General features: G+C 44.7%; 1 protein-coding gene across 2 annotated transcripts; it reads left to right on the top strand.

Moving 5' to 3' along the window:
* The first annotated feature begins 9,329 nt into the window (after positions 1–9,329).
* TCEA1 (transcription elongation factor A1) lies at positions 9,330–59,184 on the top strand. 2 transcript variants are annotated; one of them, XM_077270496.1, is made up of 10 exons: positions 9,330–9,802; positions 18,369–18,431; positions 28,627–28,732; positions 29,898–29,985; positions 30,994–31,145; positions 32,187–32,243; positions 36,997–37,151; positions 47,510–47,656; positions 49,698–49,769; positions 58,586–59,184. In XM_077270496.1, exons 1-10 carry the CDS (start codon positions 9,728–9,730, stop codon positions 58,592–58,594), a joined length of 924 nt encoding a protein of 307 aa, XP_077126611.1. In that variant the 5' UTR covers positions 9,330–9,727; the 3' UTR covers positions 58,595–59,184. The 2 variants fall into 2 exon arrangements, with proteins under 2 accessions (XP_077126611.1, XP_077126612.1); XM_077270497.1 differs by having other exon boundaries at positions 9,561–9,802; positions 30,997–31,145.
* Positions 59,185–60,666: the final 1,482 nt, after the last annotated feature.

Below are 60,666 nucleotides of genomic sequence, written 5' to 3'. Positions count from 1 at the left end.
GTACTATATGGTTCCTATACGGTCATATAATCTGTATGCAGACACATACCTGCTAGATGTAGTCTAATAGGACACACTTTTGACCTCTGGTGAATGGGGGTCTAGAAGAGCATTGAAGTATACACCATCTGACATACATGTGGTCAAAATTGTTGGTACCCCTCGTTTAATGACAGAAAAATCCACAATGGTCACAGAAATAACTTGAATCTGACAAAAGTAATAATAAATAAAAGATGTATGAAAATGAACAAATGAAAGTCAGACATTGCTTTTCAACCATGCTTCCACAAGATTTAAAAAAAAAAAAAAAAAAAAAAACTCATGAAATAGGCCTGGACAGAAATGATGGTTCCCCTGAAAATAATGTGACAAAAGGGACATGTTAAATCAAGGTGTGTCCACTATCTGGCATCACAGGTGTCTACAATCTTGGAATCAGTGAGTGGACCTGTATATATGGCTACAGATACTCACTGTGCTGTTTGGTGACATGGTGTGTATCACACTCAACATGGACCAGAGGAAGCGAAGGAAAGATTTGTCTCAGGAAATTAGAAAGAAAATTATAGACAAACATGTTAAAGGTAAAAGTTATAAGATCATCTCCATGCAGCTTGATGTTCCTTTGACTACAGTTGCACGTTTTATTCAGAAATTTAAGATCCATGAGACTGTAGCCAACCTCCCTGGACGTGGCCGCAGGAGGAAAATTGATGACAAATCCAAGAGATGGATAATACAAATGGTAGCAAAAAAGCTCAAAAAAACTTCTAAACAGACTAAAGGTGAACTTCAAGCTCAAGGAACATCCGTGTCAGATAGCACCATCCGTCATTGTATGAGCCAGAGTGGACTTCAAAGGAGACAACCAAGGAGGACACCATTGTTGAAAAAAAATTATAAAAAAGCCAGACTGGAATTTGCCAAACTACATGGTGACAATTCACAAAGCTTCTGGAAGAATGTCCTATGGACAGATGAGACAAAAATTGAACTTTTTAGCAAGGCACATCAGCTTTATGTTCACAGACGGAAAAATGAAGCATATCAAGAAAAGAACACTGTCCTACTGTGAAACATGGAGGAGGCTCTGTTATAGTCTGGGGCTGCTTTGCTGCATCTGGAACAGGGTGCCTAGAATCTGTGCCGGGTACAATGAAATATCAAGACTATCATGCGATTCTAGAGAGATATGTGCTGCCAGTGTCAGAAAGCTTGGTCTCCGTCGCAGGTCCTGGGTCTTGCAACAGGATGATGACCCAAAACGCACAGCTAAAAACACCCAAGAATGGCTAAGAGGAAAACATGGGACTATTCTGAAGTGGCCTTCTATGAGCTCTGACCTAAATCCTATTGAGCATCTTTGGAAAGAGCTGAAACATGCCGTTTGGAAGAGGCAACCTTGAAACACGAGACAACTGGAGCACTTTGCTCTTGAGGAGTGGGCCAAAATACCTGTAGAGAGGTGCAGAAGTCTCATTGACAGATACATTTAATCGTTTGATTGCAGTGATTGCCTCAAAAGGTTGTGCAACATAATATTAAGTTAAGGGTACCATCATTTCTGTCCAGGCCTATTTCATGAGTTTCATTTTATTTTTTTTTAAATCTGCGGAAGTATGGTTGACAAGCATTGTTTGACTTTCAATTGTTCATTTTCATAGATCTTTTATTTATTATTACTTTTGTCAGATTCAAGTTATTTCTGTAACTATTGTGGGTTTTTCTGTCATTAAACGAGGGGTACCAACAATTTTGATCACATGTGTACATATGACTAAGTGCATACCTGGAGCTTTTATTGCCTTTGCTATGGTTAAAACTGTAAAAGCGCTTTGTCTGGTTTGTAAACCCAATAAATGCCCCATTGAGGATTTGTCAAAAAAAGACCTTCATCTCCCAATAAGGACTCCTCTATTAGCCAGTATGGAGCATGATTAAAAGGAGCCTCTCTGCACTTTAGGACACGGCATGTCTGCACGTTTACAAAGACAAATCATTCATTTCAATATTGAATGGATTTAAGAAAACCTACCCCTAGGTGCAGTTTGCTTAACAATCAAAATTACAAAATGCACTTTACTCACCATCTCCTGGTCCAAGTGTTGATCTTGCTCCTGGCATCTGTTATTGTCTGCAGCATTGACTTAATGTAAACAGCGCTGCAGCCAGTCACTAAACTCAGCAACTAAGTGGCTTTTGCCATCTAATAGTGCAGCAGTGCTGAGCTCACTGATTGTCTGCAGCGCTGTAGAAACTGACTATATATATATATATATATATATATATATATATATATATATATATATATATATATATATATATATATATATATATATATATATATATAATTTTATAGATGAGGCTGCACCACTGTCTAGGAAGCACTCTGCGCAAAGATTTCATCCCCTTACACCCTCTAAATATGTGCGTGATGTAGTGTAGGTGCATTAAAATACTTACCGATTGACGCCTTCTCAGGTTTCCAATGTCGCCCTGTCTTCTTCTGATTCATGTGAACTCAAACCCTTTGTGTGATCCCAAGAGTCTGGTTTATGTGTGGACTGGAAGTCGCTTCCACAAGGTAAGTCTAGGGAGCCTGACGCTGAGGTTCCATAGACTTACATTGGTGGACGTCGCTCCGACAAACACAACGGTCCCTCAGTGATCAGGCAAAGGTAAGGAGCACTCGTGTGACCCAAAAGAGTTAAAGATGCTAGAGTCCGGGGAAGACTACACTACAAGAGATTAGGGGGTAACGTTTTTGCTGGGAGCACCTGAGGAAAACTTGATGGTAAGGTGTTCTGGGGTCTGGAATCATTAATCAATGCTTCGCTGTGTGGTCTCTCCATTTTTACCATCCATGGTTTTTTCTTTTATAGAACACCTACCATTATATTCTTTGGGGCTGTTGACTTGTCCATGTAGTTTTTGCTGAGATTGTGAAAATAATGAAGTGAAGTTATGTCACAGTGCTGATCAAAACCAGCCACACAAGAGTACGGGTCCGTAAACAGCACAGCACTTTTTACTATTTAATGAGAAGGAGAAGCTTGGAATTTTTTTTTCCACTCATTCCACAAAAACCGATGCCACAATGACGGTAAAAATGTACTCAGACCAAAAAGGGATCAAAATCAGATCCGGCACGCTGATTAGTAAAATTTGTCAATTGGCTGCAATCACTCTGTGTGGCTGCAAGTTGTGCACATTGCACACTGTCACGATTTTGCAGTACTCCTAGTCCAAATGGCCGGTCACATGGACTTTATACACACACACTCACACACACACACACACACACACACACACGGTCTCATGCCGCCTAGAGTCGCTTCTCTCAAATTATGCAAATCATATAATTGCGATCAGATGACCACCCAGGATAGGTTATAAATGTGTGACCACTGTGGCAACCACCAATCACGAGATGGGGGTCTCGTGTAACCAGAGTGATAGCGACCACTGCTCCATTCACTCTCTGGTCACACATTCACACTTCTGCTCTATTCACAGAGGTAACTTTGGGACCCTTGCTTTCAGGATCAGTGAGGGTCTCCTCATCTGGATCCCGACAATGATACATTTATCGTCTATCCTGTGGATAAGTAATAAATGCTTATGGAATAACCCCTGTAAGTTAGTAAATATATATTTTTGTGACAACCTGATACATAACCCAACAAAAAAACGATACAAAACCTCAGTGGAGGACTTTCCATAGTAACCAATCATGATGCATGTTTTGAATTTCAAATGGCCCCTGAGAAATAAGGCTAGGTTCCCATTGCGTTAATGGGATAGCGCTAACGGACAGCGTTGCACGGCGAAATTAACGCCGTGCACCGCGTCCGTTAGCGCTCCCATTGCCGGCAATGTTAGAGCGCATTGCTAGCGCGTGTCATTTTTGGCACGCGCTAGCGATGTGCCGGTCTTTTGTAGCGCGCCTCGGACGCTGCTTGCAGCGTCCGCGGCGCGCCAGAGGTCCGTTCCCCGCTCTCGCAGATCGGGGACGTTAACGCGGCCCCGAAAAAGACATTGCGTTAGCGCAATCCGCTAGCGCTCGCGCTAAACGGATTGCACTAACGCAATCTGAACCTAGCCTTAGAATAGGAGTCTGATTGGTTCTTCTATCGCAGCCCCCCAAAAGTAAACCACGATCTGGATATGCATACTTCTAGTGGTGAGCAGGCGGTGTAAAAGGGTTTGGGTTCTTTTTACTTCCTTTCGTAGATGGACGGAAACTACATTGATTTTATGTATTCGACGTCCTCGGCAGTTGAAGACTAGCAGTTTTCCTAAGCCATATGTTTTATATCTCTGATCGCCAGGATTTTTCTTTCTTTCTGTATTTAATGTGAAAGCATACGGCGTCTATATTTTCTCAGACTGCAGTTATTTATGGTACATGATGTAATAGCAATGATTTCTTTATATGAACAGTTTTTTTTCTGTTGGAAGACTGGGTAATCCTTCATGGTGAATACAATGGACGCAAATGTGGATAGGGTGCGGTATTTCTGATCATGGTAGGAATATGTGATAAATTACAATCTTGTTTTCTAAAATAAACTTGACCTGTCGTATTCTAGGACTTTTATATGATCAACCTAATTGTGTGAATAAATAACTTAAAATAAATTTGTCTTCATTTCTGACCTTATCTGGTTGATTGGCTTTCTTCTTTTTGATCGCTGTGGATCCATCCCCAGTGAGCCTGTGAATGTGCAGCACTGTGCCCCAAACTGTGCCGCCAGCTCAATTCATTTAAAATGGATGAATAAATGACCAGGCCAAATTTTGTAAAATCTGACCAGTGTCACTGTATGTGACAATAACTCTGGAATGTTTCAATATATTCCATATACAAATTGCCTCTTCAGAGAAAAAGAGGACTTAAACTCTACAGCGCCACCTGTTGGAAGTAGCGATCCTACAAGTCACAATCAACCCTTTAACGAGTCGTGTAATATGACTTAGGATAAAAGCCAAATCAGTCTCTCAATTCGCAGACACGGTGTTTCGGGCTGTTGGCCCTCGTCAGTGCAAAGCATGAGAACTGATTTGGCTAGGTGAGAGGCTCTGGACTGGGGTCTAAGGGCTGTCCCACACGTCCAGATAATTCCGGTACCGGAATAAATCGGTACCGGAGTTATCCGTGTCCGTGTGCCTGGGAACTCACGGAGGCCATACTTGCGGCACACGTGTGCCGCCCGTATGGCGAGTGGGTACCACACGGAGCGTGTGGTACCCACTCTGCATGGTGCTGAAGCTGCGATTCATATCCTCTCTGCAGTAGCGTTTGCTGCAGAGAAAATATGAAGAATAGTGTTTAAAATAAAGATCCATGTGTCCGCCGCCCCCCCACCCCCTGTGCGCCCCCCCGCTGGTCAGAAAATACTTACCCGGGTCCCCCATCGGCTGTCGCTCCTTCCTGGTCTGGCCGCGGCTTCTCCTGCATGCGGTCACGTGGGCCCGATCATTTACAGTCATGAATATGTGGCTCCACCTCCCATAGGGGCGGAGCCGACTATTCATGATTGTAAATGATCGGCCCCACGTGACCGCATACAGTAGGAGGCGCGGCTAGACCAGGAAGGAGCGAGGGAGCGGGTAAGTATTTTCTGACCAGCGGGGGGGCGCACAGGGGGTGGGGGGGCGGCGGACACATGGATCTTTATTTTTAACACTATTCTTCATATTTTCTGTATAGCAAACGCTGCTACAGGGAAGATATGAATACCGGCTTCAGCACCATGTGGGGGGGACAGCGCTTACTGTAGCGCTGTCTCCGGCACGCACACGGACCCCAGACGGAGAATGTCCGTGTGAGGTCCGTGTTTTACGCGGACCCATTGACTCTATTGGGTCCGTGTAAAACGTGCGCTCCCACGAACACTGACATGTCTCCGTGTTTGGCACACGGAGACACGGTCCGCAAAAAATCAATGACATCTGCACAGATGCATTGATTTTTATGGGTCTACGTGTGTCAGTGTCTCCGGTACGTGAGGAAACTGTCACCTCACGTACCGGAGCCACTGACGTGTGAAACCGGCCTAAGGGGTAACGTTTCTCCTTATGGAGAGTGACATACCAGCTGGCTTGTCAAGGTAAGGAGGCTTATTCGCCGTGCAATGCTCCTCTGGGAAATTAAATAAGCAAATTGCCTCTAATGAGAAAAAGAGGACTTAAACTCTATAGCGCCACCTGTTGGAAGTAGCGATCCTACAAGTCACAATTAACTCTTTAATGAGTCGTGCAATATGACTTAGGATAAGTCATTTTTCTCAGAAGAGGCAATTTGCATATTTAATTTCCCAGAGGAGCATTGCACGGCAAATAAGCCTCCTTACCTTGACAAGCCAGCTGGTATGTCACTCTCCATAAGGAGAAACGTTACTCAATATATTCCAGTGCTTTTGAGATTTTTTTTTTTTTTTGTGGTACATATTTTATGATAATAGTAAATTTAGATACTGTATGTTCGAGTCCCCGTGGCTGCATGTCTCGCTGCTGTTCGACAGCCACAACACATGCAGGGATTGGCTGTTTGTTAAGCTGCGAGACATGCAGCCATGGGGACTCTATTTTTCGAGCACGCCAAAGACACTCGAGTGAGCTAAATCATTAATAATTATATCTTTAATCCAGATAGTCACACCGTGAGGGAAATGTTAGTAGTAGTGATGAGCGAGTGTACTCGTTGCTCGGGTTTTCCAGAACACGCTCGGGGGTCCTCCGAGTATTTGGTAGTGCTCGGAGATTTAGTTTTCATCGCCGCAGCTGAATGATTTACGGCTATTAGACAACCTGAACACATGTGGGGATTCCCTAGCAACCAGGCAACCCCCACATGTACTTAAGTTGGCTAATAGCTGTAAATCATGCAGTTGCGGCAAAGAAAACTAAATCTCAGAGCAGTCATAAATACTCGGTCACCCGAGCGTGCTCAGGAAAACCCGAGCAACGAGTACATTCGCTCATCACTACTAATAACATTTCCCTCACGTCTGCCTTACATCATCACCATTTGTAAAATGTTCTTTTATTTTGTTAGAATTTTAGAAGATCTAAATTGCAGCAGTAAATATTTTTTCAAGGAAATTTTCAACATTTATTTTTTCACAGCCCTAGTCAGTTTTCAAGTGACTTTGGGGGACCAATCTATTGGAGAACCCCCCCAAAACTGACACTGCTTAAATACAGAACTCCTCAACATGTTCAAAACAGCTGTTAGGTAGTTTATTAACCCTTCAAATGCATTTCAGGAATTAATGCAAAGTAACATGACGGCAATGTAAAAAATGTATTTACTTTTTCTTAACACCTCAATGGAGGAGGCCCAAAGCAGAAGGCTATAAGAAGATAGAAAGCGTTTTCAAGTTGCCCTCTCAGTTCAAAATGTAATTATGAAATGGCAGTTAACAGGAACAGTGGAGGTCAAGATAAGGGCTGGAAGACCAAGCAAGATTTCAGTGAGAGCTGCTCGAAAGATTGCTGGAGAGGCAAATCAGAACCCCCGCTTGACTGCAAAAGACATTCAGAAAGATTTATAATAAAATTGGAGATTTGTGGATAAAAATCGCACCGCTGAATAAGATGTAGGATCAGATGAATTTGAAATAAAAGATGGTGGTTTTATTCAGCGCGTTTTGAGGTTCAGATGATTTCTTCCTCAGGACATAACCTGAGAAAGAAGCCGTCTTAAAAGCAAAGATTATCTGTTGACAAGCTGCCCCTAATCGGGACAGTCCTACACTGTCTAATATTAAAAACCTTACCATATGTCAGAGTTGACCTCAGTGTGTGAATAAAGGCAGACCAAAGGACCGGGTCCTGACCTGTGGAGACCAGTCTGGGGAAGCTTTTAAATGTAATTTCCAGCTCAGGAGACAGAGGCCACACCATGGCTTGCAAAAATACAAAGAAAAAACACAAAAATTGAGCTTGGTTTGAGTTGATATACATGCAGCACACAAACACATGTTCACATTGGCGGTAAACATACAAAACCTACAAGAAACAAAATGAGCAAACTCAGCTGCGCAGTTTTTATCCCCAAATCTCCAATTTTATTATACGTGATACGGTGATCTGCTGACCCGTGGTTTTGCTGCAGCTGATGCCTCTACTAAGATCTATACGCCTTTATGAATAGGTCTATCAGGTTCGGGTAATCTGAGTGCATTTTCTCAATATCTACCAGATAAGACCTTATTTGCGCTGATCTCTCCTACAGGTTTTTCGTTCATCAGAATGATTTAGCAGACTGGAGTTGGGGTATGTGGTTCTACTGTTCAGAGACACCTGCACAAATATGGCCTTCATGGAAGAGTCATCAGAAGAAACCCTCTCCTGTGTCCTCACCATAAAATTCAGTGTCTGAAGTGAACAAAAGAACATCTAAGTCCTGTGGACTGATGAGGTTAAAATAAAACTCACACAGTGATCAAATATATGTGTGGAGAAAAAAGGGAGGGAAGATTAACCAGCTCATCCCAGCTTGGCATTCAAGAAGGCACGGATCTGCAAGGAACCACTTGTGGAAATGAAAAAAAGATGATCCAGTTTCCAATCTTGCAAAAATATATTGGATTAAAAAATATTAATAGATTCCATCAAGAGTGTAGACACAGTTACGTGTTTCAAACATCCAATGCGTTCTTTAACAAAGCTTACAATACTAAGGTGACATCAACCCCACAACTATTACCCCACTTGCCACTGCTACAGGGCAAGCGGGAAGAGCGAGGCTAAGTGCCAGAATTGGTGCATATTACAGATGCGCCTTTTCTGGGGGAGCTGAGAGCTGATGTTTTTAGCCGGGGGGGGGCAATATCCATGGCCCCTTCCTAGGCTATTAGTATCAGCCCGCAGCTGTCTGCATAGCCTTTGCTGTTTAATTATAGGGGACCCATGTCTCTTTTTTTGGGGGGTCCCCTATTTTAATCACCAGTATAGGCTAAGTATACAGCCGTGAGCTTATATTAATAGCCTTTTCTCTCAGTCCGATTTCAGCTGAGAAAAAAAATCGCAGATGAGATGTCACCCATTGAATAATATCGGTCAGAGTCCGATTTTTTCTCGCATTGCACTCGTCTGTTTTTCTCGCAAGTGAATATGAGCCCAAAAGAGATATATATTTTCTGCAAAATAAAAAAAAGTGCCTGTCCACTCCTCGGAGCCCCTTCTAAGTCACTGTGCTCCCCTCCCTATACTGTGGTGCTTGTGCGGTTCCAGGAGGGGGCGGCACTGGTTCTCCCTGCAGCCAATCAGCGCTGCCGTCACTCTCCCCACCTTCGGACATAACTGACATCTGAAGGGAGCGGCCCCAGCTCTGAATCCCTTTAATTGTAGAAAGGCTGCTCCTCCTCCTGCACACTCCCGTCATGTTACCGGCCCCTCACACTGGCAGTCTGATAGGAGGTCACCCTGCGCACTGTGCTTCCACCTCCGGCCGCTAGGTGGCGCGCTGTTATTGGAGGCTATGTGCCCGCGGTGATCTGGGCGGAGCTGCGGCCCCATCACTAGTAACAGGAAGAGGCAGAGCCCGCGTGTACTGACAACACAGCCGCGGCCTCGCTTTCCAGCAGTGTCGGCAGCAGCTTCCGGCCGGGGTGTGGAGGACGCGCTAAGCGGGAACTTGCCTCTTCCTCCGGGTGTTGGTATCGCGGCTCCGGGCTGTGTGTGACGCCGCTGCTGCTGTGCGGGGAGAGCCAAGATGAGCGCGGCCGGCGGGGAGGAGATCATCCGCATCGCCAAGAAGATGGAGCGGATGGTGCAGAAGAAGAACACGGTCAGTGCGAGCGCGCCCCCAGCCGGAGAGGCAGAGTACTGTAATGTCCGTCCTGGGGAGCGGGGGCGGAGCCTAGAGAAGACTGCAGGAGGACTACAAGGCCCATAGAGCCCGCACAAGATCCCGGCATCCTCCATCACTGCACTAGGAAAGTTCTTACCTAGCGACCCCCATAATCCCGCTGCTCAGAGGCTCCTCTGTGGGGTCCTGGGGTCTGTACTGTGAGGGGCTTCATCACACTGCTCAGAGGCTCCTCTGTGGGGTCCTGCCTGGGGTCTGTACTGTGAGGGGCTTCATCACACTGCTCAGAGGCTCCTCTGTGGGGTCCTGGGGTCTGTACTGTGAGGGGCTTCATCACACTGCTCAGAGGCTCCTCTGTGGGGTCCTGCCTGGGGTCTGTACTGTGAGGGGCTTCATCACACTGCTCAGAGGCTCCTCTGTGGGGTCCTGGGGTCTGTACTGTGAGGGGCTTCATCACACTGCTCAGAGGCTCCTCTGTGGGGTCCTGGGGTCTGTGTTGTGAGGGGCTTCATCACACTGCTCAGAGGCTCCTCTGCGGGGTCCTGCCTGGGGTCTGTACTGTGAGGGGCTTCATCACACTGCTCAGAGGCTCCTCTGTGGGGTCCTGCCTGGGGTCTGTACTGTGAGGGGCTTCATCACACTGCTCAGAGGCTCCTCTGCGGGGGTCTGCCTGGGGTCTGTACTGTGAGGGGCTTCATCACACTGCTCAGAGGCTCCTCTGTGGGGTCCTGGGGTCTGTACTGTGAGGGGCTTCATCACACTGCTCAGAGGCTCCTCTGTGGGGTCCTGGGGTCTGTGTTGTGAGGGGCTTCATCACACTGCTCAGAGGCTCCTGGTGAATACTTGTACCCTGTGGAATACTGATTTTCTTATACTTACATCTGCCTCTGGCCATTCCCCTGGAAGTCTATGATTAGATGGACCCCTGGGTGTTACCGTCTCTCCTTCTTGGAGAGATGTCTCCACGTGGTCAGAGCTGATTGGGCAGTGTCGGACGCCGCTCGGTGGTGACTCCCTGCTGTCAGGTCATTCATATCTTTCCAGGAGGGATAGCAGAGGAACATCACAAATCTCAGTGCTCAGAAAACCTCCCCAGTAATCATTAGTTTCTGGACTTCATGTATTTAGTAAAGCAGCGCTGTCTGGAGAGTCTGCACTATGCAACGTTCTGTCTGTGAGCAGGACTGACCCTGACCGCTGCGGTGCTGTCCACAACACGAGCCGTCATGCGGCGTGTGCACACAGCGGGAGCAGGGCTGTGTATGGGGGCAGATTTGGGAGATTGGTGTGTGCTGCATTATCGGTGATTGTATGCGCTCCAGTCTGAGTCCTTCTGACTGTTCTGCAGGCCATTATGGATGGGGCCTCCAATATAGCTCTCTGTGCAGTTCTATGTAACACTTTCATGGGGGATGTGATCATGCGGTGTCTCGCAGACACGGGGTTACCCTCCACAGTTAGTGGCCTCATTGATAAACACTCTGTAACTTTCACTTTCTGTATTGTAGCTGGTGTGGGAGAAGCTTCTGTGAGCAGATAAGCCATGTAAGGCTATGTGCACACAATGAGTATCTAAAGCAGATTTTTCTGCAGGAATACATGTTTTTAGGTGCATTCACCCCCCAAATAATTCATTTCAGTGGATTTGAAAATGCTATGAGAATTGACATGCTGAAGACTGAAAAAAAAAAAAAAAAAAGCACATGCTGCTTGTTGTTGTTTTTTTGTTTTGTTTTGTTGTTTTATTTATTGCAGATGTGAACCTTTTTTAATTATCTGCAGCGTGTCAGTGGGTGATAGTGATGGGACGAAACCCGATGTGACCATGGGAGTGTCTATGAGGGGCATAAGTAGTGCAGAAAGTGCTAAGCCATTCAGTAAAGGGGTCTTCCAGGGTTAACACCTGCTCACTGGGTGGCTGATAACTTATGTGGGAAGGATCCAGCCAAGACAGTTATCTTGGGACTCCTGTTCTTCCTTGGAGACACGTATACAGCGCGGAGGAGTGACTGGGGCAGCGGGTGACCTATATGGGTGGTGTAACACACTTGAATGGAGTGGCAGGACGCATGCCTGGCATCTCCCTCATCTAAAACCAGAGAGGAGTTTCTTCTACTCTGAGGGTCTTTGGCTCTGTATTACCGTAACGAAGACTGCAGAGTGTGATGTAGTGTATCTACCATATACCGGGGAGAGACCAGGACGCCGCACACCCTGGGCAAACACTGGGGGAGGGATCACCACTGGCGGTGCTGAAGGTGTTGTCACATGCTGTAGAAGTACACTTTGCTCTTTTGGGTATTTACTTGTGTGGTTGTGTTTTCTTTCCTCTTAGAATAAAGTTTATGTTAAATCAGCTCTGTACGTAGTTATTATGAGTCCTTTCATTAAAGGGAACCTGTGTTCCCTTTCATTAAAGGGAACCTCTAGGTGTGTGACAAGTCTCAATCTCGTGTGTATATGGGCAGAGACGTGTCCGTCCCCAGCATCGGCTCTGGGAAGAACCGGCCAGAGGTGCCCACAGACTTGTCTGCTCTCCGCATCTTCAAAGAATATTTTTGTAAGTTGCCGGAGCGCGTCAGAGGAACCTGTCTGCAGTCGCGCATCTAGATTCTGATTCATGCTACCTGTGCTTTGGGTAACATGAATCACCTGACGAATTCATGAAAAATGTGTTCATGCACCTCGAATTGAAACTTGCCGATCCTTATCCCTCAAATAATGTACATCCGATGGTTGGACGATCCTGCAGAAATTGGCGTCATTAGTGGATGTGTATAGGGGCCTTAAAGGGAACCTGTCAGCAGGATTGTGCTCGGTAACCTGCGCACAGCGTCAGGTTGGCGCCGTTATACTGAATACAATGATACCTTGGTTGATGAAATCCGTCTTGTGGTTGTTGTTTAATCTTTATTTTCAGCTAATGATCTGCTCGTGCCCCAGGGTGACCTGTGGGGGTCGGCATGTGGTGCACTGATCAGGTATTCATAAAGCAGACTGCTGACAGGTCACTGATCCCTCACTGACCTACCCCCTCTCGGCTATCTCCGAGCTGCTACTGCGCAGGCACGGGCGCCATCTTGGAGGAGAACATTTTTTTTTCTTCTCCAGTAAAGGCCCCGTCTCACACAGCGACGCTGCAGCGATACAGACAACGATGCTGATCGCTGCAGCGTCGCTGTTTTGTCGCTGTGTGGTCGCTGGGGAGCTGTCACACAGACAGCTCTCTCCAGCGACCAACGATCAGGGGAACGACTTCGGCATCGTTGAAACTGTCTTCAACGATGCCGAAGTCCCCCTGCAGCACCCGGGTAACCAGGGTAAACATCGGGTTACTAAGCGCAGGGCCGCGCTTAGTAACCCGATGTTTACCCTGGTTACCAAAAAAAACAAACACTACATACTCGCCTTTCGGTGTCCCTCAGGTCCCTTGCCGTCTGCTTCCTGCTCTGACTGAGTGCCGCCGTACAGTGAGAGCAGAGCGCAGCGGTGACGTCACTGCTGTGCTCTCACTTTACGGCGGCAGTCAGAGCAGGAAGCAGACGGCAAGGGATCTGACGGACATCAGATGGTGAGTATGTACTGTTTGTTTTTTTTTTACATTTACGCTGGTAACCAGGGTAAACATCGGGTTACTAAGCGCGGCCCTGCGCTTAGTAACCCGATGTTTACCCTGGTTACCAGTGAAGACATCGCTGGATCGGTGTCACACACACCGATTCAGCGATGTCAGCGGGACCTCAACGACCAAAAAAAGGTCCAGGCCATTCCGACACGACCAGCGATCTCACAGCAGGGGCCTGATCGCTGGTACGTGTCACACATAGCGAGATCGCTACTGAGGTCGCTGTTGCGTCACAAAACTAGTGACTCAGCAGCGATCTCGCTAGCGATCTCGCTATGTGAGACGGGGCCTTAAGATGGCGCAGTAGCAGCTATTAGATCACAGGTATAGACACTGATAGCTACTGCGCAGGTGTGATGGGCGCCATTTTCAATTGATTTTTTTTTTTCTCCTTGCTGGATAACATGAAAAAAATGTACCATATTACTGGCACATAAAACATGCGATTATGCTGCAGAGCAGGTGCCACGGCCGACACCTGCCTGCAGATTGTTTTTGTTTTTATTTTACGTTATGTACAGATATTCATTATGTAAATAAACTAGGGGGCAGGTCAGTGAGGGATCAGTGACCTGACAGCAGTCTGCATTATGAATATCTAATCAGAGCACCACATGAAGGCCGCCCCGGAGCACGAGCATATCATTAACTCAAAACTGAAAATAAAGATTAAACAACAACCACAAGACGGATTTCATCAACCAAGGTATCATTTTAATCAGTATAACGGCGCTGACCTGACACTGTGTAGGTTACTGGGCACAATCCTGCTGACAGGCTCCCTTTAATTGTATGTGTTTTTATTGCTGTATTTAATAAAGATTGACATTTATTATGATTTGTCAGGGTTTTCTCACAAAGTTAATTTTAATCAATTGATCTTGGAATAATGAGTATACTGACATTGCAGCACACAATCACAACTGATTATTTGACGTAACACATTTTTAAAAAAAATAGACAGTAAAATGTTTTATCTCTGTATACGCTTTTCCTTCCTCCCCTGCCCAGGAGCTGTGGTATGATCAGACCATGATCTTGTACGGTCAGACTCAGACATTACACAGTACACAGCAGGGGCACATTCATAAGATTCTCAGCACAGGAACATTTTATTTATACACATCCAGTTGTGAAAGTTGCTATTATTATTATTTTTCCAAGATCTATTGATGAAAATTTTGCTTTTAAAATTAACTTTGTTTATGGGAAAACACCTTTAGGTCTCCAGTGGTTTATTTCGGTGATGACATGCTGTACTACATTATCGTGACCACAACAGCCAATCACTGGCCTTGACTATCTCATTCTCTACATGAGGCCACTGGTTGGTTGCAGCAGTCACAAGTGTTAGCATCACTGCAAGAAAGTGGAGTGAGACCACTGGGGACCACCAGAGTGTGCCAGCCCTGGAGCTGTTCATAAAGATAAAAACTAACGATGAGGGAACGTGCTCGGATAGGGTGTTATCCCAGCATGCTTGGGTGCTAACCAAGTGACTTCAGCGTGCTAGAATAATAGACAGATTCCTTTTTAAGAGGCTTATGGTGTGCCCATAATTCCTATTCTTTTGGGTCCGAAGACATGCTGTCAGGACAGGAATTGCAGCTAAAATACCAATGAGAAAATATGGCTGCTGTTAAGTCTTGCTAGATCGAAAGCGCTGAATGTTCGTATAGACCCTCCTTACCATGGGCCCGACCCTGTCTCTGTGGGGAGGACGGGTGCCCTCCTTACCTTTGGGCCCGACCCTGTCTCTGTGGGGAGGACGGGCGCCCTCCTTACCATGGGCCCGACCCTGTCTCTGTGGGGAGGACGGGCGCCCTCCTTACCATGGGCCCGGCCCTGTCTCTGTGGGGAGGACGGGCGCCCTCCTTACCATGGGCCCGGCCCTGTCTCTGTTGGGGAGGACGGGCGCCCTCCTTACCATGGGCCCGGCCCTGTCTCTGTTGGGGAGGACGGGCGCCCTCCTTACCACTTACCATGGGCCCGGCCCTGTCTCTGTTGGGGAGGACGGGCGCCCTCCTTACCACTTACCATGGGCCCGGCCCTGTCTCTGTTGGGGAGGACGGGCGCCCTCCTTACCACTTACCATGGGCCCGGCCCTGTCTCTGTTGGGGAGGACGGGCGCCCTCCTTACCACTTACCATGGGCCCGGCCCTGTCTCTGTTGGGGAGGACGGGCGCCCTCCTTACCACTTACCATGGGCCCGGCCCTGTCTCTGTTGGGGAGGACGGGCGCCCTCCTTACCACTTACCATGGGCCCGGCCCTGTCTCTGTTGGGGAGGACGGGCGCCCTCCTTACCACTTACCATGGGCCCGGCCCTGTCTCTGTTGGGGAGGACGGGCGCCCTCCTTACCACTTACCATGGGCCCGGCCCTGTCTCTGTTGGGGAGGACGGGCGCCCTCCTTACCACTTACCATGGGCCCGGCCCTGTCTCTGTTGGGGAGGACGGGCGCCCTCCCTACCACTTACCATGGGCCCGGCCCTGTCTCTGTTGGGGAGGACGGGCGCCCTCCCTACCACTTACCATGGGCCCGGCCCTGTCTCTGTTGGGGAGGACGGGCGCCCTCCTTACCACTTACCATGGGCCCGGCCCTGTCTCTGTTGGGGAGGACGGGCGCCCTCCTTACCATGGGCCCGGCCCTGTCTCTGTTGGGGAGGACGGGCGCCCTCCTTACCATGGGCCCGGCCCTGTCTCTGTTGGGGAGGACGGGCGCCCTCCTTACCATGGGCCCGGCCTCTGGGGGGGGGGGACGGGCGCCCTCCATACCATGGGCTCGGCCTCTGGGGAGCTAACTGTGGAATCCCCACAGCAATCCAGTGCTGCCCCCTCATTTAAATAATAGTGGGAGTGTCTGCTCCATGACATGTCTGAAACTACACTTATACGTTACCATTAATTTTGGGAATAATTTTGTTTCTTTGGCAAGCACGTTCTCTTGTCCCTTTTTAACATTTGTCATGAGAACATCAGAGACAGTTTTAGTCGACAACCCCCAGAGCCCTTCCTCCCAACTACCCAGCCCTCCACCTCCAATACCAACTTCTCCACCATTACAGAAGATCGACTCTCCACTCTGCTCTCAAGGTCGCATCTCACCACCTGTTCACTTGACCCGATCCCTTCCCACTTCATCCCAAACCTCGCCACAGTCTTCATCCCAACCCTAACCCATCTCTTCAACCTATCACTAACAACTGGTGTTTTCCCCTCAAGCTTTAAACATGCCTCAACCACACCTAACCTCAAAAAGCCTTCTCTTGACCCATCCTCTGTATCTAGCTATCGCCCTATATCACTCCTCCCCTATGCCTCAAAACTACTGGAACAACACGTCCATCTTGAACTGTCCTCCCATCTATCTTCCTGCTCCCTCTTTGACCGCTTACAATCAGGCTTCCGGTCACACCATTCCACTGAAACTGCCCTAACTAATGTCACCAATGACCTATTAACCGCCAAGAGCAAGCGACACTACTCTGTCCTCCTCCTGGACCTGTCCTCTGCCTTTGACACAGTGGACCATTCCCTATTACTACAGACCCTCTCATCCCTTGGCATCACAGACTTGGCCCTATCCTGGATCTCGTCATACCTAACTGACCGAACATTCAGCGTCTCCCATTCACACACCCTCCTCGCCTCGCCCCCTATCTGTCGGAGTCCCACAAGGTTCATTTCTAGGGCCCCTGATCTTCTCCATTTACACCTTTGGCCTGGGACAGCTCATAGAATCTCACGGCTTTCAGTATCACCTCTATGCTGATGATACACAGATCTACATCTCTGCACCAGATATCACCACCCTACTAACCAGAATACCTCAATGTTTATCTGCTATTTCATCCTTCTTCGCCGCTAGATTTCTAAAACTTAATATGGACAAAACAGAATTCATTGTCTTTCCCCCATCTCACGCGACCCCCCTAACGAACCTATCCATTACAGTAAACTGCTGCCCACTCTCCCCAGTCCCACAAGCTCGCTGTCTCGGGGTAATACTCGACACTGATCTCTCCTTCAAACCACATACCTAAGCCCTTTCCACTTCCTGCCACCTTCAACTCAGAAATATTTCTCGGATCCATACATTCTTAAACCAAGAATCTGCAAAAACCCTAGTCCATGCCCTCATCATCTCCCGCCTCGAATACTGTAACCTCCTACTCTGTGGCCTCCCCTTGAACACTCTCGCACCCCTCCAATCTATTCCAAACTCTGCTGCCCGACTAATCCACCTGTCCCCCCGCTATTCCCTGGCCTCTCCGCTCTGTCAATCCCTTCACTGGCTCCCCATTGCCCAGAGACTCCAGTACCCTAACCATGACATACAAAGCCATCCACACCCTGTCTCCTCCATACATCTGTGACCTCATCTCCCGATACTTTCCTGCACGCAACCTCCGATCCTCACAAGATCTCCTTCTCTACTCCCCTCTTATCTCCTATTCCCACAATCGCATACAAGATTTCTCTCGCGCATCACCCCTACTCTGGAACTCTCTACCACAACACATCAGTCTCTCACCTACCATCGAAACCTTCAAAAAGAACCCGAAGACCCACCTCTTCCAACAAGCCTACAACCTGCAGTAACCACCGATCGACCAAACCACTGCACGACCAGCTCTATCCTCACATATTGTATCCTCACCCATCCCTTGTAGATTGTGAACCTTCGCGGGCAGGGTCCTCTCTCCTCCTGTACCAGTTATGACTTGTATTGTTCAAGATTATTGTACCTGTTTTTATTATGTATACCCCTCCTCACATGTAAAGCGCCATGGAATAAATGGCGCTATAATAATAATAAATAATAATAATGTTAGAAAAGTTTACTCAAGTGTGAGAATGTCTTGAAGGTTGCTTCTGTGGGAATGTTAATCACTTTTTTTTCTATTCTCTTTTCTATAGGTGGGGGCTTTAGATTTACTCAAAGAACTTAAAAACCTTCCAATGACTTTGGAGCTTCTTCAGGTAAGCGTCTGGACAAGATCCTACAAAAACATGTACAGATCAATAACATGGATTACAGACCTATTTATCCAGGCTTATTTCTACCCCCAATCAACAATATGAAAGTCAATCTGTGCTGGTTTATGGCTCCCTTAAAAGCTGACAAAACTGTATGGAGGCTGTTTGTTCTGACCCCATACAGTGTGCATGATGTCTGCAGAAAATCCTGTTAACACTACGTGCTGCCTACAATGATGGCTTAATGGCTCACATAAGTGGATTCATTCAGATGAAGGATGAGTGTTTTGCTAGTACGTTGTCATGTCTCCATGGAGGCTGATGGTATTAAGCTTTGTGCTCCGCCATCGCTACTGTAACATTGCCATAGGCCCACGTTCACCAGACAGACATCAAGTGTATTTTTTACCTTTGCTTTCTGGATCAGCTCCTCCATACTGTTTAACTGTGCTCTCCTATATAGAGAGCCTGCGAGCGAAATATATTCCAAGCAGTGTGATTAATATATATATAATATTATTATTTTTATTTTTTTATTTTTTTTTTATAACAATGATCTCTATGGTGGACACATGCAAAAGCATTCATCCTGACTGGGCACTTTTGGGAATATTAAACCTGGAGACTATGGAATGTGTACCTAGTGTTACATCAATGGACTTCATGGGGACTCAGTGGTTAGCACCTTGACTTTGCAGCGCTGGGCTAACACTGAGGAGAGCATCAGCAAAATGCGTGCCTGTAGGTTTCCTTCCTCATTCCAAAGAACTACTGAGCGTGAAATGAAATAGCGAGTGTTCCCACTGGGGAAGTGGGAGCAGTGCTGATATCTGTAGAATGCTGTGGAATAGGATGGCTCTATGCAAGTAAACAGAACTTATTGTGGGGTCGGCTCTCATTCTCCATGCCACCATCTTTGGTCAAAATGCAAAAAAATATTAAGATGTAGAATACCAATTTTACATTGGTCTTTTTGTATAGAAGTGTTTTTGTCCCCACATTCCATGGGCCGTAACTTTCTTCATCTGTTAACATAGCATTATGGGGGCTTGGGTTTTATAGGATGACCTGTTTCTTCCTTTAATAAAATATTTTGAAGAGGAAAAAGGTATCTGGTTATTTTTGTTGTTTTTACACAAAACGTTTTCCAGGATTTTAGTCCGAAAAAGGTGACTGGAGCATGTGATTATAGGATTAAACGACGCACTGCTTTATACAGTTGCCTTTCTAGATTTCTCTGCGATACGTTGGTACATATACAGGCTCCTCCAAACAGCCTTTCCCAAAAACCGTGGGCTGCACCTCGAGTTTTGGTTTTCATTGTCTCTTTCCTCTAATCAGTAATGGACCGTGCTATTGGGGCGCCCTGCTCCCTAACTACTCGCCGCTAACATCGCACTGCAACATCGGACGTCCTGACAGGTGAAAATCCTTTTAGTTGAGAGGGTTTTGGAAGGTGAAATTGGATTATAAAGGTTCATATCGTTATAATGGAGGTGCTATATAATCTGTTTGTAGCCAAGGAGTCCACATCCACGGTGACGTGTAGGGGAATATTGCAGGAGGGTTTTTGGAAGGTGCTGTTCTTTTCTCTCTATGAAAATAAACTTTCTTAGGTCACATGCAGCCTAAGGCTATGTTCACGCTTTGCGTTTTTTGCTACGTTTTTCTCTGCAGGTAAAACCTGCTCTCTTGGCAGTAAAGAAGCATCTTGGGGAAAAAAAACATGAATAAAGTTAGTTCTAAATGCATGTATTTTACAGAAATGACTACAGAGCTCATAGGTCCTATATTAAATAAAATTTTCAAAGTTCATGTAAATACGAGCTGCTTTGCAATTTACATCTAATTAATGTCTCCATTCTCCAGAACAGAGGATCGTTTTTGTTGTTTGTTTTTTTTTTTTTAATTATATAAAGGGAACCTGTCAGCAGGACTGTGTACAGTAACCTACACAATGTCAGGTTGGCGCCATTATACTGATTAAAATGATGCCTTGGTTCAGGGCTGTGGAGTCAGTTAGTTTTGGTTGGAGTCGGTAGAAATGTACCGACTCCGACTCCAGCTTAAAAAAAAAATGTATTAATATTTAATATATAATATTTAATTAATATAATAATTTTCAAGTTTTTTTTCACGTTTTTTCGCTATGAAAACGCGAAAAAAACGCTTACATATGCCTCCTATTTACAGGGTATTCCGCATTTTTTTGTGCAAATGTTGCATTTTTTTCCGCGAAAAAATCGCATCGCGGAAAAAGCAACATGTTCATTAAAAATGCGGAATTGCGGGGATTCCGCACACCTAGGAGTGCATTGATCTGCTTACTTCCCGCACGGGGCTGTGCACACCATGCGGGAAGTAAGTAGATTATGTGCGGTTGGTACCCAGGGTGGAGGAGAGGAGACTCTCCTCCACGGACTGGGCACCATATAATTGGTAAAAAAAAAAAATTAAAATTAGTGATATACTCACCCTCTGATGGCCCCCGAAGTGTTCCCGTCTCTCCGGTGCATGCTCTCTCTTCCGTTCCTATAGATGGTGTGGTTCAGAACCTGTGATGACGTCGCTGTCTTGTGATTGGTCGCGTGACCGCTCATGTGACTCACGCGACCAATCACAAGCCGCGAAGTCATCGAAGGTCCTGAACCACACCGGCATCTATAGGAACGGACGCCGCTGAGGATATCGGCTGTCTGCAGAGGGTGAGTATAACCATTTTTTTATTTTTTTTATTATTTTTAAACATTCTATCTTTTACTATAGATGCTGCATAAGCTGCATCTATAGTAAAAAGTTGGTCACACTTGTCAAGTGTGACCAACTTGTCAGTCAGTTTTCCAAGCGATGCTACAGATCGCTTGGAAAACTTTAGCATTCTGCAAGCTAATTACGCTTGCAGAATGCTAAAAAAAACGAGAAAAAAAAAACGGAAAAAAAAAATGCGGATTTCTTGCAGAAAATTTCCGGTTTTCTTCAGGAAATTTCTGCAAGAAATCCGGACGTGTGCACATACCCTTAAGGCCCCGTCTCACATAGCGATTTACCAACGATCACGACCAGCGATACGACCTGGCCGTGATCGTTGGTAAGTCGCTGTGTGGTCGCTGGGGAGCTGTCACACAGACAGCTCTCTCCAGCGACCAACGATCAGGGGAACGACTTCGGCATCGTTGAAACTGTCTTCAACGATGCCGAAGTCCCCCTGCAGCACCCGGGTAACCAGGGTAAACATCGGGTTACTAAGCGCAGGGCCGCGCTTAGTAACCCGATGTTTACCCTGGTTACCAAAAAAAACAAACAGTACATACTCACCATCTGATGTCCGTCAGGTCCCTTGCCGTCTGCTTCCTGCTCTGACTGAGTGCCGCCGTACAGTGAGAGCAGAGCGCAGCGGTGACGTCACCGCTGTGCTGTACTTTCACTTTCACTTTGCGGCGCTCAGTCAGTGTGGGAAGCAGACGCCGGGGGACCTGACGGACATCAGATGGTGAGTATGTACTGTTTGTTTTTTTTTACATTTACGCTGGTAACCAGGGTAAACATCGGGTTACTAAGCGCGGCCCTGCGCTTAGTAACCCAATGTTTACCCTGGTTACCAGTGAAGACATCGCTGGATCGGTGTCACACACACCGATTCAGCGGGACCTCAACGACCGAAAAACGGCCCAGGCCATTCCGACACGACCAGCGATCTCACAGCAGGGGCCGGGTCGCTGGTACGTGTCACACATAGCGAGATCGCTACTGAGGTCGCTGTTGCGTCACAAAACTTGTGACTCAGCAGCGATCTCGCTAGCGATCTCGCTATGTGAGACGGGGCCTTTACTCAAATATATATGTTCTATCAAACTATGAACAACAGTGATAAGCAGTTCTGCTGGAGATAGAGACATTTCTTACTTCTTGTGTGTCACTGTTCTCCACTGCCCTTATCTAATCTTATACTTGGTTAACCTCATGGTGCCCCAACCCCCCTACTTACAATGTATGAAACTGAAAGTGAAAGTGTTGCAAATTCTTAGTAGTAAAGCTCCTCCTCTAGACTAGATGTTTACTAGGTGTGTGTCTTCCAAGCATCTCACAGCTGCTACTCAGAAGAGGAAGACTGTAAGAAGTATTATCCTTTCAACAAACTTTGCATCAGTTAACTGTGAGTACATGAGGAATAACAGTATTACTGACCACTAGATCAGTTGTACGACCTGGCAATAATTTTGTACAATTGTTTTTAGGGAAAACAATTGTCATTTGGATTGTGAATGCAGAATTAAAAACCTGAGTGTCAAAGAAGCGTCACATTAAATCAGCTGTATTTGAACATTTCACCATCACACAAGATGGAAAACATTGTCTGTCAGCGTATGACAAATGATCCAGACGAAAACAAATGCTGTGAAGCCAAGATCAGTGCATATTGAGGCAAAGATAAAAATGCTCCTACCAGAGCTTCTAATCTAAAGAGACATTTACAGCGCTTTCATCCAGAAGTACTGAAAGCAGTGGATGAGAAAGACTGCATCCAAACCAATGAACCAGTGCCCAGCTCTTCCAGCCAAACAAAGGAGCAGAGAACTTTGCAGCCATCAGTTGCAAGATATTTTGTCAGTGACAAAGTCAGTAGATACATTTAAAAACAGATCATAGAGCTTGTTGTAAAGGATAGTGTGCCTATTTCATTATTTTCACGACCAGCTTTTATGTGTCTGAATGGGGAAATGGCCCGCAAGCTTGGTGTTTCTCTGGAGAGAGAGAGTATTAGAAAATTAGTAATCGAAGAAGCTTTTAAACAAAAGGAAGAACTTAAAAAAACTCTCAAGGGACGCTTTCTGTTTCTTAAAATGGATGCCTGCACACGTCACAGAGTGAACTATTTTGCCATCAATGTCCGATTTGTTTGTGACAAAAATGAAATAGTTACCAAGACATTGGCAGTAAAAGACACCAAAGCTCATCACACCAGTGAGTTTGTCCAGGTCTTGGTGGAAAAGGTTCTGCAAAACTATGAACTTAAAAAAGAGGAAGTTCTTTCTGTCGTAACTGACAATGCTTCAAATATGATAAGTACTATTAAGCTAATGAATGAGAGTAATGATGGTTACCAGCAGCTAGAAGAACATTCTGAGTCCACAGACACAGAAATGTTTGAAATAGAGGAACACAGTATTGTAACTGAGGAGCAAACTGAAGTTGCTTCAGATGAACAGCACCATGATAGTTTAGATGATCTTGTTAAAACTGTGTCAATACGTTCTTTCATTCATCACATGCGCTGTGTTGTGCATACACTACAGCTGGCTATAAGAGACAGTCTGCAAGGAGGACATGCTGCTGCACTGATTGGCAAGGTGAGAAAATTGGCTACTCTTGCCAGAACCCCTAAAGTTGACTCAATTTTGAAGAGACGTGCTGGAAAAGGGGCAATTATTGATCAAGCCACACGATGGGGCAGTACTTAATGATTCAGCGCTTGGTTGAACTGAAAACCTTTCTTGTAGACATGGCTAACCCTCAACTGACGCTAAATGAAAGTCAGTGGAATCAGGTGATTGAGCTGGAAAAATTGCTAGAGCACCCATTTACAGTGACTAAAAAATTACAAGCAGAGGACTTAACTCCAGGTATTTTCTTAAAGGAGTGGAAGAACCTGATGTTTCGCCTGTCCCAAAGAGGAGGGTTAATTGCAAGTGGCATTGCTACATCAATGAAACGGAGAGAGGAGCTACTATTACAAAATAACATTCTTTTGGCAGCTGTTTATGTAGACCCAATGCATCGGATTCTTCTAGATGATCAACAGCTAACTAAAGGAAAATAAGCTCTGTTTGAAATAGCAGTAAGGATGAAAGGGTTGCAGAACAGTCAGGAGGAACAAGAAGAATTTGGTCGTCCTGCCACATCTTCACCCTCATCAACTGATGAAGAATTTAATTTCGAAAAATATTTGGATCACAAGGACCGTGCAAAGCGTTCCCGCATAGAAGAAGAGTCATCCCCAGCAAAGAACACAGCCAGTACATTTCAGCAGAATTTTTCATGTGCACTAAAAGAAATTGAGAAATTTGACCGTTTATCAAAAATAACAGTGCAACAAGTGATTCCTCTGTATCCTGACATTGTCAGAGATGTTGCCCGAGTGGTTACTGCTTTGCCACCAACCCAAGTTAGTGTAGAGAGGTTGTTCTCTGCTCTCAAAATAATTAGATCAGATTTGAGGGCATCCATGAAGGAGGATCTGACAGAGGCAATACTTTTTCTGAGGACAAATTTATAGATTTCTTCTTATTAACTGCATAACAGTGTTTATTGCATATTTACTTACAAGAGTTTAGAAAAGTTATTTGCTATATTCTAATTGTATTCTAATAAATATAGTTTTTGCTCTAAGTGGTCTGATTACTTATATGATGGTGAGAAACTGAATAAGCACAATGTTAATATTTTACAACAGTAAATTTATTGTTACGAATTGGCCATTTATGAAGGAGCCGGAGTCGGAGCCTGATAAAATCCAGGAGTTGGAGTCGCAACTGTGGCTTACCGACTCCACAGCCCTGCCTTGGTTGATGAAATCCGTCTTGTGGTTGTTTAATCTTTTCCGTTTTGAGTTAGCTATGCTCGTGCTCCGCGGCGGCCTGTGGAGGTCTTTATGTGGAGCTCTGATTAGGTATTCATGTGTATGGCTTATGACAGGTCTCTGATCCCTCACTGACCTGCCCCCTATTTTACATACTGAAAATAATATCCTGCTGACATGTTCCCGTTAATACCATACTGATAGGGGAAGTACAGTCATGCCTGAAAGTTTTGGCACCGTTGAAATTGTTGCAGAAAAATTTTCTACCAGAACATTATTGCAATTACACATGTTTAGTTATACACATGTTTATTTCCTTTGTGTGTATTGGAACAACACAAAATAGAGGAAAAAAAAGGCAAATTGGACATGATTTCACACACAACCCCAACATAGGCTTCACAAAATTGTTAGCATCCTCAACTTTAATATTCGGCTGCACACTCTTTGGAATAAATTGCAATCAATCACTTTCTTTAACCATCAACAAGCGTCTCACACCTCTCGACTAGAATTTTGGACCACTTTTATTTTGCAATCTTCTCCAGGTCTCCTATTTGAAGGCACCTTCTCCCAACAGCCATTTTAAGATCTCTCCATGGTTATTGAATGGAATTTAGATCTGGACTCATTACTGGCCACTTCAGAACTCTCCAGTGCTTTGTTTCCATCCATTTCGGGGGGCTTCTTGAAGTATGTTTGGGGAAGACCCATGCTGGAAGACCCATGACCTGGGACGCAAACCCAGTTTTCTGACACTGGGCACTACATCAAATCCTTTGGTAATCTTCAGATATCATGATGCCTTTCACACAGTCAAGACATCAAGTGGCAGAGGCAGCAAAACATCTTTGAACCTCCACCATATTTGACTGTAGGTACTGTTCTTTTATTTGTAGGCCTGATTACTTTTTTCGGACTAATGATATGCTTTACCAAACAGGTCTATCTTGGTCACATCTGTCCACAAGACCCTTTCCCAGAAGTATATTGTCTTGCATATATTTTGGCAAACTGCAGTTTAGTTTTTTTGTTTGTCAGCAGTTGGGGTCCTCCTGGGTCTTTTGCCATAGCATTTCATTTAATTCATATGTTGACAGGTCGCACTAGAATGGATTCACCCTGAGCCTGCAGGACAGCTTGAACTTCTCTGGAAGTTAATTGGAACTGCTTATCATCTATCCAGACTATCGTGTTTGGCAATATTTCATCAATTTTTCTCTGCTGTCCAGGGAGATTAGCTACAGTGCCATGGGTTGTAAAGTTCTTGATTATGTTGCTCACCATGGACAAAGGAACATCAAGATCTCTGGAGATAAACTTGTAACCTTGAGATTCTTGATATTTTTCAACAATTTGGGTATTCAAATCCTCACAGTTCTTCTCTGTTCTCCATGCTTTGTGTGGCGCGCACACACACACACCATGCTAAGCTTGAGTCAGCTTTCTCCCCCCCCCCCCCCCCCTTATTTTTTTTTTCTGGCTTACCTGTTACTTGTCACAGGTGAGTTAGCTGAACCTGAACCTTTCGTATGTACAACAGTGATCTCTATTCTGTAAGTTACATTGCATCAATGCTGCTTACACTGAAGTGTCCCATAATTTTTTTTTTTGTTTGTTTGTCCTTTTTAACCCTGGAAGTTAGTGTTAAAAAATAGGGGGGGAAAAGTTGTGTACCTCTCTCCGGTCCCCGGATCTCCTCTACTAGACAGCTCCAGCTGTGTCCTTGTTCGTCAGAAGCCCTGTTGTAAGTTCTGGCGGGCTGTTACACCTGCTGGTGGCCGCATTTCTGCAGGTTGCTGAAAACTTGGCACTAATGTTAGTGTCTGTCTCATATCACAGGAGGGTTACACTGACCCCAAATTGTGAGATTTAACTATATAATTGGGATATTCACAGTGTCCCATAATACATAATACCCCCTCTGTCACCTAGGTCAGGGGTGAGGAATCCTTTTTTTTTTTTCTCCTCTCCCTGTGAAGTCATTTTGATATTTATACCATCTTTCGGGGGCTGTATAAATCCTGCAAGAACTCCGTCCACAAAGTACGTCCTGACGCTGGCAATGGTTTTGGGATGTAAAATTTAATTGCATGCGCCTTCGGTTTATGTAGTAAACACTGCATGGTGTTGGGACCATCAGTTGTGTTGAGCAGAAGTCTGGTGGATACACAGCTGATAGTCCTACTGAATAGACTGTTAGAATTTGTATTATGGCAAGAAAAAAGCAGCTAAGTAAAGAAAAATGAGTGGCCCTCATTACTTTAAGAAATTAAGGTCCGTCAGTCCGAATAATTGGGAAAACTAATGCAGTTGCAAAAACCATCAAGCGCTACAAAGAAACCTGCTCACATGAGGACCTCCCCAGGAAAGGAAGACCTAGAGTCACCTCTGCTTCTGAGGATAAGTTTATCTGAGTCACCAGCCTCAGAAATCGCAGGTTAACAGCAGCTCAGATTAGAGACCAGGTCAATGCCACACAGAGTTCTAGCAGCAGACACATCTCTGCAACAATTCTTAAGAGGAGACTTTGTGCAGCAGGCCTTCATGGTAAAATAGCTGCTAGGAAACCACTGCTAAGGACAGGCAACAAGCAGAAGAGACTTGTTTGGGCTAAAGAACACAAGGAATGGACATTAGACCAGTGGAAATCTGTGCATTGGTCTGATCAGTCCAAATTTGAGATATTTGGTTCCAACCACCGTGTCTCTGTGCAACGCAGAAAAGGTGAACGGATGGACTCTACATGCCTGGTTCCCACTGTGAAGCATGGAGGAGGAGGTGTGATGGTGTGGGGGTGCTTTGCTGGTGACACTGTTGAGGATTTATTCAAAATTGAAGACATACTGAACCAGCATGGCTACCACAGCATCTTGCAGCGGCATGCTATTCCATCCGGTTTGCGTTTAGTTGGACCATTTATTTTTCAACAGGATAATGACCCCAAACACACCTCCAGGCTGTGGAAGGGCTATATGACCAAGAAGGAGAGTGATGGGGGGGGCTACGCCAGATGACCTGGCCTCCACAGTCTCCAGACCTGAACCCAGTCGAGATGGTTTGGGGTGAGCTGGACCGCAGAGTGAAGGCAAAAGGGCCAACAAGTGCTAAGCATCTCTGGGAACTCCTTCAAGATTGTTGGAAGACCATTTCCGGTGACTACCTCTTGAAGCTCATCAAGAGAATGCCAAGAGTGAGCAAATCAGTCATCAAAGAAAAAGGTGGCTACTTTGAAGAACCAAGAATATAAGACATATTTTCAGTTGTTTCACACTTTTTTGTTAAGTATATAATTCCACATGTGTTAAATCATAGTTTTAATGCCTTCAGAGTGAATTTACAATTTTCATAGCCATGAAAATACAGAAAAATCTTTAAATGAGGTGGTGTCCAAACTTTTAGTCTGTACTGTACATGCTCAGTAGTGAGGCAGGGCTGTGGAGCCGGAGGCAGGGAAATGTCTGAGTAGGAAGCTTGGCTTACCGACTCAACAGCCCTGGCTGTTTCTTAGGACTTACCCAATATAACGCTGAGGTTTTGTTTTGTTAATCTTGACGCTTATTTTTAGCGATATTAACCCTTACATGTAATCAAAGCCTTTTTTCATTTTGTCTCCAATAGTCTACCCGAATAGGAATGTCTGTAAACGCTATCCGAAAACAAAGCTCCGATGACGATGTGACCTCACTAGCCAAATCGCTTATCAAGTCCTGGAAAAAACTACTCGGTAACGGAGTCTTGTTTGCCTCTTACGCTTATGTTAAAATGTATTTCGGAAGCATTTATTGTGCAGGCATACAGCCACCATAAGGAATGGGGGCTTTAGTTTGGATAACACAAGTTCAGGCTTGTCCAGTAATGACCTGGCCTACTGTGTGGTGGTTATTAACCATTTGTGCCAGGTCGAAAGCAGTTAGGTGTTGACACATTTGTCAAAAGGCTCATGTAGTAATAGATTTCTTTACATAAGAGTGTCTTCCCCTTGCTAACCTGTGGACAATAAATGTCCGCAGACACTATACATGTTTACTAGTCTGCAGTAGTTTGTAGTAGGCTGGGTGGTAAGGCCAGCCACACTTCTGATGTGCCCAGAACAATGATTGTTCTCGGAAGCACATGTCCTGCTTACACAGGATGATGTGCTACTGAGAGTAATGATTTTTAATCGTGCTTAAAAGTAATTTTTCCCAATGTAAATGAGCGTTTTGTAAGTTCATCGGGTGATTGGCAGCCAGTTCAGAGAGGCTGATTATCCCTTAATGAGTGTTCTTGGGAACACTGGTTCCCGTTAATTGTCCAGTGTAAAAGCTTGCTAAGTCAGTGCATTGGCAGAGTTATTATCTGGTTGTCTCATTATAGATAAACAGATAAGAGGGATAAAGGCAGTTGCCGGGATTGGCTCATCGCCCTGGGCCCTGCTCCCTTCAAGCATCTGATTTAGTCAGGGGGCAACTGAGGTCAGACATCTGCCTGGAAAATGTGATCAAAGTGTTTGGTGGTCACTCAGACAAAGGCGGCCAAAGTCTGCCATAATGAGAGCTGATTGTACAGGGCCACTGGTTCTGCCTGACCGGGCACCCGGAGCAGGGGACCCCTCTGTGAGGGTTATAAACACATAGGACATGTGGGTTAGACTCTTGCTGTTATATTGTCCAATGGCTGTTTTCCACGAATGGACTGATAACGATGATTTTTCTATTTGCATCAGGTCGTCTTTATTCCTTTTGATTAGATTTAGTTATGCACTCTATTTGATGATTTTCTACATTTCATCTTGGTTTATGGTGAAATGTATTTGTTTGTTTATTTGTCTTTATTGCCCTCATGTAGGTAAAAGAGAAAATACTTTTAAATAGCTGTTTTTGTTTTGTGTTTTTTTCCTCTTTATCTAGATGGCCCCTCATCTGAAAAAGAAACTGAAGAAAAGAAAAAAGAGCAGCCCCCTCCTGCCCAAAACAGTCCTGAAGCGAAGGAAGAGAGGTATACCCCCAGTGTTTTTATGCAGTTATATCCAAGATTAGCATTAACCCCTTCACCCATGGGCCATTTTTTTTTTGTTTTTTGCTCCACTACTTCACACAGCCTTAACTTTTTTTTTTTTTTTTTCCCCATCAATATAGCCATGTGAGGGCTTGTTTTTTGCCGGTGAGTTGTACGTACTGGAAAACTGGAAAAGCTTCCAATTGCCGTGACATTGCCCAAAAAAAGGGCAATTCCACAATTGCGTTAAAATGCTGATACATTTTGGTGATAAAATCAATTATGTTCCAGAAAAGATATGCACTCCGCGCCAGAGCCCACATTAAAGGGGGAGACACAACAGACCACGTATATATACGACGTGGAGGGGTTAAAGGGAGTTTTAGGCAAAACCATATGTAGTAATTGGTTTGGTGTCTACAGACTTTTCCAACCACTAAAATGTTGTTTTGTATAGGTACTTGTTCTCTCACATCTCTCTTCCTCCTCCTGGATAACTTAAATTTTGTGAGGAATTGGATAAGACTTAGTATCCTGTCTTGACAGTCCCATTCATCTGAGCTGATGTGCAGTACCTAGGAGCAGCCCTTACTCAGTCAACAGACCTGGAAACGGGCAGCTCCGTTCGCCGCAGGGAACCTGGAAACGGGCAGCTCTGTTCGCCGCAGGGGACCTGGAAGCGGGCAGCTCTGTTCGCCGTAGGGTCCTTGATATGGATTGTAGCATTGGCTCCAGCACTGGCTCCCCATTATGGGGCAGATAGGAGTATTTTGCAATGATTGGCCACCACATTCATCACTTCTGCATCAAGTGTATTTTGAGGCCTAACCGAAAACCCAATAATACGTTAATTAATGCCTTTGTGATTTTCTTGACTGAGCGGCATGGTAAATGGTGGGACACTTTTATGTAGAAATTAATGGTAACGTTTTTCAGTAGACTGTCATGATCTGCTCTGAAGTAGTAGGCCTATGGCAGGTAACGCTTTTACGTTACTACTATCCCCAGCAGCAGTTCCAGTAGTAGTTCCAGCGGACGGAAAGAAGATTGTGCAGCCCCATCTGAAACCTTCATTACATCTTTTCCCCGAGCTCCCAGCACCTCAGACCCAGTCAGAATCAAATGTAGAGAGTTGCTTTCTACTGCTCTCAAAACAGGAGGTGAGTACAGAGTATACAGTGTATATACAGTGTGTCCGTAAAGTCATGGTGCACTTTTGACCAGTCACTGGAAAGCAACAAAAAACGATGGAAATGTGAAATCTGCTCCAAATAAAAGAAAAATTCTCCCAGTTTCATACCTATTCAGTGCAGTTCGATGTGGGCTCCCATCTGTTGCCCTACACACATCCAAACGATAGTGAAGTTCTTGCCACACACGGGTAAGGACGTCTGGTGTAACAGTGAATAACGTCTGTGATTCTCTGTTTTAAGTGATTAATGTCGTTGATACGTTCAATGTACACATGTTTCTTCACATAACCGTAAAAATCTAAGGTTGGCAGATCCGGGGATAGTGGTGGCCGTGGCTTGACAAAACCCCTGCCTATCCACCACCGGGGGAATGTTCTATCCAGAAACTCACTAACAATGGTGGCGTAGTGTGGAGGAGCGCCGTCCTGTTGATAGATGACACCTTCTGGAAATTGTGACACTGCATACAATTCCAACATGTCAAGATACGTGTTTGCCATCACAGACCGCTCCGCGGAAAAAAAATGGGCCTATCACTTGGTTTCTCCTTCAACTGCTTATCCCTATTCCTATGTGGTGGCGCTTAGTTATAAAAGCATCTATTCACCTAGCACTTTGGTCACGGATTCGAATTTAGCGAGCCAAAGAACACACAACTTTCCTCTGTACCGTCCACATCTCGACTAGCATGGAAAACCACACAGCTGGCATAAGCTTGTGGCTGCATGACGTCCCAGACCTGGCAGTGTATTAATCAGAGTTCAGTTTACCAGGGGTTAATCTGACTGGGGGCTCCGCAACCGCTTAAATGACTGTGTGTGGTTTGATTGGTTCTTGTTATCACTCCTCATGAACAGGTCTGATATGATTGAGCCAGAGAAAGGGCACCAAAATGTAAACTATAAATAGATCCTGTGACTGGTCAAAAGTGCACCATGACTTTACGGACACACTGTACTTTGCCATGTACATTGTTCAAATGGTTTTGACTGCGATTCTCTTCCACAGATGACTACATTACTATTGGAGCGGATGATGAAGATCTCGGAGCTCAGATTGAAGAAGATATCCTTTGTGTCATTGCAGTAATATGTCCATTTGTGACGCAGTAATTGGGAATATTAGCTCAGTGTTAGGATGGAGATTTTATGATTTCTCTTAACATAAGTTACTGTATCTTCAGTGATGTAACTGATCCCTCTGCTTTACAGCCTGATGTTTATTTCAGAACCTTTATCTAGTCCTTTTGTTAATGCAATCATTGTTAGGCTGTTCACGCTGGGCGGTTTTGCAGCTTTTTACATTTTTTTTTTTTTTTTTTTAATGCACCTTTTCAGCTGCGTTTTACAGTACCAGCAAAGTCTGAGATTTCAGAAATCTCATGTACACAGCTTGGTTTTATTGTAATCAGGATTTTGTGCTTTGCATGTTTTTATGCACAATGGAGCATGGCACTACTTTTCTGTTTGTTTTTTTTTGTTTGTTTGTTTTTGGGTTTTTTTTCAGCGTTTTTTCCCCCCTTTAAAATGAATGGATGGTGGGAAAAAAAGAAAAACGAAGGTATCAGGTTTTGCAGCATTTTTTTTGTGCCAAAATCGGATTCTATAGAATAGGACTTTTTTTTCATCACTAAACTTTATCAGCATGCACATGAGAGAAATCTAGCATGCCAAAATAGCAGCAAAAAAAAAACGCCAGCATGCTTTTTTTTTTCTACCACTTCTTTCCTGCAAAGACATCAGGTTTTGCTGCAAAAGCACTTAGTGTGAACTTACCCTTACTCGTCGGATACAAGTGTTACAGGGGTGATCCGGCTCCTGTCACTGCTGTATCGGTGGGTGAGCAGGACCGGTGGGGGCACGTCTACAGATATCTGCCAGCTCTCCTGCGCCAATAGCAGGTATCGCACACCTGTCCTGTATGGGCAGCGATTGCTGTACTTCAGCTTTCAGGAGGCATTCGGTCACACATTTGGAAGATTCCCTGTTTTCCACTGCACTTGCTAAAGTTTTTAAGAGAGTGGTGTTTAAAGGGAGGGTGAGGAACCTGACACAATTGGCATCATTTATTCCAAAAATTGCCATACACTTTATATAATGTATACCAACTATGATTTAATATTCTGGCACACGGGAGGTTATAAATGTGCCAAATCTAGTAAGAATCATGCACTTAATAAAGTAGGCGTATCTTACACTACTAAACTTCATATATTAAGACTGGCATATGAGACAATGGAATAGGAGGGTAATAACTTCCCTGTATTGTGTGCTGATCTTTGCCATGTGTGTCTGTACTTAATCAAGGCTTCTTTGTGCCCTCACCCGAACAGAAAAGGCTCCTTGGCATTAGCAGGCGTTCTGGGTGGCTTCATGTTTATGTACTGGTACTATTTGACATCCATGGTTTTCGTCCCCACTACTAAGCATACCTTGTCTTCCAATTCCAAATACACGGGTGAGCAAATTCTTCCGGAGTACTTTAGGCATGGTTAGCCCCTGCCATGCGCCCCCTGGCATACAAACTGACTTAATAGTTCCTAGGATACCTACAGTGGGGGAAATAATTATTTGATCCCTTGCTGATTTTGTAAGTTTGTCCACTGACAAAGACATGTCTATAATTTTATGGGTAGGTTAATTTTAGTATTGACAGATAGAATATCAAAAATAAAATACGGAAAATCACATTCTATAAATTTATATAAATTTATTTGCGTTTTACAATGAGAAATAAGTATTTGATCCCTCTGGCAAACAAGACTTAATACTTGGTGGCAAAACCCTTGTTGGCAAGCACAGCAGTTAGACTTTTTTTGTAGATGATGATGAGGTTTGCGCACATGTCAGGAGGAATTTTGGTCCACTCTTTGCAGATCATCTCTAAATCATTAAGATTTTGAGGCTGTTGCTTGGCAATTAGGAGCTTCAACTCCCATAAGTTCTATGGGATTAAGGTCTGGAGACTGGCTAGGCCACTCCATGACCTTAATGTGCTTCATTTTGAGCCACTCCTTTGTGCCTTGGCTGTATGTTTTGGGTCATTGTCTTGCTGGAAGACCCAGCCACGACCCATTTTTAATGTCCTGGCGGTGGGAAGGAGTTTGTCACTCAGGATTTTACAGTACATGGCTCCATCCATTCTCCCATTGATGCGGTGAAGTAGTCCTGTGCCCTTAGGCTTCTTTTACACTTACCGTGGTTTTGCTTCCCGTTTTTGCGGCCCCAATAGATTTCTATTGGGCCGCAAAAACGGGCCCAAATAATTCCACGGAGTGCCGTGAAGGCCTTATTTACAGCCGTGAAAAAATATTGAGCCTGCTTGATATCTTTCACGGCTTACGGACACGGCCCCTATTGAAAATCAATGGGGCCGCAAAAACAATGGAAGCTTCTTTTGCGGTGCACCGTGACTACCTTTTTTGCGAAACGCCGTTTTTTTCCCAATACTTTTGCATAATATTGGAAACCCGAAAAACGGCGATCCGCAAGTTTTTGGCGGTCCGTTATTGCGGTAGACCGTAAAAATTGCGGCAATACGGCCCGCAAAAAAGGCCAGCAAGAAACACTGTAAGTGTAAAAGAAGCCTAAGCAGAGAAACAACCCCAAGACACAATGTTTCCACCTCCATGCGTGACATTGGGGATGGTGTTCTTTGGGTCATAGGTAGCATTTCTCCTCCTCCCAACACAGCGAGTTGAGTTAATGCCAAAGACCTCAATTTGTCTCCTCTGACTACAGCACCTTCTCCCAATCACTCACGGAATCATTCAGGTGTTCACTGGCAAACTTCAGACGGGCCTGCACATGTGCCTTCTTGAGCAGGGGGACCTTGTGGGCACTGCAGGATTTTAAACCTTTACGGCATAATGTGTTAGCAATGGTTTTCTTGGTGACTGTGGTCCCAGCTGCCTTGAGATCATAATCAAGTTCCCCCTTGTAGTTTTAGGCCGATCTCTCACCTTCCTTGTGATCAAGGATACCCCACAAGGAGAGATTTGCATGGTGGCCCAGATTGATGTCAATTGACAGTCATTTTGTATTTCTTCCATTTTCTTACTATTGCACCAACAGTTGTCTCCTTCTCACCCAGCATCTTGTGTATGGTTTTTTAGCTAGTTTCCAGCTTTGTGCAGGTCTATGACCTTGTCCCTGACATCCTTATAAACCTTTGGTCTTGCCCATGTTGTAGAGGTTAGTCTGACTGATCAATTGAGTCTGTGGACAGGAGTCTTTTTGTAAAGTTGACTATGTAAGACTGCTGTCTTTAATGCAGTTAGAGTTGATAAGGAGCGTCTAACTGGTCTGTAGGAGCCCGAACTTTTAACCCCTTACTGACCTCGGACGGGATAGTACGTCTGAGGTCAGCTCCCCTGCTTTGATGCAGGGCTCCGCGGTGAGCCCGCATCAAAGCCGGGACATGTCAGCCGTTTTGAACAGCTGACATGTGCCCGCAATAGCGGCGGGTGAAACCGCGATTCACCCGCCGCTATTAACTAGTTAAATGCCGCTGTCAAACGCAGACAGCGGCATTTAACTACCGCATCCGGCCGGGCGGCCGGATATGAGCGCATCGCCGACCCCCGTCACATGATCGGAGATCGGCGATGCTTCTCCATTGTAACCATAGAGGTCCTTGAGACCTCTATGGTTACTGATCACCGGTAGCTGTGAGCGCCACCCTGTGGTCGGCGCTCACAGCACACCTGATTTTCTACTACATAGCAGCGAACAGCAGATTGCTGCTATGTAGCAGAGCCGATCGGGCTGTGCCTGCTTCTAGCCTCCCATGGAGGCTATTGAAGCATGGCAAAAGTAAAAAAAAAAAATAAAAAATGAAAAAAATAAAAAAAATATAAAAGTTTAAATTACCCCCCTTTCGCCCCAATCAAAATAAATCAATAAAAAAAAAATCCTACACATATTTGGTATCGCCACGTTCAGAATCGCCCGATCTATCAATAAAAAAAAAAGCATTTACCTGATCGCTAAACGGCGTAACGAGAAAAAAAATCGAAACGCCAGAATTACTTATTTTTGGTCGCCGCGACATTGCATTAAAATGCAATAACGGGCTATCAAAAGAACGTATCTGCACCGAATTGGAATCATTAAAAACGCCAGCTCGGCACGCGAAAAATAAGCCCTCAACCGACCCCAGATCATGAAAAATGGAGACGCTACGAGAATCGGAAAACGGCGCAATTTTAATTTTTTTTTTTTATTTATTTTTTTTTAGCAAAGTTTGGAATTTTTTTTCACCACTTAGGTAAAAAATAACCTAGTCATGTTAGGTGTCTTTGAACTCGTACTGACCTGGAGAATCATAATGGCAGGTCAGTTTTAGCATTTAGTGAACCTAGCAAAAAAGCCAAACAAAAAACAAGTGTGGGACTGCACTTTTTTTGCAATTTCACTGCACTTGGAATTTTTTTCCTGTTTTCTAGTACAAGACATGCTAAAACCAATGATGTCGTTCAAAAGTACAACTCGTCACGCAAAAAATAAGCCCTCACATGGCCACATTGACGGAAAAATAAAATCCCAAGGTCATGAAAGGGTTAATGATTGGTAGGGGATCAAATACTTATTTCTCACTGCAAAATGCAAATACATTTATATAATTTATACAATGTGATTTTTCTGGATTTTATTTTTTATATTCTTTCTCTCAATGTTAAAATTAGCCTTCCCTTAAAATTAGACTGTTCATGTCTTTGTCAGTGGGCAAACTTACAAAATCAGCAAGGGATCAAATGGTTATTTCCTTCACTGGGTGTTTGCACTGCATTTGAGGTTTTTACTTGACTCCTCTGTACCCGCTTTCCAAGAATTTAAAAACACAGACGCAAAATATAAGAACAGAGTGCGAAGTCGAATTGCCAACTTGAAGGATGCAAAAAATCCCAACTTGAGGAGAAACGTGCTTTGCGGCAACATCGCCCCAGATGTGTTTGCCAGGATGACGGCGGAGGTGAGTAGCTGAGCTCCTGTATGGGAAGGAAGATGACAATATTCTCGCTATAAATAATCACTTACTGACTCGGGTCACTTGGGCCTCTTACACAGCACATTGTTATCCCTGGAGTCTTGTACCTTCTCTACCATGAGGGATTGGTGTAAAGATCACAACAACTGGATTAATGTAGAATGTTTTTGTTTTTTTTGTAGTGATTTCTTTCTTGTACCCAAAGCACAACACATGCAATTTACTTACTCCATCTCATTGCTCACACAATAGCAGATTTTACTCCGATTTTCTGCCGCAGTTCTCTGCCTTGGTCATCTGCTTATTTTGAGTTCACCCTATACCATGTGAAATGACAATTTGCACTGAACATCTGCAGGAAGAAGTGACAAGATGCAGATTTAAATATCTGTCTTGTAGATAAATTTGCGCCAGGAAAATAACCGCAATGTGTAGATCAATTTTTAAATCTCATCTACTTAGATTTTTTTTGTGCGGAGAGCCTGCAGGTTAATTCAGTACCAGCTAAGAGGACAATGTGCATCAAATATGCTATAAAATGGATTTGCAGGAATGTTCAAATATGGGGCTAGTAGAAAAAGGAAAGCATTCCTCGCCTATTCACAACCGCTGCTTTTGTGGTCAACGCTAGTCCCGTGTTATGTCCATCTCACATGTGACATCAGCCAGTGATTGGTCTGAGCCGGACATGTGCAGTATGTGATGGACATGATATCATTACACAAGGACCAATGAGGACACTAGAGCAGCGGTAGGGATGGAATGAGTCCTTAAAGTTTTGTTTTTTTTCTCCAACTGTGCAATCTTTGCCAAGTTGAATCTTTTCTATAGTAAATAAGTATCTAGTGTGCTTACATTTGCTTGTAAGATGTTAAAGCATCATAAAGGCGTCACCATTAGCAGTATTTACTTAGAAAACTAGAACAGTCTGTGACCACTAAATCTGGTACAAAAGTATAATACACCCTGGTCTGAAGAGCTTGATACTTCTCGGCTGTGTTGTAAATTCACATCACTGCAGTGCAGAAGTAGTTTCCATTCAACTCTAAACTCCCTGATTTATTGGATCATCCTACAAAAAACTGGAGAACTCTTGTTTAACCCCTTCATGACCCAGCCTATTTTGGCCTTAATGACCTGGCCGTTTTTTGCAATTCTGACCAGTGTCCCTTTATGAGGTAATAACTCAGGAACGCTTCAACGGATCCTAGCGATTCTGAGATTGTTTTTTCGTGACATATTGGGCTTCATGTTAGAGGTAAATTTAGGTCGATAATTTCTGAGTTTATTTGTGAAAAAACGGAAATTTGGCGAAAATTTTGAAAATTTCGCAATTTTCACATTTTGAATTTTTATTCTGTTAAACCAGAGAGTTATGTGACACAATAGTTAATAAATAACATTTCCCACATGTCTACTTTACATCAGCACAATTTTGAAAACAAATTTTTTTTTTGCTCGGAAGTTATAAGGGTTAAAATTTGACCAGTGATTTCTCATTTTTACAACAAAATTTACAAAACCATTTTTTTTAGGGACCACCTCACATTTGAAGTCATTTTGAGGGTTCTATATGGCTGAAAATACCCAAAAGTTACACCATTCTAAAAACTGCACCCCTCAAGGTGCTCAAAACCACATTCAAGAAGTTTATTAACCCTTCAGGTGTTTCACAGCAGCAGAAGCAACATGGAAGTAAAAAATGAACATTTAACTTTTTAGTCACAAAAATGATCTTTTAGCAACAATTTTTTTATTTTCCCAAGGGTAAAAGGAGAAACTGGACCACGAACGTTGTTGTCCAATTTGTCCTGAGTACGCTGATACCTCATATGTGGAGGTAAACCACTGTTTGGGCACACGGCAGGGCTCGGAAGGGAAGGAGCGCCATTTGACTTTTTGAATGAAAAATTGGCTCCAAGCTTTAGCGGACACCATGTCGCGTTTGGAGAGCCCCCGTGTGCCTAAACATTGGAGCTCCCCCACAAGTGACCCCATTTTGGAAACTAGACCCCCCAAGGAACTTATCTAGATGCATAGTGAGCACTTTAAACCCCCAGGTGCTTCACAAATTGATCCGTAAAAATGAAAAAGTATTTTTTTTTCCCCAAAAAATTATTTTAGCCTCAATTTTTTTCATTTTCACATGGGCAACAGGATAAAATGGATCCTAAAATTTGTTGGACAATTTCTCCTGAGTACGCCGATACCCCATATGTGGGGGTAAACCACTGTTTGGGCGCACGGCAGGGCTCGGAAGGGAAGGCACGCCATTTGGCTTTTTGAATGGAAAATTAGCTCCAATCATTAGCGGACACCATGTCGCGTTTGGAGAGCCCCTGTGTGCCTAAACATTGGAGCTCCCCCACAAGTGACCCCATTTTGGAAACTAGACCTCCCAAGGAACTAATCTAGATGTGTGGTGAGCACTTTGAACCCCCAAGTGCTTCACAGAAGTTTATAACGCAGAGCCATGAAAATAAAAAATAATTTTTCTTTTCTCAAAAATGATTTTTTAGCCCACAATTGTTTTTATTTTCCCAAGGGTAACAGGAGAAATTGGACCCCAAAAGTTGTCCAGTTTCTCCTGAGTACGCTGATACCCCATATGTGGGGGTAAACCACTGTTTTGGCACACGTCGGGGTTCGGAAGGGAAGTAGTGACGTTTTGAAATGCAGACTTTGATGGAATGCTCTGCGGGTGTCAGGTTGCATTTGCAGAGCCCCTGATGTGCCTAAACAGTAGGAACTCCCCACAAGTGACCCCATTTTGGAAACTAGACCTCCCAAGGAACTAATCTAGATGTGTGGTGAGCACTTTGAACCCCCAAGTGCTTCACAGAAGTTTATAACGCAGAGCCGTGAAAATAATAAATGTGTTTCCTTTCCTCAAAAATATTTTTTTTAGCCCAGAATGTTTTAATTTTCCCAAGGGTAACAGGAGAAATTTGACCCCAAAAGTTGTTGACCAGTTTCTCCTGAGTATGCTGATACCCCATTTGTGGGGGTAAACCACTGTTTGGGCAGATGCCGGGGCTCGGAAGGGAAGTAGTGACGTTTTGGAATGCAGACTTTGATGGATTGGTCTGCAGGCATCATGTTATGTTTGCAGAGCCCCTGATGTGCCTAAACAGTAGAAACCCCCCACAAGTGACCCCATTTTGGAAACTAGACCCCCCAAGGAACTTATCTAGATGAGTGGTGAGCACGGTCAACCCCCAAGTGCTTCACAGAAGTTTACAACGCAGAGCCGTGAAAATAAAAAAATAATTGTTCTTTCCTCAAAAATTATGTTTTAGCAAGTAATTTTTTATTTTTCCAAGGGTAACAGGGGAAATTGGACCCCAACAGTTGTTGCGCAGTTTGTCCTGAGTACGCTGGTACCCCATATGTGGGGGTAAACCACTGTTTGGGCGCACGTCGGGGCTTGGAAGGGAGGGAGCACCATTTGACTTTTTGAACGCAAGATTGGCTGGAATCAATGGTGGTGCCATGTTGCGTTTGGAGACCCCTGATGTGCCCAAACAGTGGAAACCCCTCAATTCTAACTTCAACACTAACCCCAACACACCCCTAACCCTAATCCCAACTGTAGCCCTAACCCTAATCACAACCCTAACCCCTAACCACAACCCTAACCCCAACACACCCGTAACTCTAATCCTAACCCTAACCCCAACCCTAACCACAACTGTAACCCCAACACACTCCTAACCACAAGCCTAATCTTAACCCTATTTCCAACCCTAGCCCAAATTCCAACCCTAACTCTAATTCCAACCCTAAGGCTATGTCCCCACGTTGCGGATTCGTGAGATTTTTCCGCACGATTTTTGAAAAATCTGCAGGTAAAAGGCACTGCGTTTTACCTGCAGATTTACAGTGGATTTCCAGTGTTTTTTGGTGCGGATTTCACCTGCGGATTCCTATTGAGGAACAGGTGTAAAACGCTGCGGAATCCGCACAAAGAATTGACATGCTGCGGAAAATACAACGCAGCGTTTCTGCACGGAATTCTCCGCACCATGGGCACAGCGGATTTGGTTTTCCATAGGTGTACATGGTACTGTAAACCTGATGGAAAACTGCTACGAATTCGCAGCGGCCGATCCGCTGCGGATCCGCGGGCGATCCGCTGCGGATCCGCGGGCGATCCGCTGCGGATCCGCGGCGGATCCGCGGGCGATCCGCGGCCAATCCGCAGTGATCAAATTATATCTGGAACGAATCTGCCGGCCGGCAGATTCGGCGGGCGCACTGCGCATGCGCCCGCCATTTTGGAAGATGGCGGCGCCCATGGAGAAGACGGATGGACACCGGGAGCCTCGGTAAGTATAAGGGGGTGGAGATCAGGGCACGGGGGGGGGGGGGGGGTCGGAGCACGGGGGGGTGGCATAGGAGCACGGGGGGAGCGGACAGGAGGACGGGGGAGCGGAGCACAAGACGGAGGGGAGCGGACCACAGATCGGTGGCTTGGGGGGGCGATCGGTGGGGTGTGGGGGGTCACATCAGTGTTTCCAGCCATGGCCGATGATATTGCAGCATCGGCCATGGCTGGATTGTAATATTTCACCATTTCACTTCCAACAGCCAATCAGAGCGATCGTAGCCACAGGGGGGTGAAGCCACCTCCCCTGGGCTGAAGTACCACTCCCCCTGTCCCTGCAGATCGGGTGAAATTGGAGTTAACCCTTTCACCCGATCTGCAGGGACGCGATCATTCCATGACTCCACATAGGCGTCATGGGTCGGATTGGCACGGGTTTTCATGACGCCTACGTGGCGTCAAAGGTCGGGAAGGGGTTAAAATGATAATTGACAAATCTCTATTACACACAACAATTCATTTACATAAAAATGTAAGGGTTGTATGGTAGCACATGATGAGACAACACATGGTACAAGTTTTTTTTATTATTACATCATATAAACAGGTAATTCTCATAAAAATTATGGTCGGTGCCAACATGGATCGTGGCTAATGCAAAAAGTTGACATCTATAATGTACAGCTGACCGGTGCTGGATTGTCATCTCTATGGGGATATTATTTTCTCATATCTCAGGCCAGTGAAAAAGATGTATTGGTGGTCACTAAGGGGTTAAAGCTACAGTTAGGTCCATATATATTTGGACAGACAACATTTTTCTAATTTTGGTTATAGACATTACCACAATGAATTTTAAACAAAACAATTCAGATGCAGTTGAAGTTCAGACTTTCAGCTTTCATTTGAGGGTATCCACATTAACATTGGATGAAGGGTTTAGGAGTTTCAGCTCCTTAACATGTGCCACCCTGTTTTTAAAGGGACCAAAAGTAATTGGACAATTGACTCCAAGGCTATTTCATGGACAGGTGTGGGCAATCCCTTCGTTATGTAATTCTCAATTAAGCAGATAAAAGGCCAGGAGTTGATTGGAGATGTGGTGCTTGCATTTGGAAGGTTTTGCTGTGAAGTAAACATGCGGTCAAAGGAGCTCTCCATGCAGGTGAAACAAGCCATCCTTAAGCTGGGAAAACAGAAAAAACCCATCCGAGAAATTGCTACAATATTAGGAGTGGCAAAATCTACAGTTTGGTACATCCTGAGAAAGAAAGAAAGCACTGGTGAACTCATCAATGCAAAAAGACCTGGGCGCCCACGGAAGACAACAGTGGTGGATGATCACAAAATAATCTCCATGGCGAAGAGAAACCCCTTCACAACAGCCAACCAAGTGAACAACACTCTCCAGGAGGTCGGTGTATCAATATACAAATATATCATAAAGAGAAGACTGCATGAAAGTAAATACAGAGGGTTCACTGCACGGTGCAAGCCACTCATAAGCATCAAGAATAAAAAGGCTAGACTGAACTTTGCTAAAAAACATCTAAAAAAGCCAGCACAGTTCTGGAAGAACATTCTTTGGACAGATGAAACCAAGATCAACCTCTACCAGAATGATGGAAAGAGAAAAGTATGGCGAAGGCGTGGTACTGCTCATGATCCAAAGCATACCACATCATCTGTAAAACACAGCGGAGGCAGTATGATGGCTTGGGCATGCATGGCTGCCAGTGGCACTGGGTCACTAGTGTTTATTGATGATGTGACACAGGACAGAAGCAGCCGAATGAATTCTGAGGTATTCAGAGCCATACTGTGTGCTCAGATCCAGCCAAATGCAGCCAAACTGATTGGTCGTCGTTTCATACTACAGATGGACAATGACCCATAACATAAAGCCAAAGCAACCCAGGAGTTTATTAAAGCAAAGAAGTGGAATATTCTTGAATGGCCAGTCAGTCACCTGATCTCAACACAATTGAGCATGCATTTCACTTGTTAAAGACTAAACTTCAGACAGAAAGGCCCACAAACAAACAGCAACTGAAAACCACCGCAGTGAAGGCCTGGCAGAGCATCAAAAAGGAGGAAACACAGCGTCTGGTGATGTCCATGAGTTCAAGACTTCAGGCAGTCATTGCCAACAAAGGGTTTTCAAACAAGTACTAAAAATGAACATTTTATTTAAAATTATTGAATCTGTCCAATTACTTTTGGTCCCTTTTAAAAACAGGGTGGTACATGTTAAGGAGCTGAAACTCCTAAACCCTTCATCCAATTTTAATGTGGATACCCTCAAATGAAAGCTGAAAGTCTGAACTTCAACTGCATCTAAATTGTTTTGTTTAAAATTCATTGTGGTAATGTCTATAACCAAAATTAGAAAAATGTTCTCTGTCCAAATATATATGGACCTAACTGTAGTTTTTAAACTAATAAAGCAATCTTTTATTCATAGAAAGGTAGCGTTGGAAGGGAGCTCCTGGATTATTTGGTCCAACCCCCTGCTCAATGCAGGATTCACTAAATTATCTCAGACAGATGTCTGTCCAGCCTCTGTTTGAAGACTTCCATTGAAGGAGAACTCCCCACTAGAGATGGGCAGAGCCCTGGATGTTCAGGTTCGGCCAAACAGTTAAAAAAAAAAATTAAAAAAATTAAAAAAATAAGTTCGGGCACCAGAACAGTACCTGGACCCGAACCCAGATCCCATTCACTTGTGCATGACATCGCGGCAAACACTGCTTCTGGTCGGCGGTAAAATCATTACCACCGGTCAGAGAGCCACTGTTCCCACGCTGTCAAATGACAGATTGAGCCTTCAGCTGTTACTGGAGGTAAAAAGTTTACCTTCTATCACTGGCGTAGGCTGATGTGACTACTACTCTCATCAATTGATGCCTGCTGCTAACAGTGAAAGTAGGCAGCGGCTGATGGTAGTATTCATCACCCGGGGCCTTCGTTCTAAATAAATAATAATAAAAAAAAAAAAACTGGGTTCCACTGTATTTTTTATAACCAGCCAGGCAAAACTCAGTTTGGGCTGCAGCCTGTAGCTGTTATCAAGAATTAAGGGGTTCCCACACGTGGTGGTGTCTTTTTTTTGTATTTTTTTTTAATGAATTAAAGGGCCACTGTCACCCCCCTCCAGCCGTTATAAACTAAAAGAGCCATCTTGTGCAGCAGTAATGCTGCATTCTAACAAGGTGGCTCTTTTAGTTTTAGGTTCAAGTATACCCCAAATAAAGCGTTTTTATACTTAGCCACATTTCCTGTCTCTAGCCAGGTAGGCGGGTCCTCACTCCCCAGCTTGACCAGCTCCTCTGCCGTCACTCCAATCTTCCTGCGCTTTCGGCACCACCCCCTCAGCGCTGTTATCGGTTCAAAACCGGCACCTGCGCAGTGTGCTGCGCAGACGCAGTAAGCTCTGGCCGTCTGACGTTCCAGCCAGGCTTGCACACTGCGCCTGCGCGGGCATTGCGGCCAGCCACCTTTGGAATCCCCGCCCCGCACTGTGCATAATGCATAACACATGGTGATTCCAAAGGTGGCTGGCCGCAATGCCCGCCCAGGCGCAGTGTGCAAGCCTGGCTGGAACGTCAGACGGACAGAGCTTACTGCGTCTGCGCAGCACAGCAGTACACTTTTCGGTTTTGAACCGATAACAGCGCTGAGTGGGCGGCGCCGAAAGCGCAGGAAGATTAGAGTGACGGCAGAGGAGCTGGCCAAGCTGGGGAGTGAGGACCCGCCTACCTGGCTAAAGACAGGAATTGTGGCTAAGTATAAAAACGCTTTATTTGGGGTATACTTGAACCTAAAACTAAAAGAGCCACCTTGTTAGAATGCAGCATTACTGCTGCACAAGGTGGCTCTTTTAGTTTATAACGGCTGGGGGGGGGTGACAGTGGCCCTTTAAATGAAAGGCGTGACACACACACTCTCTCTCCCTCTCCCCCTCCCTCTCTCCCTCTCCCCCTCCCTCTCTCCCTCTCCCCCTCCCTCCCTCTCCCCCTCTCCCCCTTCCTCTCTCCCCCTCCCTCTCCCCCTCCCTCTCTCCCCCTCCCTCTACCCCTCCCTCTCTCCCTCTCTCCCACAGGTGGGGGCTGATATTCTCAGGATGGTAAGGGGCTTTGGATATTGGCCCTGCCCCGCCAAAACATAGCAGCCCTCAGCTACCTGGAAAAGGCACATCTAGTAGATGCGCCAGTATTGGCACTTTGCCCAGCTCTTCCACTTGCCCGGTAGCGGTGGCTAGTAGGGTAATATTTGTTATGGTTGATGTCGCCTTTATATTGTCCGGTGACGTCAAGCCCATGGATTAGTAATTGAGAGGCATTATCAGCTTTCCCTGCAGGTTCTGCAGACAGCATTATATTCTTCTTTAGATATAATGCAGATATAGATATGATACAGATATGATGGAAAAAGAGATAGCCGTCAGATATTTAATAACCTCTGGAGCTTATCGTTCAGCTTTTTAGAAATAAATAAAAAAAAAAAAAAAGTCGTAGTCAAAAGAAACACACACGTCTTTTATTTGTAAAAAGCACTCCCTGACAAATTCCCTCTTTTTCCCATTTATTAAAAAAAAAAAAAAAAAAAGTAATGTCGACATTCCATATGAAGGTCCCACGACCATCCCCAGTCGTCTTCATCCAGTCTATGCAACCCTCTTTAGAGAACGAAGCTCCATAGACTGGAGCTGCAGCCATTGCCAGCTTTCACGCTGCGTAGCGCGAGAACCCAGCTGCTGTGACCGGTAAGGTTACCACAAATTACAGCCAATGAACTGCGGTAACCTTCCAGATGTCACCGCTTGCAGCGTTCTGAATGGGGCTCCATAGACTGGACGAAGAAAGCTGGGATCGTTGTGGGACCTCCACTTGGATTTCGGCGGACCACTGGATTATTTATTTTTTTGGTAATGGGGGAAAGAGGAATTTGTCTGGGAGTGCTTTTTAAAAATGAAGACGTGTGTGTGTGTGTATTTCTTTCTTTTGACTGAGTTAGTAATGGGGTATCCTGATAGGCACCTCTCCATTACAATCCCTGAGCTTGATGTCAGCGGACATTACACAGCTGACATCAATCACAAAACCATTATCCCGCTTTCTAACGTGCCAGGGCAATCGGGAAAAGCCGAGGCTAAGCGCCAGAATTGGTCCATCTAATGGGTGTGCCATTTTTTGGGAAGGAGCCAATAACCAGGCACTTTCCTAGCATGTTAATATCAGCTCGCAGCGGTCTGCTTGTTATGAAAAATAGGGGAGACCCCCATGCTTTTGCTTTTTAAAAACCAGCAAAGGCTAAGCAGACAGCTGTGAGCTGATATGAATAGGTTGCAAAGCTCCATGAATAATGGCCCCTTCCCAGACTATTAAGACCAGCTCACAGCAGTCTGGTTTCCCTTAGCTGGTTATTAAAATAGGGGGGGGCCCGATGCCATTTTTTTACAGTAATTTATTAGCTAAATACATGTTCAGTAAACTAATCACGCAAAGCACTGTTTATATATCTCACTGACCTATTTCTATCTATTCTATTCTGATGGTTCGGACTGTGAATTTACTCTACTTCAGATGTGTGTGTAAAAATTGGATGGCACATGCATGGGCTGTATGCCATGCGATTTTCTTTTTCTTTTTTTTTGCCTCGCACCTATTGACTTGCATTGGCGAGTGCAATCTGATTTTCGCAGACAATCGCAGCTGAGGAATATTTGCATTTGACTCCTTTACTAACATTGGTCAGAGTGTAATGCAATGTTTTCTCATATTGCACTCGTCTGATTTATACGCCAGTGCACAAGCCCTTATATTAAAGATCTGCTGCTCACCAGAGGAGAACCCACCCTGCCAGATGCCAGGAAGTAAGCATTGTGTAGTTGTGAGTAGCTCAAAAGGCAACTTATGAATAACCCTTTAATCTGCATGATCTTAACATTTGGGATTTCTTCCCCCAGCCACACATGAATGTTTTTTTGTTTTTGTTTTTTATTTCACTGCTCCAGGAAATGGCAAGTGATGAACTTAAAGAAATGAGAAAGAACCTTACAAAGGAGGCCATCCGGGAACATCAAATGGCCAGAACTGGTGGTACACAGACTGACCTATTCTCCTGCGGCAAGTGCAAAAAGAAGAATTGTACTTACACACAGGTAAGATAAAGCAAACTGCATCCTTAAAGGTACCTTCACACTAAACGACTTTGCAACGAGAACGACAGCGATCTGTGACGTTGCAGCGTCCTGGATAGCGATCTCGTTGTTTGACACGCAGCAGCGATCTGGATCCCGCTGTGATATCGCTGGTCGGAGCTAGAAGTCCAGAACTTTATTTAGTCGCTTGATCGCCCGCTGTCATCGCTGGATCGGCGTGTGTGTGACGCCGACCCAGCGATGTGTTCACTTGTAACCAGGGTAAATATCGGGTTACTAAGCGCAGGGCCGCGCTTAGTAACCCTATATTTACCCTGGTTACCATTGTAAAAGTTAAAAAAAAAAAAAAAACACTACATACTCACATTCTGATGTCTGTCACGTCCCCCGCTGGCATCCACAGGGTTACGCGCTGCTGCTCAGAGCTTCCTGCACTGACTGTGTCAACGCCGGCAGTAAAGCAGAGCACAGCGGTGACGTCACCGCTGTGCTCTTTACTGCCGGCACTGACAGTCAGTGCGGGAAGCTCTGAAGAGCAGCGCGTAACCCTGTGGACGCCGGCGGGGGACGTGACAGACATCAGAATGTGAGTATGTACTGTTTTGTTTTGTTTTTTTTACTTTTACAATGGTAACCAGGGTAAATATCGGGTTACTAAGCGCGGCCCTGCACTTAGTAACCCGATGTTTACCCTGGTTACCCGGGTGCTGCAGGGGGACTTCGGCATCGTTGAAGACAGTTTCAACGAAGTCGTTCCCCTGATCTGTGTGACGGCTCCCCAGCGACCACACAACAACTTACCAACGATCACGGCCAGGTCGTATCGCTGGTCGTGAACGTTGGTAAGTCGTTTAGTGTAACGGTACCTTAAGTCCCCAATACTGTACACAGACTGTCGACTGAACTTGCAGATAACTGCTTGATGAGCTGACAGTCTGCATAATGGGGCCTCACCACTCTCCCTAGCAGTTGATTTTTGGGGAAAGATAATGATCCGTTGTCTGATTTTTGACTGCTTTTCGTATTGTTCTGTGACATAACCTGCCTCCAGTGTGGTCTGGCTGGGGGTCTTTCATAGAGACCATGGGTGCACTAAGCCAAGCCCAATGTTACTGTGTAGAGGGGAGATTGTCAACCAACCGATCTTATGGTCCGCTATTTATTGCATATGGGAGCTTGCAACTTTTTTTTTCTTTTTTTTTTCCTTTTATTCTTACAAACTATTGAAGCAATTATATTACAGATAACATCGTTCAAATAAAACTAATGTGTAAACATGAATACTCTAAATAAAAACAGTGTAGTACTAACTGTAAAATCCATCTTTGTTGCATTGTATCATTTTATAAAAGGGGTTTTTATAGTATTGTTCTACCCCCTACTAATAATGCCTCATGTTGTAAGCTAGGAGCAATATATAGATCACACTTTTTTTTTTTTTTTCCTACCAAGAGGCCAAGACTACTGGGGTCATTGTTGAAATACTGACTCAATGCTTTTAGGTTGTTTTTAGTGTTGAGGGAACGTGTTTGGATAAGGTGTTCAAACATGTGATAAGATGATGATGCTTGTGATAAGTGACTTTGGCATGCTCCAAAAATATGTTCGAGTGCCCAGTGCTGCATGACTCATGGCTGTCCGACAGCAGGAACATATGCAGGGATCGCCTGTTTGTTAAGGAATCCCTGCAAATGTTGCGACTGTCGGACAGCAACAAGACATGCAGCAGTGGGGACTCGAACATATTTTTCGAGCACAACAAAGACACTTGGTTATCACACGCGCATGCTCGGATAACTCCTTATCTGAGCACATTCCCTCATCACTAGTTGTTTTACCCCCACAATAGATTAGCTATTATTGGAAGCCCCTATAGTGAGACCTCTTACTTGAAGTAGTGAGGTGGGCTTAATGTAGCTGTATATTTGTAAATAAAATAATGCTTGTTATTGGAGCACGTTCTACTAATATGAACACTATTCTTTCAGTGCAGAATTGTTGTATTCTTTCCAAATTAACACCTTATATTTGCATTATGTAGGTTCAGACCCGCAGCGCTGATGAACCTATGACAACATTTGTGTTTTGTAATGAATGTGGAAATCGGTGGAAGGTAAGACTTGTACGAGTATAGTGTATGATTACTGGATGTCTCTGGAATATACGGTTATGCCTAGTCATGAGTATATTGGGGCTTGAAGTACAAAAATGTTTCTTCTGATCCATTCATATGGTGGAGAAAAATTGCATTTGTGTTGTTGCTCCTAGACTTGTAAAATGCAAAGTGCAGATAATCTGCCCCGCAAATGAGTTATATAGCCTGTACGCATTGTTTGGCATGTTTTATAGTCAAATCAGTGTAACATTTTAGTTATTTCATAAACACCCTACTGCTATGCTACTATGTCTGTGGGAAGGAGAGAGTAGGCTTTGTTAGACACTGTCCAGAATCCTCTTAATTCATTAGGAGGCACAGAATTATGGGCTAGTGCAGGGGTACCCAACCTGTAACTCACTCGAGAGCCACTTATGGCTCGCGGGCCCATAATGTGTGGCTCGTGGCTGTCTGCCAGCTTGGTGCATTAGCACCAGGTGTAGCAGACGACTATTAAGAGCAGATCTCTAGATGGCTTTTGTCTGTAGCCCAGCACAGTAGTGCAGATCTGCGTAGATCTGGAAATGGATCGGAAACTCTGGAGCTTGGCATTCTGCCTTGGTGTGATTTCAGTGTAAAATCTTTGGCTGTCATTATACCGGTAATAGGGGTCTTTGGGTTTCACTACTGTGAGTGGAGCGGCAGCTGAATGTGCTTAGCTATTAGCCAGCTTGATTACATGTGGGGATTCCCTATCAACCAGGCAACCCCCACATGTACTCAGCCTGGCTAATAGCTGTAAATCATTCAGCTGCCGTGATGAAAACTTAATCTCCGAGCAGTCATAAATACTTGGAGACCACCCGAACGTGCTTGGGAAAACCCGAGCAACGAGTACACTCGCTCATCACTACACGTGTCCCCTCCAGAAATATGTCGGGCCGGAAATACGTCCCTGCTTTCCAGCCTGGACCGAAAGTATATCGTATAACGAACCACAATAATTGGGTAAGGGACCAAGATATCGATGCGTTCCAGCAAGAAATGCTTAGGGGCCCGGAATTAAGCTTGCTACTTAATTACTTGTACCTTATTAATGCACAACAATTGGAAGTGTTGTTGAGACCAAAGAATTATAGAAGTTCAGTTGCCAAAACCATCCCAATGAGTGGGCCGGTATCTAGAGAGGATAAATACCCTCTTCCATACAAGGAATAATATATACTAGGTGCTAATATGAATATGAAATTGATGTGTCTGAATTTTCTATCTAGACCACAGTCACCAAATTTTCACCTTGAATAAACCACCCCAGCATCATTTCTGAAAGAAATATTACATTTATCCTAATACTCATCTGCGTCAGTTGGATTTTGGCAGGAAAAAAAAAAGGTTCTCAATAATCAAAATAATGCTAGAAATAGATGCTATATGTGTTTACTGGGATTTTTGGATATATCAAGGTGAAAAGGAAGGATTGTGAAATGTATGGGAATCGACCTATTGGGTAAATTGAACTTATAAAAAGCAGCCAAAGTGGATCTGTTCATTGAGACCGAATACAATAGATACACTTTGTCTACTTCTGGAGCATCCTTCAGTTCCAATCTCCTCACCCCGTTGATGGTTGGATTACGTCTGATACTAAAATCCAAAGCAATCAAGGCTCCCCTTGTGTAGTTGCCTAATATGCCTTGAGATTGGCGTATCTCTTGAGTGCCTTATATCTCCTAATTGGTCTCTAACTTTGTTTCTAAGCTCCATTTTGGCCTTACCAATATACTCAAGTGGTCATGTAGACCTAAAAAGATTAACAACCCCTGTGGTTCTGCAATTTGCAAAGTGTAGACACTTGAATGTTCTCCCCGTGACCACACTTTGAAGGAAATTGGTGACTTTGAATTTGTTCGGATTCCTGTGCTGAAATCGGCAGCAACCTGTAATGGGTGAAAGGAAAAGTTCCCGACGTCAGATGAGTAGGCTGCGTACCTGTGGCTCCCGCCTTTGGGTGGCTGGAAGCACTGTCCCCGGGGCCTCGGCACAGTCAGCGCTGTCCTGGCTCGGTCAGCCACGTCGTCCTCCCCCTGCTGCGCTCCCTGTGCCGGCGACCCGCTGGTCTCGGCATAGTAGAGCGGCCGGGGCAACATCCGGCAAGTACCACTGAGGTCACAGGCGCTGGGTATGGGCATGCCCGAGTGACGTCATGGAAGTGCGCCGGAAGCAAGATGGCGAAGCCCTATGCTACGCCGGGATACTGGAACAGGACTGCGTGCCTGGTTGGCTTTTGAAGGGGCAGGCAATCGTCGGGATCGGAAGGGAGGCCCCACAAGATGGCACTGGCTACCCCTTCTTAAGGGTGAGCAGCGGAGAAGGTGGCTCCAGAGCATCATACCAGGTGAATATGGACCAAGACAATCTTCAGCAGCAGCAGCCAACAGCTCACCATCAGCTTGGACACAAAGAAGGCAGCTGTTCGAGTGGCAAGAGCAGCAGCCGTCCCAGCCAGAGGAGCAGGACATCCAAAGACTTCTCAGTGTCCAGAGAGGATACGTTATGTGTCCCACAACAGCCTCCGAAATCTGTACCCTTGAATAACATGGGGTGGTGAGTGATCTCTGTGAATGTCGTCATTTTGTTAATAGGTCCCTTATTGTTTGTTTAAATCATTAGGAGAGGCCTGCTGGGAAAGCTAGCGTAAAGAGGAACAGGGAGTGCGTGCTTTGCAAAAACCCCTAGCGGTGGACTGTCAGAAGGACCTCTGCTCCGACTGCATCCACAGAACAATTAGTGATTAGACCCCTGACTTTGTAGCAAACCTTAAGTCTGTTATTACATCCGAAGTGGAGGGCTCCCTTTAAAACCCTGTTGAAAACAGGGAAGAAAAAGCGTGGACAGTTTTCTTCTAAATCCGACTCCTCTCCAAAATCATCACAGGGTCAATGCTATACTGAGTCCTCCTCCGGCAGTGACACGAGGGGCAGACCGTGCTTTCCCATGGAGGACATGGATAAGCTACTTAAGGCCATTAGAACTATGGGTCTAAAGAAGGAGAAAGCAGCCAAGTCTCTTGAGGACGTTATGTTTGGAGGATTAGAGGAAAAGAAAAAACGCACCTTCCCAGTCAACACTAAGGTCCGGGCTCTCATTAATAGAGAGTGGAGTACACCGGAGAAATCTGGTGCGCTGCACTCATCCTCAAAAAGGAGATATCTCTTTGAGGAGAAGGAAACAGAGTTGTGGGACAAGGTCCCTAGAATCAATGGCGCTGTGTCCATGTCATCTAAGAGGTCAGCGGTTCCCTTGGAAGACTCGGGGAGTACTCGGGGACCCTTTAGATAAGGTGGATATTTATCCAAGACACATGAGAAGCGCCAGCGGGAGGACTAAAACCAGCGATCGCTGGAACTTGTACCACACGTTCCCAAATGATTTGGCTACATCATCTGGAGAAGCAGCTCAAGTCCAAGGTGTCAAGGGATAGAATCCTGTCAAACATGTCTCTATTGCATGGAGCCCCAGCATTCCTGGCCGCTGAATCTGTGAGACTGGCAGCCTGGTCTGCTGGTCTATCAAACACGACAAGACGGCCTTATAGCTCATGGGCTGTCAAGGAGATCTACAGTCTAAGCACAAGTTATGTTCTTTACCATGTGATGGGCAGTTTTTGTTTGGCAAAAAGCTTGATTACATCCTGGAGAAAGCTGGTGACCGGAAGAATGGCTTTCCCAGGTTCTCAGTGGAGCCAAGAAGATCTTCCTTTCGGAGGAAAAAAATCAATAGGGGACGTCCTTCGGGGGAAACAAGGAAGTGGGAGGATATAGGTAGAAACTGAGTCCGGATTCATGTTTGGTGGTCCTTCCTCCACTCATAATGTCTGCTGCACAGCAGTAGGGGGAGGCTTTCCCTCTTTGTTCAGGCCTGGGAGAACATCTCCAGCACCTGGGTCCTGAATATAGTGAGAAAAGGCCTGAAGATAGTTTTACCATCTGACGTGTCAAACATTTGTAGTAACCCCAAATCAGAAGATCGGCATGAGAACTATTTGCCCTAGAGACAGAGATTCTGGGCCTAGTGGATAAACGGGTCCTATGCGAGGTTTTGAGTGAACAAAAAGGAAGGGGATTGTATAAAGAACCCGGATGGCTCATCCAGAACAATCCTAAATCTGAGGTCTCAATCACTGGATAAAAAAAATCACACCTTCAAGATGTAGTCAGTGAATATAACCATAAAGCTTCTTCATCATTGTTTTATGGCACTATTCGACTTAAAGGATGCTTACTATAACATCCCAATCCATCCAGACAATCAGATACCTGAGGGTGTCCCTATACATTCAAGGCAAAGTCAGACATTTTCATTTTCGTGCTCTTCCCTTTGGTTGTCAATAGCCTTGAGAGTGTTCACCAAAGTGATAGCAAAGTGACGGCCTTCCATATCCAGAGCATAGTCATCGTTCCATATCTGGACGACTTTTAATAGTAGGAAGACCACTGTGCTATGCAGTTGAAAGAGGTGTGAGTAATTTTACAAGAACTGGGCTGGATGATGAACACTCAAAAATCAAGGCTACAATCCCTAAAGATGCTGACCTTCTTGGGCTTTGTCCTGAACTCTGAGCTGCAGTCTTGTTTCTTGCCCGACAACGTAGAGAAGGTGATGAACCTAACCTGGGTAGCCATAGAACTTCCACAGATGTCCCTGAGGAAAACATTGTCCCTATTGGGAACCTTAACGTCCTGCATCCCAGCAGTCAAATGAGCCCAATTCCATACCAGGCAGCTGCAATGGGAGATACTGTCGGCACAGAGATTGCTAAAAGGGCGTTTAGAAGGTAGATCTATCATCGGAGGTCAGGAACTCCCTCAGAGGGTGAACAGACAGGATGAAATTGACATCAGGAGTCCCATGGGTAAGGCCAGTAAGCGACATAATCACGTCAGACGCGAGCATCTCAGGTTGGAGGGCAAACCTGAGATCAGGCAATTCAGGGGTCTTGGGCACCTCCAGAGCTGGAAACGTCTTCAAATTTAAAGGGAACCTGTCACCCCGTTTTTTTCAGTATGAGATAAAAAATACCATTAAATAGGGCCTGAGCTGTGCTGGACAATAGTGTATTTTGTGTTCGAGATATGCGAACTCGGCTTCAGGAAAATGGCCGCCGCGATCTCCATCTGCGCACGCGCGGCATCCCGCGGCCATTTTCCTGAAGCCCCGGGCAGCAGAGCGCTCCATCTGCTCACGCGCAGCCTCAGGAAGATGGCCGCCGCCAGCGATAAAGCGGTGAATAGCGCAGATCGCGCTCTTTTTCTTCAGCTGCGCAGTGCATTCCGCAAACCACTACTCCACCAACGGAAAGATAAGCAAGATCTGGGGGAGAAGAAGCGATTTCACCACCCCCATTTGACCAGACCACCTTGATTGACAGGTGAAAACGGCGACTTTGGTAAGGTATTTCGGCAGCATAGGTGGGGAATCAGGGTACACAAAATACACTATTGTCCAGCACAGCTCAGGCCCTATTTAATGGTATTTTTATCTCATACTGAAAAAACGGGGTGACAGGTTCCCTTTAAAACAATTGTGGGGCAGTAGAAAGGGCTCTAGAAAGCTTCCTCCCTCTACCCGTGGGTTCCCCCATGTCCGGTTGGGCAACAGTGGCATACATAAATCACCAGGGGGGAACAAGGTCCCACTCCCTAATAGCAGCAGCAAACGACATCCTCCAGATGACAGTAAAAACATCTTTTGTCCCTTGCGGCACTACACATAAGGGGAGCAGAGAACGGCGAGACAGACTTTCAAAACCACAACAGACTAAAACTGGGTGAATGGGCCCTAAACTGCAGAGTGTTCCAGGAGATAGTCCATGTTTTGGGGGTTGCTGGAAATAGATCTGTTTTCTGACAGGCACAACAGAAAGGTAAAAAGGTTATGTTCTCTGAACCCCAGGGAAAACCCATTCACAGTAGACTCTCTCCAGATTCCCTGGGACTTCAAGATTGCTTATGCCTTTCCTCCAGTAACGATGGTCAAAGTGGTCGTGAGGAAAATCGGGAGGATCAGGCGAGAGTTTTGATTGCTCCCTTCTGGCCAAAAAGACCTTGGTTTTCTCTAAGGATAATGTCTCTATTAGATCCATGGAACCCGACGGAGATCCCGGACCACCTTATGCAGGGGCCAGTATCCCACACCTAAGTAAAGGGCTTCCATCTAGCAGCGTGGAATTTGAAGGGCAGTACAGAGTAGCAGGGGGTTTTGACCAGGCTAGTTTCCACCTTGCTAAAAAGTAGGAAACCCATAGCAAGAATCAACGGCAGGACATGGAGAAAATGTTTGGAATTTTTAGGAAAGCAATTAGGCCAAAAGCCTCTAATCTGTCCCATCCTAGAGTTCCTTCAGTTGATGTTTGAACAGGGATTGGCTACTAGTACCCTTAAAGTCCAGGTGTTTGCTTTGGGTGCATTATATAGTTGTAACCTTGTGACTAATACTTGGGTGGCAAGGTTCATAAAATGCTGCTATAAATCCAGACCAGTCCCAATCCCAAAGGTCCCCCTATGGGATTTGAACATGGTACTAGATGCTTTGACCAAAGAGCCGTTTGAACCTGTGCAGTAGTTATTAGCAAAATACCTTGCCCTAAAAACTATCATATTAGTGGCTCTAACATCAGTTAGTGAGTGACTTACTGGCCCTTTCTATAAACTCTCCTTATACATAAATATGAAGATAAAGTCGGGTTTAAGGCCTGATCCGGCTTATCTTCCGAAGGTAGCAAAAAAGTTTAATCGAAGTCAAGAGATTGTCCTAACCTCCTTCCGTAATAACCCTAATCCGGGAGAGAGGAAGTTTCATAATCATGACGTTAGAAGGGCACTGTTACAATATATATCTGTGACTAGCCTGTGGAGTTAGACCTAGTCCCTATTCGTAGCCTTCCAGGCTAATGGGAAGGGTTACGGGGTGTCAAAAGGATTGCCTAATGGATTAAGCTGGGTTCACGTTACGTTACAGGCAGTCCGTTAGACCGACTCCGTTACACCGCGGTGTAACGCAGTCCGTTAACGCCGCCATGGCGTGCACTAGCGATGTGCCGTCATTGATGCTCTGGATGCGCTGGATAGGACGTGTGAGAAGCGCATGAATGTTACTACTTGACACCGGATTGACATTCCGGCCGCAGTCTTTATTCTGGCCGGACACTCAGCGTGGCATATCACACCTAAAGGGATTTCCCCTGACATGAACGGGATGGAGCAGTACTGAGCCTCTAATGCCCTACGGCCAACATGTGCTTATCAAGGACTAATGGCACAAGCTAAGGGGGAAATGCGTGGAGTTTCTTAATTAGCTTGATTCATCCAGACTGAAATTTCATTTATATCCTGATTTATCTTGACCTGTATACATGGGAGTTATTTAGGAGCAGTGTGGTGGGGACTACGTTATCAGATACCACCCTATATTTATTCTACTTGGTATCAGCGTGCACATGTCACTTGATTTTAAATTATATTGATGTGGGTTGCACCTATGGACATGTAACTAGACACATGATGATATAGCTGTGAAAATTAGTAACCTAAATATAATCAACTATTGTACATGGTTTGCATATACCACTTAGTACTATAGTTTGGTTGTAGTTTGAACAATAGTCATGATTAGTGATGAGCCAATATACTCGATACATTCGAGATTTCTCGAGCACGCTCGGGGGTCCTCCGAGTATTTTTTAGTGCTCTGAGATTGTTTTCCTCGCCGCAGCTGAATGATTTACAGCTATTAGCCAGCTTGATTACATGTGGGGATTCCCTAGCAACCAGGAAACCCCCACATGTACTTATGCTGGCTAACAGATGTAAATCATTCAACTGCGGCAAGAAAAACTAAATCTCCGAGCACTAAAAAATAGAGGACCCCCGAGCATGCTCAAGAAATCTCGAGTATCGAGTATATCCGCCCATCACTAGTCATGATCCTTCTATCACTATAGACAGCAATATCTTGGTTCCTTTACCTAAACTTCCCCCCCCCCCCCCCCCTTTTTTTTTTTTTTTTTCTTTTCTGCCTTATAGAATAGGGCCTACAGGGCACAAGGAAGGGGAGAGTCAAGGGGGGGGGGGGGGGGGGGGGGGCGGGCAGCAATCGTATATTAGGTTTCCAGCCTCCGCTGTCAGTATTTTTTTCCTTAAGGGTTTTTAGACCTGATCAACAGAGCTTCTAACCCCTTTGTGTAGTAAAAAAAAAAGTAAAATAAATAGATATTACTCATTTGTCAGCCAATGCATGTGTTAGATTAACCTATACTTTTCCAGATTATCACATGTATTTGTGGGTTTGCGTTTACAATTTGTTTAATATTTTTGAGTAAAGGAATGTTTTAATAGTAGTAGTATTTTCTGTGATTTAATATTGTGCCCGCTGTTTGTGCTTGGACTGTTAGGGATGTCACCTGCACAGAGGGGGAAAAAGAAGCATGCTGTGTGGCCCTGGCTAAAAAAAAAAAAATATTCTCCCCTGTATATTCTGTTGAGATCCAAAATAAATTACACTTTTTTGTTATAATTGTTAATTTTTATTGTTTTAGTCTGGTTTCACCCATCTGTGTATAATCGGAGTACGGCCATGGTCTATGGACCCGAGCTCTACACCCTCATGTGTTCCTATCGGACTGATGAGTTTGGGGGTCAGGAGATCAGTGGCACGTCCGTACATCATAGTTCATGCTCTGTGGCGATTTCTGGATATTTGAAACCGGCCATAGAAGTGTTTTAACACTAGTGAAAAATAATTCTAATATTTTTTTCTTCTTTTCTTTCTCTTTACAGTTTTGCTAAGATTTATCATATTCTGACACCAAAACCAGGAAGAGGCAGTTTTGTAATTGAGAAGACGAAGTACTCTTCCAAATTTTTTTTCTTCTTCATTTTTTTAATTGGATCTGGGTTCAACTTTGTGGGATCTTTTGGAATTTTAAGACCGAAACACTTTCAAACAATTTTCTTTCGAAAAGTTTAGGAAGCCACAATTTTATGGTGCAAGTTTAGAAAAAAGGAAAGTCTTTTTATAACAGAGTCATATTGCATTTTATGGATACAGCTGAGGCATCTGGTGAACATTATTGAATCCGTTTCAACTTTAGGTCGCATCCTGATTGTATTGTATGCTTCATAGTCTTTTGCACCCTTTCAGAGTCCCCTGAGCTGTAATGAACGTGTACATAGTTTGCAATGCGTTTGTGGAAAACGAATATTCTCACAGAAATGTTAGAAATGCTCTAATCATGAAATAAGAAGTGTTAACTATCAGGCACCAAATTAAGTTATTTTGTTAACTCATGGTTAGATTGATCTTCATTCCCGTTAATAATTGTCATGCTTTAATTTTTGTTTTATATAGCTTTTCATTAAAACAGACTGTTTGTAATTACTGGATTGTTATTTCTTTGCCATGATTTTTTTTTTCTGGTAAATTTTGGTTTGTGAAAAAAAAAAAAAATATCAAAACTTGGCTGTTTTCTAAATTTTTATTTACAATTAAACACAAATCCCCCAAATGACATTTTTAAAACTACATCCCCAAGAATTTCACCTAGGGATATAGTGGGCATTTACTCTTCCCAGACCCCTATGTTCAGCTTATCTGTCCCACAGTGGATTATCACACACTAAGAGCTGTGTGCTGATAATTCTTTTTTTTCTTCTTTTCTATGGTTTCTTTCCGCAATTTTATTAATTTCTCCCGAGTACGTCAATACCCCATTTATGGCTATAAATGGTAGGATTTAGGAATGGAAGGTGGTTTAAATTTTGGGCACCATGTCACATTTACAGAGTCCTGAGGTATCCGTAGAAGGATTACTGCACAATATAAATTATGTTCCCTGGGATAAAGCAATGTTGTGTATATGGATGTAAATTGCTGTTTGGGCACACGATGGGGTGCAAAAGGAAAGGACCCATAATTGTACCTCAAGAGACCAATCCAGTAAAAATACAAGATCAATGGAAACCCCTGACATTAGGTTATTTATGTAGGAGTTCTTCTGATTGCTGTACTGAACATCTGCACTGCAGTAGTCCTTTGAGTCTTGAATGAAAACAGCAATTCTGTAAGTATGGCAGGCTTAATACATAGCAATACAAAAGTGTTGCAATGTATTATTAAAGTGACCACTTTTCAGGTACTTAAAAAAATAAATAACAAGTGCACATAATTGGTATTGCTGCATCTGTAACCACCCACACTTAGAAAGTCTTATATTGATCACATGATGAATGTCATTAAAAACTAATAGAGAGAGATGGATAGTCTAATAAATATCTCTAGGACAGAGCTTTGAGGAATTCCAACAAAGAGAGGGGGTGAGGAGGTAGTGTGTGAGACTCTAAATGTGTGGTTAGAAAGGTATGAGGAGATCCAGGATAGGGCAAAAGAAGAGAAGATCTGAAGTAGGAGGCAGTTGACCAACAATGATAAACTGGTATAGAGGGAAGAGGACCCTACAGGATGATGGGGAAGGAGACAGTAGGTTGAGGTGGTATCGTGGTCATTGCAGGTTGTAAGCGTTCTTGGAGAGAGGTTTTCAGGTTCCGTCTGAAGGATCCGAATGTGGTAGTTACGAACGTGTTGGAGCGCAGAAATCCAGAGAATGGGAGAGTTTCGGGAGAAGTCTTGGAGGAGATTGGATGAGGAACAAACAAGTGTGGCACAGAGGAGATCTTGAGAGGACCGGAGACTAAGCAAGGGAAGATATCGGGAAATTAGCTTGGAAATATACGGCGGAGACAGGTTATGGACGGCTTTGTATGTCACTGTTAGTAGTTTGAACTGGGTATGCTGACTATTTGGGAGCCAATGAAGGGATTTACAGAGGGGAGAAGCAGAGGAATATCAAGGAGAGGGCTGA

This window comes from Ranitomeya variabilis, chromosome 6 (genome assembly GCF_051348905.1).
Source record: "Ranitomeya variabilis isolate aRanVar5 chromosome 6, aRanVar5.hap1, whole genome shotgun sequence".
NCBI classification, from domain to species: domain Eukaryota; kingdom Metazoa; phylum Chordata; class Amphibia; order Anura; family Dendrobatidae; genus Ranitomeya; species Ranitomeya variabilis.
Note: the sequence above shows the minus strand (reverse complement) of the source record. Positions and strands in the feature narration are given on the sequence as shown.

What these genes read in the sequence shown, in the direction of transcription:
- TCEA1 (XM_077270496.1), top strand. Translation starts at nt 9,728, where the DNA reads ATGAGCGCGGCCGGCGGGGAGGAGATCATCCGCATCGCCAAGAAGATG. An exon ending in CCTGAAGCGAAGGAAGAGAG is followed by an intron (nt 29,986 to 30,993) that starts GTATACCCCCAG and finishes TACTATCCCCAG; the next exon opens with CAGCAGTTCCAGTAGTAGTT. An exon ending in AGAATTGTACTTACACACAG is followed by an intron (nt 47,657 to 49,697) that starts GTAAGATAAAGC and finishes TGCATTATGTAG; the next exon opens with GTTCAGACCCGCAGCGCTGA.